This window comes from Contarinia nasturtii, unplaced genomic scaffold (genome assembly GCF_009176525.2).
Source record: "Contarinia nasturtii isolate CC-2019 unplaced genomic scaffold, AAFC_CNas_1.1 Cnas_scaffold_5357, whole genome shotgun sequence".
Lineage (NCBI taxonomy): Eukaryota > Metazoa > Arthropoda > Insecta > Diptera > Cecidomyiidae > Contarinia > Contarinia nasturtii.
In genome coordinates this window covers 1-63,049 of record NW_022202630.1, presented here as the reverse complement: position 1 = coordinate 63,049, position 63,049 = coordinate 1, and the positions used below count along the sequence as shown (strand labels likewise).

The 63,049-nt window shown below is 33.9% G+C and overlaps 2 protein-coding genes across 2 annotated transcripts; both read left to right on the top strand.

Moving 5' to 3' along the window:
* Nucleotides 1-593: 593 nt before the first annotated feature.
* On the top strand, nt 594-3,188 carry LOC116351395. Its single transcript, XM_031783490.1, has one exon. The coding sequence runs from the start codon at nt 594-596 to the stop codon at nt 3,186-3,188; it is 2,595 nt and encodes an 864-aa protein (XP_031639350.1).
* A 27,783-nt stretch (nt 3,189-30,971) lies between these two features.
* LOC116351394 (serine/threonine-protein kinase N-like) lies at nt 30,972-60,301 on the top strand (the record flags this gene model as incomplete). The annotated part of the gene is made up of 5 exons (XM_031783489.1): nt 30,972-31,203; nt 32,804-32,891; nt 33,052-33,158; nt 59,864-60,004; nt 60,127-60,301. Coding segments are annotated over exons 3-5 (337 nt in total), but the record flags the coding sequence as incomplete, so codon positions are not given.
* Between the last annotated feature and the right edge of the window lie 2,748 nt (nt 60,302-63,049).

Here is a 63,049-nt window from a genome sequence, read left to right as displayed (position 1 = left end):
TAGATTTCTTCATCAGCGCACGAATCATATACCAATAGTAAAAAAAAATATAAAAAACTATATAAATGTGTATAGAAGTTAGGCAACGGTCTAATGTATTAGCTCGGGGGCATTTTGGGTGCAATATGGGGGTAACAAAAGAAGCAGTAATATACGCAAAAAGTGTGAAAATCTCTGATTCAGCAAAGTTTGTATTTTCGTTTTTTTTTTTGTTTCAAATTAAAAATTCACTAATTATTTCATGAATAAACTTGAACTGTATGATAAGTGATCTTTTTATTGTGAATGAATTGAAATTGGCCGATTAGTATGTGTGTAACGAACCGTACACAAAAGAATGCATACAATATAATATATATCATACAATTCAATACATACAAACAATTAATTCATTCATTCAAACATTATAATTCATGCATCAGCATAATGACCGATTTGACAAACAATTCATTCTTATTAAAACAGTTGCAATTACAAAGTAACCCAAACCTGTTGTGTTTTTATATTATTATTAATCCACAGCTCATTGGATAATAGGTAAATTAAATATATTATTCATTTGGTCCTTCGAATCAGTCGTGAATTGAGTTGAAATGGCTGAAGTGCAAAGTTTATTACAAAAGCAGAAACGAAGCCTCAAGCAATTCGCGCTTATTTTGGAAAATTACAATAAAGATCCAAAAGTGCGCAAAGCGGTTCCGGAATATTTTCAGAAAAAGTTGGATATTTTGGAAAAATGGTGGATAGACTTCGATAAAGTTAACACCGAAATAGAAAAAGCGGATACTGCCGAGTGTGAAAACCAGCCTTATTTTGTATCGAAATCATATGAGAACGCAAAATCGGAATACATTAGGCATCGTTCCGAGTTGCAGACCCAGTTAAGCAAGTTTAAACAATTGGTGTCGGTTGAAAGCAATGACGGTGAAGACGGTGAAGACGGTGTATGGGACCTAAGTATCATTAGATTACAACAAGAGCAAATTGAAGGCGAAAACAATGATCTTATTGAAGTGATCGACGATGAACCGGCGGAAGTTAGTGCGTTAAAGTTTCAGTATAATGAATTAAAATCGTCATTACAGTCAGCTGAAAAAGTGAATAGTGATGAATCGGCTGGAATTGCAAGTGCACAAACTGAAAATTTAAAGCAAATTTGGGCCGAGTTTCGCGTTGCATTTAGAGCATTAGCAGTGTCGAGTAACAAAGTGCATTTACAAGACATTGACTTTTTACAAGTGCAAGAACAATACGTACAAGTGTGTGGCAAGTTGAACGACATTGCAAACGACGCAAAAAAGAAAGCGAATGTTGAATTGCCGAAAATTAAATTGCCCGAATTTGATGGGAAGTCGAACTGGATTGCATTTATTTCATTGTTTGACAAAATTGTGCACGAAAATAAATCGCTTGATAATGGAATTAAAATTCAATATTTAAAATCCAATGTGAAAGGTAGTGCAGAACAGCTCATCGGTCACATTAAACCGTATGCATCAAATTACATGACGTGTTATGAGTTGCTACGAAAGCGATTTGATAATAAACGTATGAATTTAGCCGCGTTGTTAGACAAGATGATTAACTTTCCGAAAATTGAATTTGAATCAGGTGAAAAATTGAGAGCATTGCATGACACCATTTGGGAATGCATGCTGCAAATTAATAACATGAAAGTGGAGACAGCAAGTTGGGATCCACTGATCAATCATATAATGCTACGCAAGTTGGACGATAAAACAGTGAAACATTATGAGTGTCAGCTTACAAATGTGCGTGAAACGCAAAAACTGTCCGATTTTTTGTCGTATATAGAAATGCGGTTCTTAGCATTGGAATCGGCAGAAGGTAAATTTCCGACAAAAAAGAAATCAATCGCAGTGAAAAAAAGCGTCGAAAAAAAGTGTCATTATTGCAATGATGAACATTATTTGGGAAAGTGCGCCGCGTTCCAAAAATTAGAAGTGCAACCGCGAATTGATTTTGTAAAAGAAAAACATTTGTGTACAAATTGCTTTGGTGAGCATAAAGTATCGGAATGCAAAAGCAAATATACATGTTCGAAATGCCAAAAAAAGCACAATACATTGTTACATTTGGACGATTTCAAGCCGAGATATACAAAACAAAAAATGTATAGTGAACCAAAAGCAGCACTAGCGTCAACAGCATTGACAAGTATGATTACGGTGAACGATGAAGATGCGGGAACAGTGTCAAGTGTGCAGTCGTTAATATCGACGGAAAGATTTGCGAATTTACTCGGTACAGCAATGGTACAAGTTCAATCGGGTTTCGGTGAATGGTTATTTATGAAAGCTGTAGTTGATAATGGGTCACAAAGCGCGATGATTCGAGAAGAAGCGGCTCAAATACTTAAGCTGGTGTTTGAACGTGTATATGCACCAATCGATGGGTTTGATGAAACGAAAAAAATCGCCAGTAAACAAGTGAAGTTAAGAATTAAACCGCGATTTGATTCTGCATATGAGCTAGAAACGGAGGCGCTAGTGTTTAATAAGGTGACTAATTTGAAGGTGTTTAAAGGAGATTTACGCGAATACGAACATTTGCAGAATTTACAATACGCCGATCCTACAGTTAATAGTGACAGGCCAATTGATTTGTTGTTGGGAGTCGCTGAATATGGGGACTTTTTGAAGTGTGGTTTAATCAAAGGTCCAAAAGGAACCCCAATAGCTCAAAACACAGAATTTGGGTGGGTTATCATGGGAGCCCAAAACCTGAAAAAAACACCAGCAACGCTAACAACATTGATATCGAATGTGAACATTGATGAAAAATTGTCCGATTTTTTCGCGTCTGAAGATTTGGATGACGAGGAAGACGTGGAGGAATTGAGCGCAGAAGAAACATATTGTGAGGAGTTTTTCGTGAAAACTACAGAAAGAGATGAAACGGGATATATTGTTCGAATTCCATTTAAGAACAGGGGTGAACCAGACCTTGGCAATTCGAGAAAGGCCGCTCTTGCGATGTTGTTCCAAATGGAAAAACGTTTCAAAAATAACCCAAATTTGAAAAAACAATATTGTGAAGCAATAGATGATGCCATAAGGCAAGGACATTTAAAAAGAGTGACGACTGTTCCGGTCGATGCACATTATTTGCCGCATCATGCGGTTTTCAAAGACAGTTCAACCACAAAATTACGAACTGTTTTTTAATGCGTCACAAAAGACCAGCAATGGCAAATCTTTTAATGAGCAAGTGGCTGTAGGTAAAATTTCCCAGCCAAAGATTTTTAACCTGCTGATGCGCTGGAGAAAGTACAAAATTGCGGTAGTTGCGGACATAGAAAAAATGTACAAGCAAATTCGTATCGCCGATGATCAGCAGAAGTATCAAATGATTTTGTGGAGAAACAACCCGAGTGAAACAATCGGGGAGTATGCACTCACGACGGTAACCTTTGGCGTGACTCAGTCCCCATTCGTGGCGATTCGTGTGTTAAAACAATTGGCACACGAAATAGCGGAAAAATATCCATTAGCTGCAAAAGCGATTTTGGAAAGTTTCTACATGGACGATTTTTCTGGTGGAGCGGATACTGTCGAGGAAGCAAGTAAAGTGTGTAGACAATTAAAAGCGGGCCTAAAAAGTGGCGGATTCAATATAAGGAAGTTTGGTAGTAATTCAAATGAATTGATGAGTCGGATTCCAGTAGAAGACAGAGAAATCGCCAATGAAAACATCATCAAAGCTTTGGGCTTGGTATGGAGACCGGAAACTGACATGTTCACATATAAGTTAAATATGCAACTTAGTTCGTTAGCGACAACAAGACGTAAACTTTTTTCGGAAGTCGCAACGTTATTTGATCCACTCGGATTGATTGCGCCCATAATGACAAAAGCAAAAATTTTAATGCGTGAAGTATGGTCGTTGCGTAAAGACGGTAAACGCTTCAGCTGGGATGACCAGTTGCCAAAAGAAATGTCGTTAAGTTGGGCAAGAATAAAAAGTGAACTCCCGTTAATAACGAAATTGAATATTCCGCGTTGGATTGAAACGACGAAAAACACAAAAACCGAACTCCACGGGTTTTGTGACGCGTGCAATGCAGCGTATGCGGCTGAAATCTACATAAAAAATTGGAGTGAAAGCAATGAAATAAGTGTAAATCTATTGGTAGCAAAAACAAAAGTGGCACCAATTGGTAAAAAAACGTTGACAATCCCGAGATTGGAGTTATGTGGTGCAGTATTGTTGGCCAGATTAGCACGAAGTGTCATTGACACTATGAAAATTGATTTTGCGGATGTAGTTTTGTGGACAGACTCAAAAATAGTGTTAGCATGGTTAGAGGGCAATCCAAAGAGATGGAAGTCATTTGTGGCTGCAAGAGTGCTTAAAATAAAAAACAAAACACAAAATGCGGTGTGGCTTCATGTAAGCGGCATAGACAATCCAGCGGATTGCGCCTCAAGGGGTATATACCCAAGTGAACTTGCGACACATAAATTGTGGTGGCACGGGCCAAAATTCTTGTTACAAGACGTAGACAAAACGCCGGGAAAAGTGGATTTCGAAACGTTAATAGACACAAATCGCGAATTATCGATACTCAATGTGACAGTAAAAGAACCAAACATATTAGCTCAAGTTTCATCGTGGTTCAAATTACAAAAAATTATGGCTTATGTTGTGCGTTTCGTTGAAAATGCCAAAAAAGACAAAGTAAAAACGAAAGGTGAGCTCACGGTAAAAGAGCTAAAGCGCGCTACGGTCGTTATTTTGAAAATAGTGCAAAAGCAACATTTCAACGAAGAAATAAAGTGTTTAAAAAATAATAAAACCATAAACAAGAAAAGCAAATTGTTCAAGTTAAGTGTTTTTTTGGACAGCGACGAGTTGTTAAGAGTTGGTGGTCGTTTGAAAAACGCGAATATTCCATTTAACGCACGTCACCAAATTGTAATTCCAAAAAATGATCCAATTTCAATACTATTAATCAACGACACACACAAAATGGCATTGCACGGTGGACCGAAACTGACGGAATCAATGATGCGGCAAAATTATTGGCTTATTGACTCTAAATCGACGATTAAAAGGGAAATCAGCAAATGCATGGTGTGTGCCAGAAATTCGCCGAAAAAATTACAACAAAAAATGGGAGATTTACCTGAGTGTCGCGTTAATCAACCATTTAAAGTTTTTATGAATAGTGCAATAGACTTCGCCGGCCCATTTATGATCAAAACATCGACATTACGTGCCAGCAAAGTGCTAAAAGCATACGTGTCGGTATTTGTGTGTATGGCGTCGAAAGCAATACATTTAGAGCTTGTAAGTGATTTGACAGCCGATGCCTTTATCGCCGCCTTGCGTCGTTTCATAGCAAGAAGAGGCAGGGTGTACAACATATACTCGGATAATGCTACGAATTATGTAAAAGCTAACAGAATTTTAAAAGAACTGAGCCAGTTGGAGCAGGAAACATTTCAAAAACATGCAGATCAAGAGCTCTTGGCGAATGGAATAGAATGGCATTTTGCGCCACCAGATAGCCCACACCATAATGGGTTGGCGGAAGCTGGTGTGAAATCGATGAAATTTCATCTAAAAAGAGCGTTGGGTGACAGAGTACTCACATTTGAAGAAATGAGCACGCTATTGGGCCAAGTTGAAGCAGTGGTAAACGCAAGGCCAATATGCGAGATGAGCCAAGACCCAAATGACTTCTCAGCTCTGACACCATCGCATTTTCTAAACCTGGTTCCAATTGAATTGCCTCCAGATACTGACTACGTCGACATGAAGTCGAGCTACCTGACAAGGTGGCAGTTGGTTCAAAAAGTACACCAGAATTTTTGGAATGGGTGGAAGCGTGATTACTTGAACCAACTGCAAGTCAGGCAAAAGTGGAATACGGAAAAGGCAGACGTCAAGTTAAATGATCTTGTCATGATCAGAGACGACAATCTGCCATCCACGAAATGGGCAACTGGAAGGGTGGTTGCCACACATCCCGGTGAAGATGGTCACACAAGAGTGGCATCGGTCAAAACAGCACATAATACGTTCAAGAGAAGTATTACCAGGTTGGCACCGTTACCGCTTATGACTACGTTATTACTCATTTTTTCAACGCTATCGAAAACCAATGCGGTGTCACATTTCGGAAACGATTCACCAGCTTTCAAGATAGAAAACTTTGAGCATCGACCGGGCATGTACTTCGAAACAATTTCAAAAACGTACGTGGCAAATACATATTGGAATATCATTGCACATTTCAACATGGATGATTTCACGAACGGGCTAACAAACATTGAAGCAAATGTTGCCAAAGTGCGACAAAAATGCGTGGAGATGAATGGAACTGAATCATGCGTCAATATATACAATATGCTCTACGACAATTATATTCGGATTGCGGAAAAGAATCGACTGTTCACAGTAAGGAACCGAAGACGACGAGCCGCGTTAGACTTGTTTGGAGATATATTGGGAGATATTACCGGCGTATTGAGTTCAAAATTCAAAAATCAATACGAGAGAGATTTGAGCAGCATCCACCAAAACGAGGAGCATCTTCTCATATTGGCTAAAAATCAAACTTCCGTAACTCAGAGTATGGTCAATTTGGTACAGAAGAACGAAGTAATGGTGGTCAAACAAGAACAACGTATAAATGAAATGCTGAACCAATTGATCACTATGCAAAACGGTGGAATGGCAGCTCAACAGTTACACATGATTTCACTCATACTGGTCGACGCAATGACCAAGTACGAAAATGAACAGACAGCAATTCTGGATGTCATCACAGAGGCTCAAAAAGGGCACGTGAACACACATTTGATAGCACCAAAAGCATTGGAGCAGCAGCTGGATATTATTTTGAAAAATATTGATGAAGATCTAATAGTTCCTGGAATCAATCGAAGAACGGAAATGTATCGTTTGATGTCAGTTCAGGTGGGATATTATGGAAGAAATTTATGCTTCAAACTACATTTACCGCTATTGAACAAGAAAAAATTTCAAATGCTACGTATGGTGTCAGTACCAACAGCCAGTAATGAAAAATACATCAAAATATTGCCATCAACGGAATACATGCTTGCAGCACTGGAACGAGACGGTTATGTATTTATGAACAAAGCTGAAGTGGAGCAGTGCCAAACATACGAAGACATGCTGATCTGCGAGAACATTAAACAACTTTCAACGGAAGCCACATGTGAGTGGAATATGCTAAACAACATTCAAAGTTTGGAGAATTGTAATGTGGTAGAAACAGAAAAAAGAGCATACTTCATTGATCTATCAGTAACCAATGCTTGGATATTCGTAACACCAGTAGAATATAATGCTGCAATCATCTGCGGCGAGAAAGTGGAACACATAACACTGGAAAATGAAGGCATTCTTGATTTACAACAAGGCTGCACACTCAAACATTTTGGTGGGCAGTTATGGACCCAAAAGGAGGCCGGAGAGGGTACCATGAGCATCATTGTGCCCAAGATAAATGTTTCAATAGACTCCATGCAACACAAACCGCATTTGGTCAACTTTACGCGCACGATGCTATCCAACTTCACACAACTACAACAACAATTGGATAACATCAAGGAGCAACAAGAGCTCCCCAACAACATCGACGGTCATGATATTCATCATTATACAGCTATATATGTCATGATCGGTGTCATCATAACCTACGTAATATTGAGGAAATTGACGAAACGTAAGCCAAACAAACGGATGAGTTTGATATCAATGCCCGCAATACCGCAACCACTAGACGTCCCAGAAGAGCGCGACGTCACAGGGGGAATCACCGCCGCGGGGGAGAATGTGTAACGAACCGTACACAAAAGAATGCATACAATATAATATATATCATACAATTCAATACATACAAACAATTAATTCATTCATTCAAACATTATAATTCATGCATCAGCATAATGACCGATTTGACAAACAATTCATTCTTATTAAAACAGTTGCAATTACAAAGTAACCCAAACCTGTTGTGTTTTTATATTATTATTAATCCACAGCTCATTGGATAATAGGTAAATTAAATATATTATTCAGTATGAGACAGAAATAATCGTTTATCAAAACTGAACGAAGCTTTCACAAACGCAAATTCAAAACATCCATACGATTGATTAAAAATGTACGGGTATTTTTGTTATGATAGAAAAAAAAAGAAACGGAGATGAGAAGCGACCGAAATACGTCTGGTCAGTCCAGACAAATTCCATTCCCGTTTTTTGCGTGTATTCACATTGCAGGCCAGCAAAAAAGAATGATTTATTATGTGTATGTATATTTAGACAAAATCAGAGCGACACAAAATGAAATTTCTGAGCGGTCACAGTGTCTCTAGCGTTTATTTAAGTGATTGAGATAGCATTTTTTTTGTGACTATTCCTAGAGATTGTGTGTGAACGTTATCAATAAGTAATTGTATAAAAATTAAAAGTGTATAATGGCCAACAGAAATGATAATCGTGTAATTTGAGCATAAATTAATAAATTTGTATTTAAATCACAAATCAATTTAAGGGGCGAATTATCAAATTGTGTATATCGTCTAATGTTTTATTTTTTTGTATGTCTTCGTCTGACCTATGGAAGTAAGCTCTAAGTGAAAATTATGTGTATTACGAAATGAAGAAGAAAAAAATCGCGTTCAATCGATAAAGTCAATGCACGTGTCACATACAATGTATATTTTAAGTCGAATGACACTGAAATTTGAGTGTCAAATCTACTTACAACGGATGATTACATTTTCACGAACAACGATCGATTCTTTCAGAAATTCAGTGAAATCCGTCAACAGTTATTATCCAAATCATCTGTGACAGAACAGAAGAAGAAAAAAAGCTGAGAAAGAATAAGAAAAACAGTGCAATTGCAAATGTAACTTATGTCCAATTGAACAATTTCTATCAATGATAAATGCAACACATAAACATTTTATTACCCTTGCAATTCATCCTCTCTTTCTCTCTCTCTCTCTCTCTCTCTCTCTCATAATCATTTGTTCATTCTCGATGTATTTATAGCTTAACTTTGCATGACAGATTTACATTTTTAACGCTTTGTAATTGAAATGATTGGCAATATATGCAGCATAGGCATAAAAAAATATGATATTTTCTTGTTCTTTTCATTGTTGTTGTTTGTGTATTTTGTTCTCATTTTTTCTATGCAAAGTTACATGTTTTATGCTCAAGCTCATAATAACTCAAAATTGACGCGATCGCGAACCAAAAAGCGCGCGCACAGAAAAAACATATGTTCTATTGAATGTGGAAGCGAGAAAAAACAGCGAGAACAACATAAATAATTGAGTTGCGGTTGCACTTTATGCAAAAAAAAAGAAAACAATTGCTAAACACTTAAATTATTTATTGCTAATAAAACGAATAAAAAAATATACACGAAACGTAGAACATAGCTCAAGAAATATAGTAAAGAATATACAAACACGGCAGAGTAATGGAAACAACTTTTTTTCTTCTTCGTTTCTTTTAAATGAGAGTGCAAAAACATTATGCTTGTTTCATTGTTGCACATTTTAAAAAAAAGTCTAAGCAGAAGAAATGAACGCTATCAAGAATGGTTAATATGTTTTTTTGTTTGCATTCAGTTCAAGAAGAGAGTTACATTTTTTCCATTCTTTTGCATCGAATTTTTTTTTTCATACATTAATAAATATGAGGTAGAATTGATAAAAGGGAAATAGTTACTTTGGCGCTCACTTGCAATGTATTCAAGAAAACCGAAAGAGTATGCATTGAAAGAGTTCCATATTGGTTTTTGCATGATGTATGTGTGTTTAAAATGCGATTTGTTCCATTGAAATGAAATAAACCGCGTGCGGACGCACACAAAACAAACGCCAAACTAAAAATTCTCAACTGATAATTAATTATACTGGAAAATGGCATTCTTTAAATGCAGACTTGAAATAGGTGAACATCAGCATCGTGAAAACAAAAAAAAAAATATAGACGACTCCAGAATGGACTTGAAACATTTTTCTTTCTTTCATTTTTCTGTTGTTGTTTTCACTTGATGCACTCATTTCATTCTATTTCCGATTTGAAATAGAGATGGGGAAAGAGAAAAATGGAAAAAGCTGGCGCAAAACTAGCCAAGAGAGAAAAAAAAAAAACGGAAAACACACAAGCAGAAAATTGCGATTATAATTGCTCGCAGCAATTATGAAACAAAAGAAAAGGAGAAAAAAAGAGGCTCACTGCATGAATATGTAGACATTGGAAAAGTTCGACAACAAAAACAAAAGCCACACAATACACAAACGATGTGAGTAACTGAACTCGCGTGCGTTTCAGGTGCGTAAAATAGATCGCATTAACGCGTATCTATCCCAGTGTGTGTGAGTTTTGTGACGATTCCGACTGCACAACAACAGGCCATGAAATGCAAAAAGAAAATGGTACTTTAAAAAAACACTGCAGTGCCATGACACAATAAGTAAAAAAATACACACCGCACATTTCTTTAAACAAAAAAAAAGAGCGCAAACACCTCACCACTCATGGCATGGACTCTCACAACGATGACGATGAAACTAACTTTGATACACAAGGCAAAAATATGTGCTATATCTCACAAAAAAACACACACTTTTAGTTCCTCATGGCAATGATAATTCTTTTTAATCACTCCGCACCATATATATTTCTCATTGAAAAAAACAAACTTCTTTTTCATGAGATGTTTTTGTAGTTATTTGTTTGATAATAGTTTTTAGCGTGGCATATCTCATGTCACATTTTTTTACTGTGTTTTTTTAAGTATTTTACATTTGTCCGAAGAAATGTTGCTAATTAAAGTTGAATTGACTTGATATGGGTACTTAAACCAAGTCGAAACTTGAATGAATCAGGTGGCTATTGTAGCCATGTGTAAATGGAAAAAAATAATTAAAGCTCTATTTGTCAAAAATTAAATGAATTCAATGGATTGATGCAAGTGAGTTCAACAAGTGCAATAAAAGTGAACACAGTATGTGAAAATGAAGAAAATTCTGTAGACAAAATTAAAAAATTAAATGCACGCACACATAACATGTCTGAGTAAACAAGAATAGTTTTAATTCAGAGGCATTCATTTGGACAGTTGGACTCAGTTAATGTTTTTGTTTTGTTTTTGCAAAATTATTTATTTAATCCAAATGCCAAATGGTTTTGTTTTGTTACACACAAAACATTGGAATACGACAAATATCTATTATATTAAAAATGTGAGCATTTCGAATTCGTTTTATTTCTTCAAAATGAATTATATTTCCCTTTGTTTATGTTGTTAGAATGCGATAAAAAAAAACGAAATGCAATTGTGATCGCACTTACGACGCATATTCAATATTGCCGTCGCATGTGCAATACGAGATTTCGTTTGTGGTATGTTTACTCACCCAATGCATCACAGGGCGCTCTTCAGTACACACGCCCATGTGCTTCTCTGATACCACTTCACCAATACTTGGCAACGGGTCACGAAATCGTGATCCTTCGAAACTGATCAGATTATTGTGAGCCACTGGAACAGAATACACACAAAAAACGATAGCCGAAATAAAATGAATTACGATGAGCTGAGATCAAACACTGTTTTTTTTTTTTAAATAAATTGTATGATTTGTTCAATTGTTTTTGGTTGTGTTTCCACTTTAAAAAAATCAAGAAAAACTCTGGTACACTTTTCAGTTATCAGCTCAACGTACGAAAGTTGTTGTTAAACGAAATTTTCTTTTGTTTGTTACACTCAAAACCAATACTTAAAAATGCATTTTCACCGACATAACTATAGTTTATTTATAAATTGCGATACACAATATAGTCCACTTTATTTCTTTTTTCTAAATCAAATGTCCGGCCGTTTTCATTTAATCAACAACTTGGCATAGAGAACAATGCATTAGATGCAAATTTCTTGAGCTATTTCGTCGATCATATGAACAAAAAGTGTAAATTGTATGTCAATAATACTCAAAGTTCGAAGCTTTTCTTCAGGAGCTAGACGATTCACTTTCCACCAAACAGATTGAAGGCTTCTTCTCTGACTTATTTGCTGAAGTGTTTATCATGCACTACAACCGAAAGACGGAATACAATGATGATTATTCTAATTATGTAAACAAATACTTGCAAATGTTTATTTTATCCGCTTATCGAAGAAATAAAATTTTAGTTTGTCGCAATGTTATCATATATGCGGTTTTTTTAAATTATTTTGTATCTATTTGATTTTGCTTTTGATTTTTTTTATCGTCTTTTAAAAACGAACGACGACGTTGACAGAAAAAAGAAGACTTTGTAATCGCAAAACCTCGCACAAAATCAAATTAAACACTAGCCACTTGACACATTTATTAAACTGAATGTTATTATTATTATGATTTAATTTCTTTCTTGCGTTCCGTATTCGATGACTTTTTCTGTGTATTTTCGTGTATTATTTTCGCGTTGATGAGAACGAGATTTTATGGTTTTCCGATTTGAATGTCGTACTATTCATTCGAATATATGTTTTCAGTATATTTTCAATAATCGCGTGCGTACTCTTTGTAACGAACCGAACGCATGCGCATCATACAACGCATTAATGTTCAACAACACTGTGGATTAATATTTTACGTAGCCGACACGAAACCCCTTAACAATCATACACATCACATACACAAAAAATTTTTATAAACACATATGCGCGCGAGCGAGCACAAATACAGAAAGAAAACCGACCTGCCGACACATACACAAACATCGATTGAAGCCCACAGCATGAGAGCGAGAAGATGAAATAAACGAATGAAATGAAGAAGCAGTCAACGAAACTGAGAATACCACGTACAAAATAAATAGCGAAACATTTAATATGCTTATCTCTTTCGCACCATTCCGATCGGCAAAACAAAAATGTATAGTTGTAAATGTAACCCTCGGCAGTAGCGGCACTAGTAATATAACCATCGAACAATTTCAGCTTTTTCAGTGCATGCATGTGTGCACAAATGATTATTCTCTTTAACACCAACTTTGTATCGTGTGGAATGAATATGTTTTTCTCTTTTTAATCAGCAATTCGCGTATACATAGCGACAACAGCAACAACAGCAGCAGTAAAAATAAACATTGGAACTACTTTTGAAATGATATGCTACAAAATTGCATGATTTACTCTCTGAACCATTTGCTGCAACGTATGATGAAATGTTTGAAAGAGACGGAAAAAGTAGCAACAGCAGTTGCCGCACATTGAACGCCTGGGCAAAAACTTCTGATTTCTCTGGTTGTTGTTTACATACGCATCTTTGCGTAAGCACTTTGAAAAGGTGTGTGTGTGTGTGTATTTGTGTGTGAGAGAGAAAGATAGGTCTACTTAACCGAACCAAATGCATTGCTTTACTGTACATGCGATACAAGTATATAAAATTACACAAAAGGCGTATACAATGGGTGGCGCATAAGTGAAAAAAAGACAACGTTACTACCTACCAGTTACGTCGTAACGTACACGCACGCAAAAGAGACCACTACATTTTTCGCTCATAAATATATGTTTTTCAGGAGAACTGATTTTGTTACCAGCAAATAAAGTGCGTTTTTTTAGCACGAAGACAGAGGGAACAAACATGAACGCTTTCTCAATGTTGTGATTACGATGGTGGTTGATTTTGAAATGAAAATCTTCATTCATTCAAATTCACGAACACTGCTTGACGTTCGTTTTGGCGAAATCAAATAAATAAATTCACACTTGAATATCATCATGAATCAACGCGTGTGCATTAACATATGGAATTATTTATTGGTTTGCATGCAAAAAATTTGAAGTTCACATGAACAACATGATGTTGCGATGACAATTTTCCATAGCACGACAAAAATCAGAAAGATTGAAAGATGTATATCACGAAACAAAGAAATTTGAAAATTCCATCAAAATCCGATCATACTGTCTTGAACATTTTTCACGCTTTAACACATTTTAATTTTATAAATGAAAAATGTAGATGTTTCAAGTCTTTAATTAACCATTTGCTCTTTTTTTTAATCTTGATACAAACAACCTGATCTCGTTCCGTTTGAGAAAACACAAAGCAGGAAAAACTGAAAAATATTACTCAAATATCAATCACATCAAATTATAATCACATCGACGTGAAACAAAATGCCAATTTAAAAGTGAATTTAAAAAATAACATTCTAAATAAAAGGTCTAGTAAAAAGCATTTCGTTGTAGTGAAATGTGATCTGAAGACAGCCAGTCTATGTTTCAATTGTTTCCCGGTTACATTTTTTTTAATTCGTCGGCGTGATTTCTTGTGTTCCATCGTGCAAAGCAAATGGGCTCATTCTTCTTCGCTCTCTCTCATTACTTTAAAACAAAATATACACACAAGATTTGTTAATGAATAGTTATGGTTGTATTTTTGTGGTCGTTCAATGATTAAACATTTGTATGTATTAGACACAATTTTTGCCGTTGTTTCATAATATTTGGTCATTAGCGCCCATCAAGTGCACATACACACTAAAACTTGTCAAATTCAAAACGCTCACGGCAAATATACATGAATGAAAAATGGTTTTATATAAATCATTACCATTTTGTTAGAAATAAATTATTATATATAGGACGGTGTTTTGTGTGCGCAAGTTTTGTCTTATAAAATATTGATGTTATTGATATGGTCACGGTCCAAGTGTTGGAATTTTCGTATGAGACAGATTTGATCACAAATCATGGTTGTCGCAGGCAGCGAACCAATTCTCGAAAAACGGAACAAGTGCAGCACTAGCAATCAGTTTCGGAAGGGATAGAGAGAGAAAGAGGAAGAAAAAGATGAATTGTATTGCAGACCAACAAGTCATTAATCATACGTGCAAATTCGAAGGTCATTTGAACACATTTTTTTTAACATTTTGGCATGATGGTGAAGACGAAGTGATTCGATTACTGATTGATTGTTCACAACGAAAAGAAAAACATGTTGCTCGCAGAAACCACGAGATCTTTTTTTTTCTTGTTTTTCTTTGTAATTATATACAATGTATGCTGTTTTGGTAACATTTAAGCATTCGAATGTCATACTCAAAACATTAAAATGCATTGTGCTTGGGTAAATAATACCATGCAATGGCAAGACCAAAAAATGAAAAAAGAAGAAGAAGCGCGGCGAACTTGTTACTGCCCAAAGCAATAATGATGTGCCAAATCTGGAGAAAAACAACACTCGATCTAAAATGATACATGTGTAAATCGAACAGACCGAATTCAGAGTCGTGATTCAAAATTGCGCGGCGGCCTAAAAATACACTTCTAAAAACAAAACAAAAATCGAATTTTTGTGATTGAGATTCGAAATGATGTTTTTTTTTTTTGAACCAAGTGCTGTATACGTTTTCTTTTATATTGCATTTCTGCATCATTCGCATGTTTGCCATTCAATGTTCGTAAAGGTGTTCAATACGTTTTTTATACGAATGATATATTTTTGCTTATTTAATTTTCAATATCATTGTAAATTATAGATTGAGATGTATAATTTCCGATGAATACGTTGTACGTGTTTAAGCTTTAGTGAAACGATACGATCAACGAATGTGAACTGCGACCACGAAAATTCCACCTTTTTTCTTCAAAAAAAAAAATCAACGAAAGAGTAGCAATTCGAACGCCAACGCAATAATAAGCATCTATTACTTAGTTATTGTTGTTGTTTTTTTTTCAGTTGTTCTTCATACCGGTTTTATTGCTTTCTTCATTATAGTGGAAGAGATAGAACCGAACAAAAAAATGCATGTCTCTTATTGGCACTGGTCGTCAAAATGATACAATGTCAAGACGATTTTTTGAACTGAACTGGTTGTTATTGTAATTTTTTTCGTACGCTTAAATGCGGTTTTTTTGTCTTTGCCGATAAACATTGGAAAGAAGAAACACCCATTTGAAACTTATGCCAGAAATAATCGGTTGGCTAATTCAAATATCGTCTTAGTAGAGGCACTTTTTGTCCGAGTCAAATTATATATTGTAAAAATGCAAACAACAGCAACCACTTTGAGAGAGAGAGAGAGAGAGAGAGAGAGAGAGAGAGGAGAGAGGGAAAGAGAGGGAGAACTAGTGAGCCAGTCCTCAATCCAAAACTGTTGAACCGAAAGCGGCCGAAAATGACTGATGTACTTGGTCATTTATTTCATCAAAATTTGCCATTCGAAACGATATTTCAAACTGAAATGAAATCGAAATAAATACCTACAATTATGACAGATCCATGCCGAAGCTAACATACAATAATGAGTAAATGATCAATTTCAAATGCTGATTCGATTCGATCATCTTCAGTCCATATTACAGTCATTGATAGCTCAATCAAGTTAATTGAGAGATGCACAATTAAAGTATTGATTAATTTCCGTTAGCAAACATGAAGTGCATATTTTTATACAAGAAACAATTTTCACAAATTTTGATAAATATTCAAATTTCAACCCATTCCGATATGTACACCAGCTGAAAATTATTTGTAAGGATGAGAAAAGAACGTGTTGCTTTCCTGCACAGCAAGATTCTTTTAATTGAGATTGGAATGGGAAAATATGATTTCAAATCAAAACGCATCTATATTTGTGGATAGCTTTGGATGTCATTGTTAAACTGATACGAATGCGTTTAGCTGCTGTTGAACTGTTTCCTCTTAAATTAAAATGAGATGGGTTGTAACCAGCGCTACGGTACTTGGTGTATGCAAGCATCACTCGTATTTAGAACCGCTCAAATGAATGTGTGTGAGGAGAACATGAACATTGGTGTAATGAGGAAACAAAAAAAAAAAACACACAACATAATTATAGGTTATAATCAAATTTGATTTTTATTTTTGCGTATTCTGGATAAAATATTCACACCAGAGGGGTGTCTTCAGAGACAGAGTATAACGATAAATGCTGTTGCTATATGTACGCAGGGATTTTTTGTTTGTTTGAAAAACATTCGATTGAGCTCCTATCGAATGGCATAATCACATTTAGAGAAATGATTTTAAGCGATACAGTGTCTGCGGTGCAGCCTTTTGCAAAACATTCGATCGCACACTGAGAAAGTTTAGCTTAAAGCAACAAAAAACAACAACCATACGAGCATGCACACCGTGGTCAAAGAAAAGACACACAGCATTGCACCGCATCAATGAAATAACTGCAAACGCCTAGCAAAACATGAGTAAACTTTTTTTTTGAGAGAGCATGAACAATAAGAGAAAAGAAAGTGAGAGTGGAGAATTGCTAAAAAAAGAAATACAAACAAAATCATTAAAATGAACTATAGTGGTGTGACACATTTAACACAGGGGTCTCGATGTCACACGCAGCATAGTTTTACATAGGTTGAGCACGGTGCGCACATTGTATATGCGAATAGTTGTTTTTCGGGGCGTGTTAGAAAACAACGGGATACAAAGAGCATTAATAATAATTGGATGAAGGAAAAATAATATACACACATCCACATATTGTTTGCATATATGAAATGGCATTAGAATCCCGAATAAAAATGGCAAAATTGAAAAAAAAAAAAAAAAAAAACAAATATGTTTGTGCAAAACTGGCAGCAACGAAATCAAATCGTTTTGAAAACAAGAACAAAACATAACAAACAAAGGCGATAAAAAACGTAGATTTAATGGTTGGGAATAACACGGTTGTTGCGGTGCGGCGCAAACGAATAATAATACCAGAATGCACAGCAGAGCCGAATCAGAATGGGAATGAGAAAGTTAGTTGGTTTAAGATGTGCAGAGAATGAGCGCCAAAACTCAAATTAATAATCATCAACCAAATGACTGATGCGCGCGCAAATTACCCAATAAAAATGTATTTAAAATTAATTAATATGAATGCAAATTGACCTTTTGTGTTTGACGCGCATAAATGGCCTTATCGTAAGTCGTAAATCATAAAAGAAATGATGATCACACATATAAAAAAAATTGCACCAATAAAAACAACCATTCTATGACTATTCTTCTTGACCATCCAATTATCCATTCATACATATCTATTTTGCTTTTGATGCTTCTACTGCTGCCGTTACCCGTTTGGTTCTTCGTTTGTTTCTTCTTCTCTGCAAATGCAGATTGCCGTTTTCTTCCTCACCACAGAAAAAAAAATCTCTCGAGTTAGCAACGCGTCACTTAACCGAAACGGGAATACATTTATTACATATTAGATTGTTATGATGACATTATAGTATGGCCATAGAATTTTCAGTCCTGTACTGTGCGGAAGTTGTAAGCGTAGCGTGAAGTTATTATTCAACATAAAAACCGTAATGACTTGAAATTATATTAAAAATTAAACTTTTGGCGGTTGTTATCAGAGTTATAAAACTTATTCGTAATAATCGTAAGCCACTCATTGTGTGTATTCACCATATTGAGTTCGGTCGGAATATTCATCATTAACGGATTAAACGCATTTAATGGGATAATTTGTTGTTTGATTTTAAGAAAATCTCCGTCATGACAAAAATGCAAATCGCTGTTTTTTGTTTGTTCACGAATTTTCTCACAAAAACAAAAACCGCGAAAAGAAAAGAGTCGCATACCCACAATGTTGGTCAACCGCATTTGAATTCTTTTGAATAGGAAATCCAAAGCATTTTTGGTGATAAAACAGGAAGTATTGAAAACCGCAAAAGTTCTCAAGAATAAACATGAATGAATGGTTTGTGCAAAATAGCGGCATACATTGATATTTCTTGTCAAAATTCACCGAAATGTTGATAATATTGCGCCCAATTGGATGTTAACAACGTCGACTATGCTTCGAAAATAAACGAAGCTGAAGCGATACACTTCAAATGGATTTAGTGTTAACACACAGAAGTCATTTCTCTGTTTAGAGAAGTTTAAGTGAAGATATCACATCGTTGTCATTGTTCTTTTGATAACTTTTCTTTTATTTACATCTGTCTCTTTCTTTCGATCTTTTTTTTTTTTTGAAATTCTTCGTAGTGAAGATCGAAATGATTCGTGAGAGAGTAAAACAAAATTCTTTTTAACTGAACGTTAAACATAGAACGAGAATTGTAAATTGAAATCTATATAAATTGTTCAAAGCCATCAAGTTCACATCGATTTACGAATACATTTGATTTCGAATGCCGAAGAGAGTGAGACGAGACCATGGAAAGTTAAATTGATCAGAGCAACAATGAACGCGAATAGATAGATAATAAAAAAAAGCAAGTGGATAGAGAGATAAAATAAAAGGAGAACGAAAAAGAATCTAAAAAATATAGAAGATTTATTATCGAACGGTGAAGAGATAATACAAACCGATATAACATAATAGATAAGAATCGCGGAAGACACAAGGCCGTTCTACGTCTGTTTCTAAATACGGTGAGCATTTTAGTATACTTAATTTTATTTTTATTTTCGCCTTTTGCTGTCAGCCTCTGTCTGCTTGATGGTTTGATCTAAGTTTCGGTCTTCTTGTGTTTTTCTAGTTGTGACATTTTTTTTCTTCTTCTTCTTCTTCTTCTTCTTCTTCTTCTTCTTCTTCACAAAGTCACAAAATTTAAAATGACACGAAACTTTGAACCGAATAATATATGGACACATAGTTTGTTAGATTGATCTCATTTGATGAATATTTAGGACAGTTTATGTTCAATCCGAATTCGATTTGATTTCGATTTTAAAACAAAGGGATTTGAATAAAAGACATCAAATCGGAGTTTGAATTGCAATCAACTCATTCGATCATTTCCAAATTTTACCAAATGCGTGTATTTTAGTTTATATTATTTGAATTTATCAAATGTTTTGTGGTGATGGGTTGTTGCATCGGTACGATCGAAACAAGTGCAAGCGATTCGTGACTTTGGTGTGCGACTTTGATCAGTTTGTGTCTTTTTTTTAAATGAGACATTTAATGTTTTCACTAGAATTAATGCGTCGCAGCTTTATTGATTTATTAACGGGTTGGTTTTTGTTGTTGTTGTTATTGCTTTTTTCTGTAGATTTATATCAGAGATTCACCCAACAATTCGGTGACCACTTTATTTCTTCCCAAACTATGCATATGGAAACAGTTGCAGCAACTGCCAACAGCCGTAAAAATAGTAAAGAAAATGTTTAGATAAATTACATTTGCGTTGCATCTAGTACAACTCTATTAAGTGGACTATTTGTTGTCTGTGGGTTTTTCTTTTTTCTCCTTTTTGTTTGTTGGTTCGCTTTTCATCGTTGGTACGATGAGAATGGGATAAAAAGGTATAGCAATATCAAAATAATCAAACCCAAACCCGAAGATCAACCTCAATAAATTTTCCATTTAAAATAGACAGAATAACATACATGGGCCAAGGCAGACAAAGCCAGAATGTTTCTTTATCTGTTAATGTTCAGTGCACTTGAGCGCGCTCGCGCTTCTCCACATTGGCAATGAATTATGCATTGAGATTGTGATCAATGTAATGGTTAACGGGGCAACAACTAAACGACCAACCGAAAATGAATATATTTATATGTACGTGAAAACTGGAACAAAATGCAAAGAAAAACCGAATCAATGTGCCAGAACCAGAGTCCAGAAATTATTTTTGATAACGCATTTTAATTTAGAGATTAAAATTGGATGCATGTTGATAAAACAAATATAGCTACACATACAAAACAAAACAAAGAATAAACGTTTTACGAACTGAACGCATTATTGTCGCATCCTTGAGGCATGGATATCCATTTCACGCGTATACCAACGTACCTTTAACATAAATGTACATGCAAACAAATATTTCGCACATTAGCAAGCGAAAAAGAAAGAAAGAGAGAGAGAGAGAGAGAGAGAGAGAGAAATCATGAGACAGAAATGTGTGCGATTTCATAATAATTTTTTATTACATCAACTTTGTTTTAGAAAAAGTTTAAACTTTGCCATTTAAAAAAAAAGTCCCGATAACCATACGGTGAGACATTTTAGTGTCTTTTTGGACTTTGTGTTATATATAATGGAGCTGTATTTTATTTATTTTATTCCTAACAACAATAATGAGGACTCGAACATTTATTTGCTCTAAAATTGTATCTCTTCTCAAGATTTCATCTGTGGATTTTTCTATCTTGATTTTGTTGCTATTTTTTTCTCAATCCACGTCCCGCTTTCGTATTTATGATGAAAACGAAATGAGTTGCGAATACACCTCGCGAATGCGAAACACCATATATGGAATTTCATGACCGTGTTTCATTTACTTTTGGTTTTATTTACAGAAATTCATTCAAATAAATATAAAATATATGTGTTCAAGGAAATACAGCAACAACAATAAAAATGGACGATGAAATTAAATAAAACAAATTTTAAATGATAATTTCGTTACATTTTGACATATGCATCATCTAAATGTTCTAAATGTGGATCGGTGACCTTTTTTTGAAAAATGCAATTTTTTTCACACCGGCTTTACATTCAATGAATGTTATGCGACCAAGAACCGTACACACTCCACACACAAATATTAAGCAGACAATTTCATTTACGTTTTGAATTTAAGAACTCGCTCATTCATATTACATGAATGTATGTATCCATTTTCATTTTTTGACGTTTACATATCCATACAATCGTTTGGCGTACAAACGAGAGAGAAAAAAGAGCATATTTTACAATCCAAATATCGTGATGATCCGTAATCAAAATGCATATCTACTGCTGTTGCACATTCGATTTCTTCAGATCTCGCTCTTCGATCTTTCATTCTCTTCATACGTGCTCCATAATATATCTGTTCTTTCTTTATTTTTACTTTTATACCTGTTGTCATTTGTGTGTAAAGAATTTTTAAAAAAGTGACCGCTTTTGCATGCCTCTTTTTTTTCCGATACGTATTCTTTTTTTATCTTCCGCAAAGAAACATTAAAATATTTTTTTTTTTGCATTATTTACACTTTTCGTCATCCATTTTATTGTGAGTGTTACCAAAGAATTGAATGTGTGTGTGTATGTGTGTGTGTGTGCCTGTGTGAGCTGAGATTTACTCTTACTCCTTGGATTGTATGATTTTGATCTGATACCAATTTCCGGAGGATATTCCATTTCATTTGTCAAAATTCGATCGGCACAATGAGAATTTAAATTTTAAAGCAGATAAGGCACATAACAGCAAATTAAATGTTGTCATACATATGACAACGAAAAACTATCATCGGACGAGAGTTTCGTGGAAATATTCGACAAATAATTCATGTAATGTTGAAAATTTGGTTGTAGCGAAAGAGGACCAAACAAGTTTGTGGGTGAATTCAAGTGGAAAAATTGTAAACTTGATGTGGCTGACCTTTTATTATTTAGTGTTGAAGTCCAGAACCGAATAAGAATATAAAATATGACAGAAAGAAAGAAAATATGTGTATGTAATGATGTTTCAAGAGCATTGTAGTCTTTTGGATCTCATTATCAACACTATGCAACAATTTTCAACGGTCAGAAAATTGACAGCATTCTGTATATATGGGTTGATAGTACTGACAAAGTGTAGCAAAACCCTAGCTGCGTTTTGTAAAGTTAGCGGCCAACACGTTTTTATAGACCTATATCGACCTATATATACGTTCAGTTTGGCACTCAAAATTTAAAGTTTTAGGTAAGATAATAGCAGGCTAAGCTCCCATACAAAAGTTCATATTTTTGGTGATATTTTCAGATTTTTGTATGAAAAATGTGTTAACCATTGATCGTATCGCAAAATAAATATCAGATTCGGTTTTCTCATGCCAAAAAACCTCAGGTACACATTTTCAGAGTGTTTGAATGGAATCTATACTTACCTAAAACTTGGTCAGTACTATCATCCCATATATACAGAATGCTGTCAATTTTCTGACCGTTGAAAATTGTTGCATAGTGTAATTGAAGAATTGATGAATCGTATGTTCTTTGTCGCAAAATTGCATTTTTTGTATTCAATATGCTATTCAATTTAAGCAACTAGAAAAATTTCATAGGAAAAAGACATAGAGAAATGGTTTGAAATTTTCAATGCAGATGAATTGGATTTGGTTTGTATGCCAACATTGTTACCGGTGTGCATTCTTTCTATATAGGTCTTTCTCTAGCTCCCTGCTCAGAATGTACTGCCTACCACATTCTTTACACCCGATAATATCGTATACAGCCGAGTGAAAAATAGTAGCAGCAACATCAAATGAATCTCATGAACATTAAGGACGCATTCAAATAAACAACCCACCTTTATACGAAGAGTTAGTATGGCTATGGCACACGTTTATCGTGTCTGATATTCAAAAAGATTTCTGTGCCATGTGCGCTCTCCACCAAAAGTCAACGAAATTATTCAGGAAAGAAAACAACTCACACAGACACACAGTGCTCAAGCAAATAATGGCATCAACAAAATGAAGAGAGAAAAATATGAAGAAAAAAATGGTCTTTGAAAAATAACAAAGTAAAAAAACACATACAGAGGATTGTTAGTAGCGCACCGTTCTCGTGTCTCAATATAAGCTTCGTTATTTTTACTTTTTATTCAGTAGCTGACTGTTATTGCTGCTGTTACCTATTCATAATTCGTTCGGTTGGTGTGTTGTTTATACAATGATATTATGAGTGGGTTCGGTGAATCTCGATCTCAATACATTAATGCTGTTGCTTTTTTTTATTGCATTCGTTGGCTTTTTTTTTTTCATTCACATAATGCCAAATAGAGCAAATAGCGAAAATCCTCTTAAAAAACACATACATGCACACATTTTAAACCAAAATCTCTCAGTCTCGAAATTCAGTTCAGCAACTAACAAATTAATTCGTTCGCATTGGTCGTGTTTCATTGTAATGGCAAGATCTGACACGTGACTTATTGAAAATCAAACAATGCACGCATACGTTAATATTTGCATTAATGAGATGACGTTACATGACACCACACCGAACGCGCGCGTTTACACACACACAATTTATTTAACATTAAGAGCATTCACTTTGGTCGCTTTCGCAATTGCTGAATACAATAACAAAAAAAAACAACAAGCACGTAATATACATCCGAACGGAGAAAGAAAAACGAAATACATACACGCGCTCCCTGTCAATGAAAAAAAAAAACGGATTTGAGAACCAACAACAAAATATATCGTATTTTTTACAGCAAAAAAGAGTAAAAATTAACTTGGTTTTATTACATCCCTAGAGATGGTCTACATCTCGAAATCAATATTCTCTTCGGTTTTTTTTCGTTCACTTTCCCTACCATGGGTTGGATCGATTCTTGTGGGATTTGTTTTTTTTTATTAATATTATTTGCAATGCGATTGATTTCAAAACATTTATGACTCGGTAGATTTAACGCCCATGCTTATTATTGATTCATAATCTCCACCTTTTTAGTGATTAAATAAATGTATTCGCGTGCGCTCCATTTACGAAATTTAATTCCGATCAAGGATAATGATATCAACAATCAAAATAGAAAATATTCCCATCGTGTAAATAGATTTTGTAAAATAAGCCTTTGTTTCTCTAATCTAGTAGTTAATTTATGATTTGCATATACCTGCATACATGCCATATTGTTGATTCGACATCGCGCAATAAATAGGATCATGTGTGAATTAAAGCAACTGAATATAAATTAATCAAATTGTATGAGGCGAACGCGGTGAAATGTGTGTAACATGTACAGTTTTTCAGTTCGCACGCACACATACTTCCGAAATCAAAATCTCAATAAAACTCTTCACTTTGGCCTCATCAAAACAATAATTACATTATCAGATTAAAGTTCATTGTTCAAATCATCGACAGACATACAACAAAAGCAACCGCACTAAACAACACAAAAAAAGGGTTTCAAATGAATGAGAACCAAAAGTGTAGAGAGTAAAAATGTAAATCAGAATTACACACGGTAAGACTATACACGGGCGAGTGTAAGATTGATTGAAATCATGCAAAAGGATTTCTCTTTCTCTCAAATTTATTTGTTTTGTAGATGGTTTTTTTTAACTAGGTGGCTTGTCGACTTGTCAGTGCGACCGTATGCTGATTACACCGTATTCGGTTGTTTGCTAGTTTTTCAAGTGAATTGTAAACAATTTTTTCCCTTTAAAATGAAATTGTAATAGAGAGCGCTCAACAACATATTTAGCGGGACCAGCAAGCAAATCACATCGAGAGAAAAAAAAACACACACACACAGAATAAACAATGCGATTAAATGTACAAACTATTTTATAATAGAGACATAAACTGCATCACCCCACACATGCACACGCGAGCATCAAAGGTGTTCTCGTCATTATGGTAGTAATCTATCGTATATGGAGCGAAAATGAGTAAAATAGAGGTTGAGAGAAAGAGAGAGAGAGAGAGAAAATGAATGCGCCTGTGAGACGCTGTACAAAATCTACGGTAAAAACAGTATGCCAATTGAAAAACAAGCAGTCCAAATAAGCAGCATATTGTTGGTGTAGCACGTGTCGCCTTCATTATTCTTCCACCAAAATGAACTCGAATGGTGTGTGTGTGTGTAATATTGAAATCCAAACCTTCGAAATATGCACTCATAAAAGGTTTTCTTCTCTCTTTTTTGTGCCTCTCATTCCACAATGGCATGAAATCGCACTGGTTCGCATAATGCGCATAATATTTATTCCATGATTTATTCAAACATCGAATATATTTTCAATAATCTTTGGCACATTCGTCTCGTTAATCGATGCAGCAGCAAAAACAAGAATAACAACGAAACGGTCGAAAAATAGGAAAATTGGTGCCAAGTATTGTGAGTGTACGGTAACAATAATAACAACTAAACAAGCAAATACCATTCATCGAACGTGTGTGAACAATAATTCCCTCGTATTTATTGTTATAATTGTTTTCGATGTGATTTTGTCGACCGTATATTTCATTGATTTTTTTTTATTATATTGAATGATGTTTAGTAGTTGAATGGGAGACGAAAAAAACAGCAGTAATAATTTTTGACCAAAAATTTCGCCCCGGCGTACTGAATAGTTTTTTCAACATTCACATAGTAATGTGAAGTTTTGGTTAATGTTTATTTTATGCCCGCAAAATTCAAATTATTATTATTATTTCCCCCAATGATAGTAAAATGGACACAACTGCAGTTTCTGATTCTCACTGAAAAAAAATAATCATTCGCTGTAATGCGATTAAACAAGCGTTCAATTGTTATGACAAGTAGCAGATCTAAACATCAGTTCATCCAAATATGTTATTGAAACAAAACGTGACAATTTCAAATTTAAAATATTAATTCAAATGAATCAATTCTATTGAATGGATGGAACGAAACTTATTAACTACAAAAACTATTTCGAATAAACTGCGACTTTGATTGGAACTCTTAAAATCGTTAAATTTTACCATCCAATACATGGCATACAGTAGCGAAATCTTTACAGATGTTAGATCTTGTTTTTTTTCCTCGAAATTCTTAACCAGAGCATCGATTATATTCAACAGTTTTTAGGGGATAATTTATCACACAAAATCAGCTACTGAATTGACCGATTCCATTTTTCTCTCGAGGCAATTTTATGTTATACGTCTAGAACCATAGAAATGTTGATCAAACGACCGCGACTAATATGCATCATTAATTTCAGCGTTATGTTTCATCTTTTTGAAAAACAGAAGAAAAAACATTAGGACAAAAACAACAACGATTTGGGTTCTTATGATTCAAAACCAAACTGAAATTTGCGTGTGTTCAAATGGTAAAAAAAATGATTTTACCTCTGTAACAGAAATATTTGAATTTTGTGAAAAAAGAAGAATCCAAGTTGGACCGAAATTGTTGTGTGCTGGATTTGATAAATGTCATCAATCATGAAATTCCAATAAATTCAATCGGTTTTACTTTCTGTAGGATGGGACGGGTGGGTTATTTCGATTGATGAGAAAACATAAGCAGGAAAATGTAAAGTGTCCACGATCAATAAAACGGAAACCGAAAGCAAACAAAAAACATGCAAGAAATATTATAGACGTTATTATGAATGAGATTATCATTCGGATAGAGGATCGATTGAGCGTAAGATTTTGATTGGATTTGTTTCAACCAAAGTCTTTACTTTTCCATTTGCCTCGCTCAAGCCTTCTATGTGATTTCGATGAGAGATTGGCAAACATGTATAAGTGTGCAATGGTAATAGAGTCCATATTTATCTGCACGTGAATTCAAAACTTCAACCGTAATTTTGCACATTTTTTGACCACTCACAATTGCCAAATTTGGGACTACAATTTATGATTTTTTTTTTCGATTCACGATATCTCCACAGTCCGTCTCAAAAATTCGTTTTTTTTTTGTGCTACGTAACTACTGTAACCTGTACACATCAAACTCAATCAAAAGGCAAATACCGGCGCGTTTAATAGATATAATTATTGTAATTTAGCACTAACAATGACTTTGACATCACATCAAAAAAGAAGAAGAATCAAACCACAACGACATCAGCAGCACCAAAAATTGGGAATAGACGTGAAATCGTCGCCATAAATACGCACGATGACGTTGTACTTTTCCTATATACAGGAGAAATGTATGTAATTTGAATTGTCTCGATTTTCCCAACCAGTGAACATCGGTCTCAATTCTCATATTTTTCTCTATCAATCCATGCTTAAGAGTTTTTTTTCTTTCTCCATTGTAATCTTTACAGCGTATTTATAATCATCTAGTTTGTGAAGAAAAAAATGCTGAGATCACTATGTCTGTAATTCAAATGGGAAAAGGTCAAATGTAGAGTGTAAGCAAATGAAAAAGTTGCATATTTTCAAGTGGTTTGCTCTTTAAGTTTGGTGCTCTCATCACCTGCCACTCATAACCGGACTTTCGATCGGTATGAAGGCGAACTAAAAAAAAATGTTCCGCGAATTTCCATCAAATAGAAAATTATGACACGAACTATTTTATGGAAGTGTAGAATAAATACACACGTAATTTTTACCGGCAATCGGCAACCGATTATATTAGGCAAAAGTGAATAAATGTGTTTAATAACCGTTGCACAAGAGCTAGAATTTCACGAATTTCAAATTACATTTAATTGATGCAAAGGAGCCAATGAGAGAATGGTGGCTACGCGAACGCGCAATGCAATGCACTCAATACACTTGGCTGCAGGGAAGTTTTGCACTTTATTCATTATTCTATGCTTCAAAACTGAACAGTTTAAATAGAGCAATTACCATGTAACCAACATAAATAATCTACGTTTATTTCCTACGTATTGTAATTTTTGTGTTTTGTTTTCATTTTTGCCCAGCTATGATTCTCTCAACGAAAAATTGCTTTTCTTAATATCGTTTTATTCTTCGGTTAAATGGATTTTTTCGACTTAAAAATGCCACTAAATATGTTAATCGTGATTTTCATTTAAGAGGGCATCAAACAAATTATGTTTTTAACTTGACCAGAAACATAACATTCGAATTAATTGACGTGCGTGCGTGCGTATTTTTATGTGTTTGTTTGGTTTTATTTCCATTTCGATGAAGTTGAATAGCATCTAAATGCATCGCCAGTCATCGACAAAATGAAGAAAAAAAAAACACACACACACACAAATATAATTCAAACATTATTCAGGTGCAAGTAATCACCTATTAATGTGTAAACATTATCACAAAATAAAAACTTCCAATATTTAATCGGTTTTTTCACTTACGTTCGCTTACGTTGAACGTTCATTTTTATTATTCAATTATGTTAACAAGTGTGAATACTTCCAAACTATGCACGATTGATTCGTGAGCTTCATGATATCAAATTGGAAATGGAATATATCAATTCAATGAAAAGATATGTAAACGATTTTAAAATGGGACGATTGGGAAAAGAATAAGAAATACATGAGAATATCGGCCGATGATGAATCGATTTGAAGCGCACATTCGACGGCACGAAAAGTGTCATCGTATGTGACAGTACGTTGTCTACAATCCTCGAAGATAGAAGAGAATATAGCATACATCATTAATAAAAAAAACAAAGACCCACCATTCGCGTATGTACACACACACACACACACTTAAATTGAAATAGAAACATCCACAGAATCAGAGCTTAAGAATTGAATTGATTTAGTTATTTTTGGACTATTGTTGATTATTTTGTTAAATTCGTTTGACTGGATGTCTGGATGTCTCTTCGAATTTAGATAAAAAGACATCGTGTTCAACTGTTATCTTTTTATTTCTCTATCTCTCTTTCTCTCGATTTTCTGTCGATTCTTAACTCATTGTCACTTGTATCGATGTCAACGATGAGAATCATTGACAGATCTCACCATCTTGATTACGTTTGTTGCGCGTTTTCTGTCTTAGTTTCTCAATGAATTTTTTTGAATTATCTTCAATGAAATATCTCGCAACCTTGGACGATCAACTTTCAATGCACAAGAAATTCAATACTGACAAATAGAGTTGTTACAAAAGCAGAATGTGTTTACACTGCCTCCCCAATTTTTTTATACAGTTTATTGTGAAAGGAGAAATATGATAGACACATCATTGTGTGATTAATTTTAATTTTTTTAAAATCGACTTTAGTTTGTCTTTTATTCAAAGCTTTAATAAAATGCTTTTTTGAAGCTTTCAGAATAACATTTAATAAAAAGTTTCACGTATAAAATGGATTTATAAGGTTTTCACTTTCAGTTACTGGGTTTTGTGCGGTTTTTTTTATATCTCTTGCTACATTTTCAATGCAGTCCATTTTATAATTTTTATTATATTGATTTCAATGGAAATAATTTTGATCCGTTTCTGTCATAGTAGCTCATTTTCAAAACAATTCATGTGCAAATAGACCTTTTTGTTGCTATGCAGCGACAACACTAAAGAGCAACAAGCGGATGTCAATATAAAGCAAACATTCCACAAACGTCAAAATGTCAATACCAACAGCATATAAACATTTTTTTTAAACATTTGAATTATAACAAAAAAAATCTAAATTGGTCATTTTTCATTGGCATTATGTTTGGGTACAAACATTGCATTACGTTCCTCTAATGCTTTTTTCTTGAGAAATTTACACAACGTTCAGTTTTTGAACTTGAAAAAAAAAATGATTTATAAAGTACTAATTTGTGAGCAAGTGAATGAGAGTCTTCCAAACACTAAAATTTAAGTTATATCATGTAGATTAAAAGATGATGAGAAGTGATTTCAAGGACGTTATTTAGATTTTTCGTACGTCAATAATGTCTTGCAAGTACGCAAAAAAAGGAATTCTTAACGAAATGACCGTATGAAAGTCGCATGCACAATAACTCTCTTTTGGGATTAATGCCAAAATGTGAATAAAATGTCGTTTGCAGTTGTCTTTCATTCGTTGGACAAGAAAATTCCGGCGAATTTGCAACTGGCAAGCGACACAAAATATTCAAATGAGTTTATTCTTTTCAATGCCTGTATAGAATAATGTAATTCATTCGAATAATAGCATGTTTTCGCTTGGAATAAAACCAAATTTTTCATTGTGTTGCTTTTTATTTTTCTTCCCTTCTTTCCAATGGATGTCATTTGTACGGTTTTTCTTCTTCTGAGAAATAAAAGTTTAATTCTCTATCAAAAGCGATGTATTTCATTTATTTAAAATTATTCTGAATTTTCTTTTTTACTTTTACATTTTTATTATCGAATTATTTCATTACATTGTGTAATAGCGAGAAGAGAGAGAGAGAGAGAGAGAGAGAGAGAGAGAGAGAGAGAGAAAGAAACAAAAAAGTGAAAACAATACAAAAGTCGAATTATTTATATGAAATGCCGCACGAATTGAGCAATAGAGGCATTTGAGCGCTGGCAATACTCAAAGCAAAACTGGCAATTGTGGCAGACACACCGCACAACACATGAAACGAAATGAAGAATGAAACGAAATGCGAGAACAGTGAGAGAAAGACAATTACATGCATAGGAATTTCAATATGTCGCCGTGTGTGAAACTGTTTTGTGTTCGATAAGTTGTTCAACTTTTTTTTTGTTTCGTTCGTATGATTTGATTCAGGAATATTACTACTTATCATCTCACATTTTTTACGTTCATTTCAATTCGGGTGTCAGTGTCGTATCTATTTTGTTTTTGTTGTTATTGATGGTGGTATGTGGCAATTTTCTATAGTTGAATGTATTATTTCAAATGACCATTGTGATCGAGAGTCGAATAATTGTCAACGCATTTGAACAAATTCGTTTTGGAAGTTTTTATTTTCTTCCGTTTGTTCATCTTCCGGATAAATGTTTGTGCAAGTAAAACAGAGACACGATTTCATCAGAACAGCTCCGAATAATAAAAAAAAAAACAAAGAACATTTGTTCTGAATGAGAAAACGCCAATAGACTCGGAAATGAAATTGTGCATACATAAATTTGAGAAAAGAGTCATAGATTTAAAGGCGATTCACATTGCTATCGGTACAAAGAATTTGTTACTTTAATTGAATGTATGTGAAAAGAGTTCAATCGACATAAATTCAATAACATTTTTTCTTGGCAAACGGTCGGACACCGTCAAATTGTATATCGCCGATCTTGAAAAATATCATATCGACAAAACATTTTATTGCGAGGTTTTTGTGTATGTGTTCATGAATTTCAACTCCACGACAGCGAAAAATCGCATACAAACCTGAAACCGATAGATAGATAATAAAAAAGGCATCAAACAAAACAATTTAAATCTGAGGAATCATTTTCTTCTTTTTTTTGTTCATTCACTTGCATGTTTTAATGTCTGTGTTCCTCAAACTCAATATATATATATATATATCTACAGTACGCTCACGCATACGAGCTCACAAACTCAAGACATCTATCTCCACTGAAGTGATCGGTATACAATGCAGAAAAAAATCAGATACTGAAACAGAATGAAGAATATATAAAAAAAGTTATGAGAGAATATAAAAAAGAAAAAAAAAGTTAAAATAAAATGTGTGTGAACATTGTATAACTTTGCTGCAATTGGAGAAAATACACAGAAGAAGAAAAAAAAACACAATAGAAACAACAACAGAAATCAAATAATTTGCTCACTGTTCAATAGCCTGTTGCATTCATCATACGCATTTTATCGATGCACCAATTTATACGAAGCTTGCGCAGCAGCAAACAAAATTCGAAAAAAAAAACGAATTTCTTTCAAATTTATGTTGTTGGTGTTTTATCTCAATTTAACAAAGAAGAAATAAAATCATATGCATTTTTCAAATCGTTCAGATATAGTAGTCACGAAACAAATGATCTTGACCATTCGTTTGTCATCAGATTCGTTCTCGTGATTTTCTCTCTTTTTTTTGGCGAAATCAATTCACTTTTGCTGAATTTAAACTAATCTCAAAAAATATTCTTTGTATGAAATGATTTCAATCAAATGTGTGCGAAAAGAAATTAATTTACACCAAAAGTACGAATGAAAAAAGCACACATTCATCCACGAAAACAGAAATCAAATTCACGAATTAAGAGCGAGAGAATGAATAAGACGATGTGTTATTATTATAGTTGTTGTTTTTATTGTCACCATCATCGTTATTATTAGTCAGATCATTGAAAGAAAGAGAGTTCGACTATCTTTGTGCGTTTGAGTTGGTGTTTTGTGTATAATTTCTTTGTCGTAACGCGAAACGTTTATTTTTTCTTTCTCTCACTCTCTCTCTCTCTCTCTCTCTCTCTCTCTCTCTCTCTCTCTCATCATATAGTATGTACCTGATGTGATCGTTGTTCTCTCCATACTTTGTTCCGTCGTTTATGGTGATCATCTTTCGTCGTGCGTGTGTTACTTAACAGGTTCGGGGAAAAAGAACAAAACACAGAGTGCAGAGAATTTAAAACGAATAAAAAAGAAGAAGAAACTTAAGATAAACACATAGAATACGCATTATAAAAAACATATTTTTTTTTTCTCGTATGAACATTATTATTATTTGCACTCCGGAAAAATCGGCAGAAATCAAGTGCGGCATTTCAAGAAATCAACAACATATATTGCCACAGAGTGAGAATAAGTAATTTCTATCACTGAAGGACATCAAAATGGCGGATTCCTATTATCAGGTAAATATTTACACAGTTCTCTATTTCTACAATATCTGATAAAAAGAACACACATGAGAAACTACATTATATTTGCCGCATGAAGTATAAAATCAGTGCGAGTCACTCATTGTTTCGGTGCTTGAATTAAATCAGCTCCCCTGCATCATAGATTTTGTGTGTGAAATTTTATTTGTGTGTGTGTGTGTGTTCGAGAGAGAGTAAGTGTAAATATAACTTTTTATCTTATTGATGCTACATGGATACTCAATCATGTGCATTAATATGTGAAAAATTGAATCAACGTTAGGGCATATAGTGCATGAAAGGCGAATTTATTTACATTAGAAATATAAACTCTCTGAGCATATTGTTTATCGAGTCGAATACTACAACAACAACAGTATATGCCGGCATATACAAGCGTACTAAATACAATCATCCGAAAACAAAGCAAATATGAAACGAGAACAGAAGAAAGTATCCAACATTTATCTGATTAATTCATTCATATCGGAAAAATCGCACTGCACATATTAAAAAACCGCTTGTTCAAAACAAAAATATTAGGCAACAAATGACTCTAAAATCTTTAAAATAGCTGATATTCTCATGACATAGCTACAATTTTTCGCAAATTTAAAAAACTTCAATTTTCTCCTTTTTCTCTTTTTGGTGTCGCGATAATTTTTTATGAAGCGTATAGTTATAGTATATTATTCATTGCGTGTGCGTTTACTTCAAGTTGAAAATTTAGTTGAGACCATTTGATGTGTTGACATATTAGCAATTTTCATTGAAAAAATGTGCTAGCATTAAATATATATCGAGCTGCTATCAATAACTAAAACGTCGACAAACGAACGAACGAACGAACGAGAAAAGAACACAATAAACACATATGACATCCCGTAAACGACATATTGCTCTCTACTTGCAAAGCTTACTTACGACAGAAAGAGGCTTAGTCTCATTTATTTATTTCGCACATGCATTTTATGTATTTAATGTGAAACGTACCGACAGCGACGACGATGGTTCAATGAGTCATTCATTCACAATTTGTATTTCATCGCAGTCGTTGTTCGTTCGTTTGCCTCCGCCACCGCGCTTTCGTTGTCATTTTGTGGCATTTATTCTAAGACGAAGTGAAACTTTGCTGTTTATTTTCCATTTCATTGTTTGCTAGTTGCAAATTGTTCATACAGAATTCGAAATGTATTCATTTGTTTGGAGTTTCATTCGCTTTCTTTCCACATATTTCTCTCATTTTTTTTTTTTTTTTTTTGTATGTCGTGGAAAATATTCATTGTCACACCGGGTGTATATAATGAAAACATTCGGTTACGTATGGAAAAAGAGAGAGAATGAAATATGAATAATCAATCATCGCATACATACAGGTTGGTTGATATATGCCACAATTATTCAGTGACACCCATATCAAAACTTATTATTATCATCACGGATGTTTTCGATCAAGTAATGTGAGCGCACGATAGTGCAACAGACACTACCAAAAATCTATTTATAAAATCAATGAAAGACATTGAATCGTAACCAATTGACAATAAGTAACTTAATAATATGAACGCCAGTTAGAATGGATTTTAATGATTATTTGATTGTGTTTTCTCTTAAGAGAGTAATTATTACTGAAAAGTTTTGAAAGTATACTTGAAAACGGACAGAAAAGAAGGATTCAAAACAGTTGCTATTTAAAGCGGATAAAATTCATTGACCCATATCTAACAATGTTAAAATGTAGCAATAATCTGAAAACTGACTATTTAATTGGCTGATAATAATACCATACATACGTATATACTTAGTGGGGAATTAATTTCGATTTGGGTCTTCCTTTGGCACATTCTATATAGATGTTGACAAAACGTAATTTCATGGAAGATTGCGCTTCGAACAAGCACACCGTTGTCGTCTGTAATATAGTACGTAATCTAGATTCTTTTTTTTTAATCCAATAAATGAGCTGAATGAATTGAATTGGCTTGTGAGGCATGAGCTCGGTTTCATTGAATCAACAATGAGAACACCAGTGATAATGCTCACAACGATAATGACGATGGCAAGGAGTACAAAGACCACTACGATGACGACCAATGTCGTTGATCGTAGTCATATGGCTTTCATCGATTACATAAACTAATTTAAAAATTTCTTCCAACGGCGTCCAATTGGTTGTATCATATGTATTTCAATCGTTTTTTCTGTTTTTTTTTTTATATACTCTCAAAATCCAAAGTGCAATTGATATTGGTTGCACTCTAATATATATATTTAGAAGAAGAAGAAAAAAAGCAAAAGATTCATTCAATATTTCACTCAAGTGCTGCTTGCTTACTTGCAGTGTGTGTATGGTTTATATTTTAGAGTCGGTTATCTCCAGTTTTCTTGACGAGGAATCATAACAAATTTTAAGAGAGAGAAAGAAAGAAGTGTACTCAACGACACGGACAATAAAATCCCGTCATTTACTGTATGTTTTGCATTGGGCTAAACCATTAAGCATGTGTATGAAACCTCATTTGCAACATCTTTTGCAATTACATATTTGTGTTGAATGCTGCGGCATCAGCGGTTGTTGTATTCTTCTTTCTCTCTCTATAATTCGTTATTTATTTTATATTCTCTTTGTTTTTTGAATTAACTGGGTGCTTTTCCACTTTCGTACTATCACTATAATTATTCATTGTCTGATGTTGTTGGCTTTTTGTAGTCATTTTCTCACATGGGCTCGCTCTTCCACTCTTTCTCTCTCACTCTCTATTTCATTTTCTCAGCAATTTATCAACCAAGTATTACGATTGCAATTTTGTGATGCTCATTCCGCACTTGCAATGCCTTTTTAAAGTGTGTGCACGAGTTTTTTTTTTCTTTCTTCAAAATTATGCATGCGCTTCTTGTCGATTGGAACGAGAACGACGTTTCATATAGACGACGACAACGTTGCACAAAATTATTTTTAGTCTTTTGTACAATAGAAATCTGGAAATCACATCCTACTAAAACGTGCATATCAACCGCTAATCGGTTGTCTTCTTTTTGTTTCTTCTCTCAACGGTCTTTACATCTTGTTTTCCAAGTTTCACTCTCATGGCTACAGCATATTCATTTCTCTTTTCGTTTTTCTACTGATTTGCAAGTAATCACAATTCATTTGGTGAACATTTAATAACCCTTTTTTTCGAAAAGAATTGTGAATGAATAAGACCGGGCATGCGATGAAAATTATCAATATTACTATTGAACATCGGTAAAATGAATTAAACCGATTAAAAGCACAAATTCGATGGAATACCCATAAGTGAGATGAACAAAATACGTGTTTTTGGGAATCAAATATAAATGAAACTAGATGAAAGTTCCTTTTATGCGATTCATAAAGATGATATATACTTACCTTGTGTGTCTCGTTGAAATATAAGATGAAGGTCCATGAAGGTCTCAAAAGTTTGTTGGATGTGAGCGGATCTTCTGCCGTTCATGTGTCCGTATGGATTTGATTGAAAAATTTAAACGAAACGATTAAATGGAAAGGAACAAAAGAGTAAATTGAGCGAACGAGTTAAATGAATCAAAAGACGATGCCCTTTTTATTTCGAACAGCATAACATGTGCCATTGCACTTTAAGCTCGTTTTAAATGCACTTTCACACTCTTTTTCGAGAGCTTAATTTTCTCTCAGAAACTCATTTGAATAACCTGAATGTGTTTGCTGTTGTTATTGTTCATCGGAATCTTGTGTTGGCAGTTTCATTTCGGCTGAACTGTGAAACATTTATTGAAAACTTGTGCGATTTCGATATACTCTCTGTATGCATTTACAATGCACTTCCAATTTCAACTTGAGTCTCGTATAATTGTGTTGTGCGCTCTCGTTTGCATGGCTAATGCCATCATCTTATTATAATTTATATCTTGTAGTTTAATTGCCATAATTACAATTGCCTTTAATACATTTCGAAATGGAATCAGCGATCGAAAGTGCAAGTGTTTACCGCCACGGCAGTGGCCAGGTTTTGTTGTGTATGTTTTTCTCTTTTGTTTTCAGATCGCGTCTTGCGTTTGCAACTCCAAGAATTGCAAATTCAAACGCGTTTATATTTCGTTGCACATCCCCTGTAGCCTTTCAATTCTTATCCTGTGTATATATATTTTGCAGTCGTGTATTCGGTCAACGATCCATCATACGCACACACACACACACACATCACACTATTTTTCCATCTTATTTTTGTTGATTTGATTTTTACTTTATGTTCCTTTAAATTGACTAGCCAGACCAAATGTTTTTATGCGATCAGATATAAGTAAATCTGTGGCATTAATTAAATGACTGCACTTTGTATAGATGAATCGCCGTCATATCTAATGTCGAAAGAGCGAAATAGAGTAAGGATAAAGAATGAACTGACTATTTTATTGTGTCCATAACTCATTTACCTGTGTCATGAGCAAACGATTCATTTGGTGTCGTTTTCAAAATGACCACTTAACTAAAAAAAAAAAACTATAATTGGCCAAAAATTGTTGTCGTTGTTGTCTTTGTATGAAACGGAACTGAATGAAGATTGAATGAAGCAGCTAGCGTATCAGCAAATGGAAAATCGTGAACTGAAAAAAAAAATTACGAATAAAATCAAGTTATATAAGAGCTTGTAATTTTTTTTTCGTTCATCATCAGTTAAAAGATCGATTAAAAATTCAAAACACATTTGCGATCGATATATAATTGGCCGGATAAAATGCATTGCACGCGCTCACCTGAAAAAAAAAAACAAAAGGAAATAGAGTGAAAGCAAGATACATGCAAGTCACATTAAGGAAAATTATTTCCTATTGATATCTTGCTGTTGCAAAAATATAAAAGAAACACTAGTAACTGTGGTCGATATCTCATCAAAAGCATCTCGTAATTGTAATGATAGCTGATTTAAACTCATCTTAATTGTGCTTGTTTGTTTATTGTTAATATGCCATTTTATCGCCTTTTGATTGATTTGTTTGCACAAAGTTTGTGTGATGCGTTTTTTAAACTCTCTCTTTATTTTCTTCCTGCTAAAAACAGCAATTTCGAGAAAATTCACCGGTTTTGAACAGCTCAAGTGGAAAAATGTATTTGCAATAGATTTTAATTTTCTTGATTGCGTCAACTTTTTTTGGCAATGGATCCAAAAAGTAATTCAATGATACAAGAAACAAAGACAAAATTACGAACCATCACATTACTCACGTTGGGGGAAAAACCAAATAATTCAGCAACCAGTAGAGGGCAACAAAAGAGAAGAAAAAAAAGAAACAATAAACAACTTCAACACATATTGAATATATGGCTAGAATGTTGAAAGCATAACACTTGCGACTAAATGAGCAATCCAGCAAGTGCGCGCACACACACATTCGCAATAGACCGTCCAACACGTGCGTTACACACGAAGGTGCTCGCCACTCACCGAATAAAACATTTCTTAATCGAAACAGTTAATTGGATTGCTAGATTTCTAATATATCCGCAATCGAAAACACGGCTAACGGTCAAATAATCATTATTTTCACATTGACGGTAATTGTTCACTTCGTTGTATTGTATCGTCAGGCGATTTTTTTTGTAGCGAAACTAAAAAGAATCAATGTGAATTTTTGAAATGCTTGACCGACGATCGACAACTACAATAATGCAGTAAAAAACCATTATACGCGATTCACTTTATATATATTGGGGAAGGTGGGGCAAAGTCGCCACAGTAAAAATCCATACAAGTTTTGGGTCCATTGGTGTCTTTCTTTTTCGATTGTTCTTCTGTTTTCATTTCATTTTCAATTTAGATGTTAGGATAACAAAAACTTCGGAAAACACCAAAAAAACAAACAACAATTGAACTGAGACCTGTCAAGATTATAATCAAAATCATTGCTATCAATGGCGCACCAAGGACAGTTTTTTTTCTTCTTTTGGTCTAATCATTTTCGAAAAAAGCATAGATGGCGACTTAACCCCACTTTCCCCTGTTCTATGTATCAATTTCTAAAGTGAAAATTAATGTGTTGTTTTACGCTTTGGGCAAATATTTAGTCCGATATTCAATCTCACATATAAGTTTGAATTGTAAAATTGCCAATGATTTAAATGGCAAGAGGTTGAATGCAACAAAAATATGACACATTTCCAATGATGATGATGCAATCAGATGGAAAAAAATGCATTCTATTGTATAATTATAATTAATTCCATGAATTTCATTGTCATTTTATGACTTGTAATGTATGGTGTTCACATGTTAGTGATAATAAATACTAAATTGTGAATTATTCGCTTTTTGCGCTCATTGTCCATTGAAATAGTTCTGCAAAATGCTAGGCAAAATGCTTACAAGCATATTGGAGCCGAGAAAGTATCATAAAATCAATTGAATCAAAGAAAATGGGTTTTAAGAAATAATTATTCACATTTCATGCGATGATTCCCACTCTCGCATCCATCTCTGTTTCTTTATATACGGTCTTTATCTGTTTGTGTGTATGATCTCAACTTGATTGTGAATATTAACACAACAATCAGACAATTTCCCACCTCTGCAGCTGAAAACGTATATAATACATACACACATATATGAATATATTTACACTGTGACAAATTCATACACTTGCTTGTTATGCATTAAGCGGATTTCACCGAATGCGCCACCGGTTGGTTCCACATACGACAAGCGTTTTATGCCGGCAAGAGACTCCGTGCTAGTGCTCTCTTATTTGTAACCAGATTTCATGTATCATACGCGTCTTACTCATTCAGACAAAGAGAAAGAAACAGAGTCGATGATTGTGTGTACATTGTACACAACAACAATCTACTAACACTCATATTATTTATTACCACTCTTTTTCAGCATATTTTTTTCTTCTTCTTTTTTATAAGTGTGTGTTACCATTTTTTACGTTTTCAGTTTTGGCTTGTGTTGTTGTTGCCTTTTTATTGTTGCTCTGTTACTGCTGCTGTTGCTATTTCGCTGTTATTGTTGTTGGTTCTCTCTGGCCGTATTTTTTTATTCGTTTGCGTTTTCTGTTTTGTTTTTGTTTTTTTTTTTTTTTGCACACACTGTGTGCGCGCTCAAAACATCGACAGCACGAAAACTTATAATATTTGTCGAGAGTTTGATTTAGTTTGGTTTGTTGTCTTCAACTGGTATGTAGCGTACATGTGTACGTCGAATTATTTCATGAAATTTCTGTGTTTATAATGTAGAAGCCCCTGTGCGCGCGCGACACAATATTACTATTGTATAGGCATTTCTCGTTGACAAACTCAATCGATTCTGAAAATAAAACAAAAACCGAAAAAAAAACATTCTCTCCATTCTACAAATAGATAAATAATATAAAGAAAAAGAAAATACTGCGCACTATTCGTACACGATGTGTTGACAGTTTGCCACTGAAAATTAGAAACAGTTGATCCGTTTGCACTCACATGAAGACTATTTGTTTTGAGCTAGAGTAAATTCGTATCAATTTTGAAATTGATAGGAACTGAAAAAACTGAAAGAAAAACACCAGTGACTTTTTGATTAAAAAAGCTGATGAGAACTGAAACTGAACCATGGACACAGAAAAATTTAGTGTGTTTTGTTTTCCCTGAATATAAAATAAACGGCGAGTGAAAAAGAAAAGAAAGAAACAATTCATCTGAAACTATTTTAAAGTGTTGGTGTTTTATTTTTGAGTGTACTGCAAATAAAAACAAACAGATGAGAAAAGAAACCTTAGTGTTTCCATTAAGTTTCGGTTAGAAATGCGTCGATCATTTTTTTCAATTAACTACAGCATGAAAATATAAACGATTATTGTGATCACTTTGATCATCTTAGTGAATTTCACTCACACATACACACACACAAGTTGGCCAAAAGTATTTTTTCTCTGTGTTCGCCTGAACATCGCCTCTAAATAAATTTTCAAATAATTTTAATTTCAATGTTCAGTGCTATTGAGGTAGGTTGTGACAGTGGTGTTTGTATGTATGTTGTTTGCATTGACTTTGACTAGATGCATGTTGACGGTGCAAGTTGTTGAGTGCTAAAAATACATATATATTTTTCTCGTCAAGAATTTCGGAGATTCCATGTAGAGTCAGTGCTAGTGCGACAAAAATATTTCAAACAAAGCACCGTTTTTTATTTTTTGAATGAGTTTTTGCGCATTTTGTAACAGTTAACTTGTTTCAATTTGTTGTTCTTATTTGTTTTCTTGAGTCATACTTTCGGAGTGCATTGTTGTCTTTCTCGCCGTTTTTTACAAAATATGAACACAAATTCCGCACATCACACTACGACAAATGAGCAAACAAAATGAACGCGAAAGATTGAGGGAAACGTGTTAAGCACATAAACAGAATAATAATAATTTAAATGATTTTTTGACTAATTATGCTCCATCATATTAATTGTTATTGGTTGTTTTGATGCAATTTGTCCAGTTCGTCTAGTCTGGTTGTCGTCTGTGTTTTGGCGACAGTTTTTTCACCTCGTTACACATTTTAGATGGGAAACAAACGCAAAATACATATCAGAAATATCGAATATGTAATCGGTCCAGAAACTATATGACTATCGTTCACTTTTTTCATTTGTTGGCGCTTTTTTTCTTCTTTGTAAATTACAAATTTTAATTAAAATGGCGAGGTTAATTGAATAAGTGATTGATTTGAGTTATTTAGAATCATTAAGTCAGAATAGAATAGTGTATTAAAATAAATTTCCAAGTGATTACGCGCGCAAAGATCCACATGGTCCGAAATGTGGTTGATGCAGAGAGCAAGAGCAAGCAAACGAGACCATTTTTTACATTCACTTGAAGGGTAGTGAATGTCAAGTCTATCCTGCTTCTTCTTTCGCTTCTCGCGATATTATCGTCATCAAATATTGTGTTTCTGATTTAATCATGCTGCGTATGCCTTCGATCTTATGTATAGGTATTGTTCTCTTGTTGTCAGAACAGCTACCGGCTGTGTGAGTAATTTATTGTTGTTGTTGCTACCATTGTCGCTACTGCTTTGTGTATTTGCTTTTTCGTCATTATATTGAATAAGTAAAATCCGCTCATTTCAATTTAGATAGATTTTAAAATCTGCACGTTCATTCAATACTTGACCTTGTTCAAGAAATACGATTTCTGCTAACCAGAAGGAAATCTCTTAGTTTAATATATGTAATGTTTTGGTTCACGATCTGAACGCGTATGTATGTGGATTTGTATGAAAGCAAAGCATATGCTACACATTTTTTTCTCTCGCATATATGCTTAATGTTGTTTTATTTTTGTACATATAGAACATTTTCGTTTATTTTGTTCAACTTGCCATTTTCGTCCAATGTATATATGTATATCATTTACACATACAACTTACCTATAAATAAAATAAAATGATGGACTTTGTTGTGCATTTTTTTATTTCCTCTCATTGTTTTTTCTTTATATCTGGCACTTAACTTAATGTTTCATAATGGTCGATTTTAATGCATATTTGGTTTTGTTTCTTTACCCTCGTTGAATCTTTGAATTAAAATTCATGAGCCAACCATCCGCATAATTTGAATTTTGGCAATACGAATCGTGGCGCGTCCGATGCTCACTCATTAAGTGAACCAATTTTCATTGCATAAAAACCAAGACATGATTGCAATACATACCATGCTCAGTCGGGTGAGACTCACGCATTTAATTTAATTGCTATCAAGCACCACGATGAATACTTACTTATTCAAACAATTTGTTCATTTGTATTTTTTTATTAAATCACGGCTGGTGATTCCACTTTTGTGAATCAGTAATTCGTTAGGTTTTTCACTCGTGCATCTTAAGATGAAAAATTGTTGTGGCAAATTCATCCATTATCGAGCATATGTTGACGGTCGAATTTGGTCCCGGATTTGTGTGTAGTTTCAGTCAAAATCAACGTCATCAATGGAATTGTTATAACTAATTTTTAAATTATGATTTGATAAAATGAAATAACGAAAACACATTATTATCAATTCGTTTACAATTTGTATCAATTTCATCAGATTGCTTACCTTTGTAAGCTTCGCTGCTGCGATATCACGATGCCATACAGTTGTGAGCGATGGTTGTGCTCCAGCAGCTCCCTCGATTTCAACGTTTGCAACATTTGGTAGCCATGTTTTGAAGAAGCGTTGCTTCTTTGACACCAAACGAGCTGCATTCGTCCATCTCGAAGAGTTGCAGCAATTTCATCGCCCATTTCTCGCAGCTCGCGCCTCATTCGTTCAATTACTCGTCGCATTTGCAGTAATCGTTTGCTCACATTGGTTACGATGGTTCGTGGTAATCCAACAATTGGATTTGGTGCACAACCCACACATTTCTTATAACGATCGCCTCGAGTTGCTAGTGGAAATCGCTTGAAACACAATGAGCAATGCTGTGTATTCATCGACCATTCGAATGATGCAATTGCCACGTTTCATGATCGATGCAATGAGTTTGCGCGTGCCTGGGCAGCGTACATATTTCTTGATTCTAATCGGCGAATTGGCTGGTGTTGATCCGCTGGCTCCCATGTAGAAAATGGATGGTTCATTTTGTACCATTTTACATGTCGTTTTGTCCATCGCACGTACCGATTCAATGTGTTTGTCGAGTCCCAATGGTGCATACTGTTTGGCCGAATACGTTTCAATTCCGTTGTTCATCATTCGAAGTCGATGTGCAATGTATGAACGCCATGATGGTCCTTTTGGCGATGGCATTTCACCAATCATAGCTGCAATTCGGTTGCGGTCACATTGTTCTTCGAATGCAATCCCTTGATTTCAGCGTCCGTTTTCTCGACTGGCTGTACTTTTGGCTTTTTGTACAAAAACGATACAGATACGCCATCCGAACAAATCTGGTGCTCAGAATCCTTTTTGTTGCTCACCAATTTGCAAGTTTTCTCCACATTGAAAAACAGATTCCAACTCCCATCTTTGTTTGCACTGAATTCTTTCTTATCAATGTTTCTTCAATTTGGCGCTCCTTTTTTGGATTTTCGTTTACCACATTTTCCCGGCACAACTTTTATATGGCATAATATGTTGTATAATGCATCTGTATCGATCCGAATGTGTCGCCGTTGGAAATCACACATCGGTACAACAACGAAATTCCGGAATCGTGGTTTATCACGACGATCTTTGTACGTGATATGAAACATCCGGATAGTGCGCTGAATGAATGTCCACATGCGAATTGATTTGAACCAGCCATTCTTAACGTCACCAACAAAACGTAGCTCATCTAACAACTCGCCCAGTCGCAATTCACGCTGTTCATCACCATTGGTGGTATTTCTGCGATGATATGTGTAGTTGACGGCATTTGTTATGTCAACATTGTCGTAATATGGCAATGCGTCACCGTCACCAAACCGATCGTTGAAATAATTGTACAGCGTTGCAAAGTCGTTCAACTGAAACACGCGTATTTTGAAGAATTTCTTTAATCGGCTTTCGCAATGGGTAGTCAGATTTGTTTCGACGTTATCCATATATATCTATCCATATATATCTATCCATATATATCTATATCTATATATATATTATCCCACAGATACGTAAACGCTGCTCCGAAGCCATTGTTAGTTGGCCATTCAATGAAATGAGATTCAACCATGTGACGAAAATCCGGTAACATCAGCGACACGTTGTCAATGTTGGGCAAGAGCACAGCTCTAAAACAATTCTGGATCCTGTTCAAAAAATTCTTCACCATTATTGCCTTCAATGTCTTCAATGTTACCTATTCAACAAACGAACACACACAAAGAGAAAACAATCAAATCAATTCATTCATTGCAATTCACATCGAAATTCTAGTAAAAAAAAGTAATTTCAAAAACACACAATAATAATTGAATTTCATCTCACCATCATCAACAATAGCAACGATGCCAAATTTGCTATTTTTGTGGCCTTAATCGACAGAATTGTGATGATTTGGACCAAAATATCACGATATTCTGGACGAAGTATTCCCGGCAGCCCCTGTTTGATGGACCTTAGATCCTTGTTCGGATCGGTCGTCTTGTGTCGACCCATTTTGCGTTCTATTTATACTCAATTAAAAAAAAAACGAAAATCAAACACAAACTTCACAGTGTAAAGAAATCTATTCTTTTGCAACACACATTAAACTCAAATGAGAGGAAACAATTGTATAAAAAAGACCGTCACGATGTGATGTGATGCGGAGATTACGAAGCATATTTTTTTTAATGTAAACAAATGATGATCGGCTTCGATGTGACTGACACACAGCCACCAACTGTTAAATTTCATACACATTCGAAATTCGTTTCTGGTTCAAAAATTCGAAATTGAAATTTTATTCATGAAATAAAAAAAAGTAATGCAGTAAATGACGTCTAAAAATGTTTTTAATTTTAAATCAAATAACGCAAATCTCTCTCCAAACGGATTGTTTATATTTTTATTACTGAGCAACAAATGAATCGTTACAATTTAAAACTTAACGTTTTGGGCTGTGTTTACATTATTAATAACGAAATGGTATTGGAACTGAATGAAACAAATGGAAGTCATTCCATTGGAATTCTTACTATGCACATAATCTCCGTTATATTAGACACTAAAATGACTACCAAAATGGGTTAAAGCGTTACATTTTACTTTTCCGCACACACCTAGTGTGTAAGGTAAAGTATTGAAATCGGTCGAAAAATTAACACCCATCAAAAATGTGTTTTTTGGGTGTTTTTGGGGCCAGGGAACACGAATCCAGCGTTTTTTTGATGTCCGAATGTATGTGCGTACCCTGTACCCTGTACCCTGTACGCAAAAATTTGTTAACACGATAACTTTCAAACAATAAAAGTAATTCAAAATCTGACTTCACAAGATGATTGGGGGTGCCGAGGAATAGAAACCATTAGATTTTGAGCGAATTTGGTTGATAGAGTAAAGTGTCATGTCTGGTGTGATGCCCATGGGCATCCATGGGAAAAATTCAATTTTTCTTCCAAAAGTCATATTTAATGTATACTTAAACACTCAAAAATGTGTATTGGGGGGTTTTTGGGTACGAGAAAACCGAATATGACGTTTGTTTTGCGATACAAATAACTTTCGGCACACTTTTCATACAAAAATTTCCAAAAAATTGGATTTTTGTATGGAAGCCATGCCTGTATGATATCGTAATGAGCTGAAACTTTGCACAGGTTATTTTTATCACACAAAAATACCATTCCGAGAGTCTGAAGACATTTCAACGTATATTAGGGGTACCTCCAATACAAAATTTTGGATTTTTCGCTAAAAAACGAAACTTTGTATGGGAAGTAAGTACCCTTAATATGCATTGAAATTTCTTCAAACTTTCAGAATGTTAGCTTTTTGTGAAAAAAATAACCTCTGCAAATTTTCATTTGATTACGATATCATATAGGCATGGCTGCGATACAAAAATTCCCATTTTTAGTATTTTTTGTATGAAAAGTGCTTCGAAAAATATTTGTATCGTAAAACTAATGTCAGATTCAGTTTTCTCGTGAATTCAAATTACAGTAAAAGATATGTAATAAATGAATGTTGTGGATCACGGTGCGAGAAAGTTCATCTTACGGATGTAAGACATTTTATTTTAACGTTAAAATGGATGAAAAACGTTACAATTTTGTTACAATTTTCTTCTAATCTCCACATGCGCTTGTGCAAGTATTGACATAGTTTGTTTTATTACTTCGGGAAAGTTTTAATTGTGATAAAATAGATTTTCGTCATCAACTCGAAACTTTTTTCTCTTCAAGTGATTTAAATGTGACGTCATGACCTTAAGCCCTTATTGTTGAACTGAATGTTAAATTTCGCAATTAAATTGATTGCCTGCCTAGTATGCTTTGTAGTCGAAGTCTCTATATTTTTTTCATATTTTTCCCTTCATTCGATACACCTGATTTTTTTCCTTTTCATTTGTTTCTTAATTTTCTGCATGGCAAAATATGATTTCCAATCTACTTAAAGCTATGTTCCTCTAAACAACAGTAATATAACAAATTATGATACAATATTTCAAGTCAAAATGTTTCTACCTCAAACGAATGAGTGGAAAAAAAATCGATGATTGCATCAACGGGCTACCATTTTTGGGTGATTTAGAGTGTGTACGCTTCGAGGTGAAACTCAAGTAACCAAAAAAAACGATTGTTGCTCTTCTCCATCCATTTTTATTATTATTGAAGTATATTTAAAAATACTGCACGAACCATTTCGATAAACACACTTTACTCAATACTTTTTTAAAAATAACCTCCTAAAAATCTGACTTCGCATATTACTGACCAAACTACATTCCCAAATTGAGTTTATTAACTATCTTTCAATTGATCAAGTTTCGCGTCCGTATTCATCGAGAGTAGATGTGCACACATTCTTTGTGTAATACGATTAGTTTGACTGTGCACGTTCGAATTGTGTGCTCAATGAAAATCACAGAGTTCAAATGTGGAGATAAATAGAGCACATAAACAGGTGTCAATGTTATTAAAGCCTTTTCTTCGTAACTATGCTTTTCACAAGAACTTAAAATCTTCTATAATCTGTTCCATTGCATAATGTAGTAAAGAAAAGCTGATACCAAAGTCAATAAGTTTGCTTGAAGAAAGTTTGCACAACGCAAAACCATCTGTCGGTCTATCGTGTCAGAAAGAGAAAAAGACAAAAAGAGAGAGAGAGAAAGCGAGAGAATGAGCGTCCAAAGTGCAAATAGATTCATTACCTGGAAAAGAATGTTTTAAGTTATTTAATGTATTTTCGAAGTTCGTTAAGTATTAAAGTAGCTGCTGGATCGGAATGGATATAGAAAGACAATTCAGTGCACTAGAACATAATAAATAATGTGCATGTTGTAGCCATAGTAGCAGCAAAAAAACTTTCAATCTAAAATCCATGACTGAAACTATAACACAAGATAGAATGTATCGCTTTTTTTTTTGGTGTTCGGCTGGCTTTTCCAAACGAGTGAAATTTCGTACAAAATGAACAAAGAGAAACCCCAATCTCAACATATTTATGAAGAATTAAATTCCCCAAGTTAAAATAGATTTTTAGTTAGTTTAAAATACTCCGAACACACATACAACCATAAAATGCTAGATTAAACCTTTTTTCTCTATATTTGTCATGGTTTCACTTTAACCATCGAGAGCGCACGCGGGTCATTCTTTAAGAACATTTAACGCTGAATAATTTAACAGCGTAATACAAGGGAAATAGTCTTGATATACGTGAATTAAAATAACTACACATCCAACGATCCCGGCAATGAATATGTTCGAACGATATTCTAGTCGAATAAGAGAAATGCGAGAGTAAAAAAAAGAAGAAACACGTTCTCACACATTTTGTTGTTCCGACACTCTGTGATAGTTTAGTGAACTTTTGTGTTTCTTTTCAATACCGTTGGTCAGATTTCTGTGTTCTCTGTCCATCCTTTACGGGTTTTTTTCGTTGTTGTTGTTGCTATTGTCACTGTTCCAAATGACTCGAGTGGTACAACAGTGAAATTTCATCAATTCGAATGAATTTTTCAACGACAAGTTCTCGAATGAAACAAAAAAAAATCCACGTTACATTTTTCAGTTGGTTTTTTGTTCCTTCTTCGAAATTGTGTGCGCTTATGATTTTGATGAACCATTTCAATTTTTTTCGTTCACATTTCGAGTGTGTGTGTTTGGTGAAAAATACTTTCCGGTGAATAAAAGACTGTCAGATTTATGCGTTCGGTGCACGTTGTAACACTTGAAGAACGGCTCAAGCTCAGAGTGCCAAGATTCTATTAGATTATGCATTGGTGTATAATAACTCTATAATGCACTTAGTTGGCTCATGGCTGCAAGCACGCAGCCCATATCTACGAGCACACCATAAAATTCAATTGAATTAAACGCGTATGATTTTTTTTTCAGTCAAAATCGGCACTTGGTATTTCTATCGTGAAGCTATTCAACCTATTCTTATTTGCATTGAAAGATCCTTTTACAGTAATAAAAAAACGTAGCACATGAATGAAAAAAAGAAGTAATTGGTGTGAGCATATCACAGACAGCTCGAATATCATTTTTATTATTGCTCTTGAGTTCAAATTACATTCGATACTGATAGCCGGATGTGTATTGTGTATGCATAACGAAGCATACGTCATCATTTAATCCATTCAACATTTTGTATGTGTGTATGTATGGAACGACTGAGTGTTTACATCATGGATGAATTCGAATTGAGCATTGGACCAGAATTGACAATTCACTGACTGAATACAGGAAAAGAAAAAAAAAGAAAGGCAACAAACGCAAACCGGAGACACAGAATAGAATAACTATCAGCAAACGACTGAAACTACAAGCATATACGTGAAGACAGAATTTAAAAAAAGCGTTACATTGGCTGGTATAGCAGCAGTTATGTGTGATTATGTTTTCTTCATTCTTTATATCAACCGCTTTTGTGTGTGTGTGTGTGTGTGTGTTTGTATTTAAATTTTCGCCAGTTTTCTCGACTCCTCTCTTCCACGTTTTTTTTTTTTCATATATTGCGGTTTTGTTGATTTTTTTCGAATGATTTTTCTCGCTCATACACGTATTCATAGTTGGAGGTGGCGCTTGAATTCTCTTTGCTATTTTTTCCATCTCTTTTTCTTTGCACATCGTTATCGTTTGATATTTTCGCATTTTATTTTAGTTTTTGTTGCTGTGTGTGGCAGCAGCAAAAAACACCTTTGATTTCTTTTTTTTTTAATCGTTTAACATTTCAAAATCTGTTGAAGTTCATTTAGTGTGATTTTTTTGTTTGTCAGTGCAAAATCAACCATAAGATGTGCTCACATGCGATATCGATTGGCATACTTACGGTGCAACCGATTATTATAATTCCCAATGGAATTACTTGTTTGGATCATTTCATTAGTCGTTTGAACAGAAGCCATGTGTGTGGATTTTTTCTTTATATATTTTCATGCTGTGCCGATGTTTAATTAGCAACTTTGACACAAATATTTTGATGTAATTTAAAAGTTTTTTTTTTACTTCTGTTTTATTCATTCGTTGATTTGGACAATTTATTTTGTTTCGACGCGATTTCATCAGATGTTCTCAATACGTGGTGGTACGTGGTGGCGATATTACGTTACAACTTAACAAAAGTTATTATGATTGAAATACAATGTTAAAAGAAAACCATTTCGAAATTGATAGATATAAAAAAAGAAGACGGTGATTTAATGCTTAGCGCAATTTTCGAGTGTTAAAAGACAGTTACATCGCAAGCGGAACGAATGACAAAAAATAGTTGAAATATTTTCAAGCATCACTTATATAAATGTTTGACGATATAAATGTCATGAACATGGTATTCCTTAAAGATTTTACCACCAAAATCAAAGGATATCTTTTTAACGTAAGTTTTTATTTAACTAATTTTTCACATCTTTCAACACCTGCAATAATTTTTAATTTTTTAATCAAATTAGATGTTATGTGTACGTGCGTGTGTATTTGATAAATCCGTGAATTCATGATCTCTGTGTGTATGTGTGAGGTTATTTACGATCTCAACAATAATTTTTTTTCTTCGTTCGACGGTTTTTATTCATAACTCGAACGAAAAAAATTCACGGTCATGCGTTTGTCTTCAATTCGTCTAATCTTCTTTCCATTATGCACCATGAAATGCAGATGGATTCTTCGCAATTCTATTCGTTGTGCTATTCTAAATTTACAGACCTTGTATTCGATACTAATTAACCAGAAATGAAGCAAGCGTCACGTTTTTCTATTTCTTTATTCGAATTTTTCACGCGTATAATTTTATTATGGGCTAACATTGTTATGATTTTTTTTTCGCTCTGTGAATTGAGTGTGGAACAGTAGCCATTTGAAATAATGGAATTTTTTTTTCACATTCAAGAATTGAAATGACTGGGCAACTTTGCGTGTGCATACATTGTGTATTATATTTCACGATTGACTTTGGCAAAGCATTGCCAATATGAATGATTGTTCAATCAATTATTTAAACGCAATTTAGTTTTCGAAACAAGATACCATAAATATGTGGTTTTTTTAGCTGTGTCTACTTTTGACGCAATGATTCGAAAAGCTCACAAAAAACTACGATGACTTGGAAGTATGAGACGTGATACAATTACCATTATGTGTTTATTTTTAAAGTTTGAAGATGATTTCGAACGTACACTTTTTGGGTTGATTTTTGACATTGTCATCATTGATCAATCCAGCCAAAATGACCGCTTTTGCATGTGACAATTTGTATTTAAAAAGATTGATGTGCGTCTTTTTTATTTTTTTTATTTTTTAGCAAAGCTATTATGGTTTGTTTACGATAAACTTTTAGTGGCCAATTACAATTTGTTGTTGCTGTCGTCGTTGTCTACATGACAATTAATTTGTCCTCATTTCTAATGCTACTCTTCGGTGGCCAAATACTCGTTTTTTTGTATAGCGTTATTCGTCTAACCGAAAGAGAAAGAAGACGGAAAACGGAGGAAGAGAGATGCCAGAGTGACACGTTTGTGAATTGACCGGATTAACGATGATCATAAACTTTGACGACGATGACAAACAGGTGAAGATGGCGATGTGATATTCCAGGAAATAATAATATTTTCGTATATACATAGACTCTACGTCGTAGAAATATCCATTGCAAATGATGATTTTCATTTACATCGCACGCTTCAACATAGGCATGAAATTTTCACTTTTTTATGTTCTTCAAACGGGAATAAATAAACAAATCAAAAAACAAAACAAAAAATCTGTTTTTCGAAAGGCATTCCATCAAAAACAACAGCATTTTAAAAAACATGATTTACATATTGAAAATGAATTAAAATGCAAAAAAGCCGTCATATAATCTTCACCGACAGGGAATGGAAATGTACGAAATCGCGCACGATTTTACTGCATTTACTCTATTTTCGGATAAATGTTTTTATTCAATTCTTTTTTTTATTGCAACACAAAGAGATGTTATGTGGCAAATTTTTACGGGCATGATGTTATTGTTAAATTCAATGTCATCCGAAAAAAAAGAGAAAAAAGCGTAACGAATAATGCCCAAATAGAATTGAATTGTTATTTTTGATTCAATATTCCATACGATATTTAGCATTGTTGTATCGTTTCTTTTGAAATGAATGGCGCATTTTTTTGTTCCCAAACGAATATAAATCTGGTGCTCTGAATGCATAAACGGTGAAATTTTTAAATAAAACTACAAACACCTGCCTAGTTTTTTACACCTATTTGAGTCTGACCTAGGGGATTTCATCTATTCGATCATACAATGTTCACGTCCTACTGTACAGTGTACACAGTATAGCTACACAGAATCGAAGAAGATCCGCACAAAAGAGAACGAAAAAACATGCCATAGACGAAATATACACCAAATATATGTAGTTATGCACATTTATTTGCGCGTATTACAGATGATTTTGCAATATAGTTCACTATTCACAGTATAAATCGTATACATTTGAAGACAAAAGCCTCTAGAGTCTGACATAGAAAAATTAATTAATTCTATGTAAAATGTCACATGATTTGTTTTCTATGTACTCCTGCCGTACGGTGCATAAAATGGAGGTCAAACCACCGAAAAATATTTTTGTTATGTTCATCTATTTGTCATGTTTTGCACATAAATTGCGGTGAAAATTAAGAACAAAACAGAATTAGTGTGTTATCGTGTTTGTGGGAAAAGCAACTTCAATACAGTAAATAGGTTTATTTAGTTTACAGTTTTTGTGACATTTTTTTTCGTTTGCTCTGTTATAAATAATCAACATATATCTAACAATAGAGTGAAATAAATTTCTGTCACCAAGATCACATTTATAACGGCGTATCCGGCGTCAAATCTGGCTTTTATTCATATAAAAAATACACACAAAGAAATCATTGACGCATATATGTCGTGCACGTATAAATTTTATTTGCATGGAAATTATTGTGACAAGTAGATGAAATGAGACTTTCAAAAATGATTGCTCAGTAAGAAGTGCATTTTGTTGGCGACTCAATGTCCGTGACTTTGTGTCATCAATTTGCCCAGTAACCATTGGCAACCCAACAAAGAAAAAAAAATGTTCATATTGGAAAAGATACTGAGATATGGAGAAGATAGAAAGGATAAATGAATATCCCGTATGAAAAATGTGCATTTAAACTGAGAATGTCTGGTTGAACGTTACTTTTATCAAGAAACCACATTGAAGTGCATTGTACAGTAGGTGCGCCACATACAAATCCACAATGGTTGGTTGAACAAAAATCAGAGCAATTTTTCAACATTGGAAACTGACAAAGAGAAAGCAATGAATGAATGTGTCGTGCACTTGCAATTAATTGAAAGTGTCGTAATTTAGTGAACGCTGTTTATAATCGACTTGCCAATTCGAACTGTTTTTGTTTTTCCATACACTTAAAAACGGATAAATTAAATGCTTCACAGATTGTTCAAAGGAATGCATTGTTTAACACAGTGTATTTGGATAATTGTGCACGATTTTGTTCCATGTGGATACCATTGAAAGAAAATTGGTTCATCATTTAGCTGCAGCAGCTGAATCGTTTGGAATTCAAGTAAATTTGTCAATGCAAATTCAATGCTTTGAATTTGAAAGGGATGCGTTCATATTACATAATTTCAATCCAAGGCAAAATTGAGTCGTAAGCGAGTAATACATTCAAGGCCAAATTGAATGCCTAAGAGTACAATCAACGATTTCCATTTGAATGTAATCTGACCATAAATGAAGCATTTCATTAGAACTAGTGTTGAAATGCTTTGTTATGCAAATGAATTGGTGGCTGTCATTTTGTGTGCCATTGCAGAATGCCATAGAAAAGTGACAATGAAAAAAGAAATGGCACATACTACCATCACTTTTCAAATGGGCAATGTTAAACGAAAATGTGACGAGAAAAATATTATATTAAAGTCTTATTGAAGAGAAAATAAATGTCAGCATGAATTCTTTTCAAAAATAAATAGAAAAAAAACATAATAATTTATTGAATTTCAACAGAGATTCGATTAGTGAAGGGTTTATGAAATATGCTGATAAAGTGAACATTGTTCGCTCAATATAAACTTAAAGTCTTGCCTTATTAATTAAAAATGAACAGTGAACATAGTTAGAGTGCAAAAAGAAAGATAAACAAACAAAAATAGAGCGAGAGAGAAAAGTGCTGATAAATCCAACCGTTAATCTGACACATTTAACTGCGTTATGTGTGAGTGTTTTTCCTCCTTCTTCTTCTTCTTCTTCTTTAAAATATCATTTGTGTATACCGTTGCAGCACGTTCATTTCATATTTTTACCAAATAGAAAAATGTGCGCGCACACACAAAATGTTGTAATTAAATTATCGTTTGTGTCATCGCTTGTAACATCGGGCATTCACTTTTATTCATTGTGTCTGCGTGCGACAAGCGACATGTGTTGAGTAGAAATGATGATTCCGAAACAAAAAAAAAAAACGCACAGAATAAGAAGTACTCAAGAAATTCAACAAACACGCCAAATGATTGACATTTTAATGATTTTTTATATTTAGTGGCTGATGATTTTAATGGCACCAATAAGCAACCGGCCAATCGATTCATTGTTTAAATTAAAATTAAGTGTGCTTGGTCGTTCGATGACACAATGGATTAATAGCTAAATAATTAACACATACGGCCAAAACAGTCCATTCATTATTTGTTTTTATGTCTAAATATGGAGAAAAGCTGACTAAAGATTGATTTGCAAACCATTTCTGTCGCTAAGTCACAATATTATATGCCATTTCCTACTCAAATTCACAGAGAGAAAAACCGAATGGTTAATTTTTTTTATGTAACAAACTTTGTTGTTTTTTAATGTGTCTTCTTTGTGGCGTTGTGTTATGTATAGTGATAGTTTATGGATTATTTTTGCAAGTTTTATCATACGATTAGTTGTCAGCGTTTTACACAAAGAGGCTCAAAACTATCGCATAAAAGGAGATGGAGCAAAAGAGAGAAGAAAAATGTCCGAATAAAGTATTTTTTTTTTTTGAAGTTTGGATCGGCTTCAGATTCATCAAATCTATAATTTGTGTGTGTATTGATGTTGTTTTTGTGGTCGTTTGAAGCATGAAGGCAACACGAAATGTGTATATGTGTATACCATATAAGTGTGTATCCGATATATTGAGCATGTCAATGGCAATGCGCTATCTATTCCATGTGCTTTGGGCATGGTTGTTTTTGTTGTGCTGTTATTTTGGATATATGAACATTTGGACATTGTATTTGTACTGCATCTGTATATAAATGTGTGTGTATGACAGCGTCAGCTGTGCCGGGAGCGATAACACACATTACAATAGAGACTTTTCCATGTTGCATTTTCAACATTACATATAGTTTTTTTTTTTTGTTCATCGTTCATCGACTATTTACTGTGTGTCGGCAATCCATTTTGGAACTCCATTATCAAATTGACGGAAGCCAGTTCGGAACAGAGGAGCTCGTACAATAATCATTATGGTATCATCGGATAGTTTTGCATGTATGTTTGCGTAAACGTGCGCCAAAAAAATTCATGTGAAACTTTACTCTTTTCATTGTTAATTCAGTAGTTGAGTACTTGAGCCGTTTACAGTTGAGTCGACTCACACTTCCACTTGCTTAATGTTATTTAGTTTGTGCTGTCCCATTGGCACACTCGCATAAAATTTCGTACAAAAACAATAAAAGAGACAACAAACTTTCAAGATTTTATTTAAATAATAAACTTTCAAGTCGTTCACTTTCACAGTTTAATATAAAATTCGTAAACAAATCGAATAGATTGTCTTAAGAACGATATACGAAATTGGAAAAAGATAACAAAAACGTACACGCTCGCCCAAAATCAATGTGATGGTTGAACAAAAAAAAAAAGTGTAGTAAATTCACGTTCGCATATGCAAATATTTCGTCATAGCACATTCAATATTAGCGCGTCCGATGTGTGTGATATCACAAATGTGAAAAGTGATTGAACTGTGTAACACTTGCCTGAATATCGATTAAGCTTCCATTGAAAGTTTCCGTTTTGTGAATCTAAAAAAAACGCAATAGGGTTTTTTTTGTCGTCATCATTGTTGTTGAGTCCAACGATGCATACAGTGAACTGGAAAGTACAAAATACGGTGTAAATGATGATTTATATGGGTTTCAAGTAGTACACAGATGTCAGTAATAACAACAAAACAGCGAATTGCGAAGAATAAGAAACGCACAAAAGACAAAATGGTCAATGGTTGTACGTGGATGTACATTGAAAATTATGTGGCTTGGATATGATTACAAGTATGGACTAATTCAATTTAAAGTGGCTGAATGAAAAAGCAACGCAAAAAAAACCAAAAGCAAAAGCGTCAAACGAAACAAAATCACACACTCAAAAAATACAGAGCACAGTCTCATCGAACAATGCAGTTGCTTCTCTGTTGTTTTATGACATTTACGATTTGCAAAAATTGAATCAAAAACAACGAAACAGAGAAATATTCAGACATTTTCATATCCATTCCAACAACAACAAAACATGCGATTCAATTGTGTGTTTTCGGTTTTAAACAAAATGACACTTTTTACCTAAATATATTTCATCGAAGCAAACAAAATTCAATATTAATATAACGGATTTTATTGCATGCAAAACAAGTCGGTTGACTGTACGCAAAATCGACATAAAAAAATCAAATTCCATTTATACATAATAACATACAAAGATCAATTGCGTTCACGTGTATTCGGCATACAACGACAACAAGTTGACGACATGAGCGCACACTCATTTGATTATCCACAATAACAAAAACAGCAACATTAAAATCAATAGAATCTTGTTTTGATCAACTAACAAATAAATCATGCTTTAAAGCAACTGAAAAAGAAGCGGATACAATTCACAAATAGATATACGAATGATAAAAGTGTCTTTGTTGTTTATTTTATGCAATGTAAAAGATTTGGAGTTTACTGAAAGCACACATCAGTGGCCAATTCAAATTTGTTTTTGAATTAGAAATAAACAAGTAGTTGGCTAGTTTGGTTTCAAGTTCATATCAAATCGATTTTTTTTTAAATCGCATACAGTGTACCAATATAGTTTTGAACATAAATTATCGTCAATTCTCTCGGTCTTGCAATGCATTTTTCACAGTTGGACATATAGAATCGAGCCTATCTACAAATGCAAAACCGACAAGATTATGCGATGCACAAGAGACTGCCGTCTGCACAAAACACTTAAAATACATATAAATGTCTGTAAGAAAAATCGTTAGAGAGTAAAACGTATCATATCGACTCGTTTAGTGAGTGTGTGTGCTTGTTTCGAATAATTTGAGTTTTATTTGTGTACACACAGTCGTTTTTCTAAAGTGGTTTTTATTTGTGCATGAAATTGCAACGCTTTTAATTGCTAAGTGATTGTTAATGATGTTCGTGCTTTGAGAGACTGTTGAACATAAAGCGCGCGCTCACTTTGGCTACTGTATTGAATTGTGGTTTTATGTTGTTTTTTCCCTGCTACTTCGATGGTTCAACGCGCTTCTTGTTTTCGTGTCTTCGTTTTTGTTGTTATTATTTGAAAACAACGTGTATGCAGTGAATTTGTGAATACTTGGCTTGTGGCATCGGCGCACTTCTTATTAAATTTCGGCTGACCGGTTGTCTACTGGCAATGTATAGATGTGACACAAACCGTTATAACAACATTTTGGTGTTTTTATTACAAGCTGCTTCAATTACCAACGGATTAAAATTGATATTTAAAAACATTGGCCGCGCAATCATCGACATTTTATTTTTATTTTATTTTTTATTTAGCTCTGGTTCCCTCTCGCCTCTTCGGGTTATTATGGGCAAACAACCGTACATGAGCACATGATCAAGTGTTTTGCATTCATATACCACAGACACTTTAATGATAGAATATAAATCAAGTTGAATGCTTGGTCAAATGCAATTATAGAGTATAAATAATAAATATTGTAAAATAAAACTTGTCGCTGTTGCGAATAAAAACACAAACACGCATGAACTTCGAAAATAGCTAGTTGATTCTGTTTCAACTGGTCATGAAATGCTGCTATTTAGTGTAGCTGTTGTTCAGCATTGCTACAATGATTGAAGACCAAAGAGAGAGAGAGAGAGCGAAAGAAAAAAACATTCAATGGAAAACTATTTCATCGAGAGTTTGCAATTTCGGTTCAAATCGTCAATCGTGCTGAACAATACAATGGAATACTATCGAAGTAGTGGGCAAAAATCATTGCTCAAACATAAAAGTGTTTTTCTCAAATGCATTCATATCGATCATCCACTTGAGGTATATATATAAATACACACACACACACACACACACAATTTAGCATGCATTTCCGTAAAACGCCCAATCCCATGCCATTTTGGTGCATCGAAGACAATTTTATCGCTGTGATATGTTATATCTCATGTCATCAGTGCTAAACAATCGTGATTGTCCGATATTTCATACTCTCATAACTCTTAGGCCATGACCATCGTTGATTAAATCTCTCGATCTAAACTCATTCACTCGGTGCACTGTTACTATTATTATTGTTGTTGTTGTTTTACAACTGTACATGGATATATTATATGACTAACAATAAAACCAGCTACCTTTAATTGCAATGTGTATAATCTTGAATCATGCCGGTAGGAAAGGCCATCATATTTGATTTTTTATTGGCCACTTTGTCTTATTTAAAGCATTTCAATTCCATTGCATTCGTATGCCATTTTTTTATCCCCCGACATTTTATTTTGCCAATTAAATTCAATCGATTTTAATTGAATTGATGTAGTCAGTTGATGGGGAATGTTATTTATTGATTTCGGTTTTTATGAAAACTTTTATATGGCACTCCGATTAAGACAGACACACACACACACACACAATAAATGTAAAACTGTTTATATTCGATGCATCTCACGCGCATTTGGTTTAATTCGTAAGCCATTTTTTCAAAGAGTATAAATCGTTTTACCAACTTCAATTTGTGGTCTATTGGGATAGTTATTGATCTGAAAAATGTGACGACAACAACAACAACAACTATGGTGTAGTATTAACCGAACAACAAACATATAGCACACAGCATGTGTGTATTATTGACAGTTTGTCGTTCTCGACTTAACGGCCGGAAAAAAAATCGCACAAGAATATGTAATGCTTCCGAAGTGCACATTCATTTCAAAATATTCACAATCATTGATCTGGTTACACACTAAAAATTTCTAATGTATTAAAAAAACTAGACTTCTGACATAAAACGAACAATAAAATTGAATACTTGCACGATCTATGATATAAATTCAGGCTACAGTTGTTAGGTCTTCTTCCTCTTTGGCTGTTTTCATACTTTCTTCTATTGCTATAAACTCCGGTGTTAAATGAAACAATTTCAGAAAAATGACTGAACAAAATGTGCTCATGGCGGCAATTTATAATGAATATCTTTCTCATTTACATAAAATCATGAAATGATTTACAAATCACATCATCGACAAACTTCTTTTTTTTTCTTCACTTAAATTTTATGTTTTGCTCATTTGCAGGGTGACTATATAAAACATCCAGTTTTATATGAATTAAGCCACAAGTATGGATTCACTGATAATTTACCTGAAAGTGCACTTCCAAATCGCCTGGAGGAGATCAAAGAAGCAATCAGACGGGAAATCCGCAAGGAATTAAAGGTAAAAAAATTATTGTTTCAAATCAATTATTATTGAATTGTTCGTTAATCTAAAAAAAATGGAAATTGACAAGAGGGGGCAAAGAGCAACGAAAAATTAATGACTTTGGTATTGTCGTTTAGATCAAAGAGGGTGCTGAAAAATTGCGTGAAGTGACAACAGATCGTCGCTCATTATCCGACGTGGTATCCATTGTAAAGAAAAGCAATAGCAAATTAGCTGAACTCAAATCTGAACTGCACGAACTGGAAAGTCAAATATTACTGACGAAAGGCAACACCGTTAGCAATGGCCAAGGTGAGTAACCACTTTTTAAATAATTTATTTCATCTTTTTTTTTGGGTTTTCTATTTTCTCTTGTCATAATGTTTCTAATTGCTGTTTCAATAGTTTGTGCCCATGAACTACATTTTCAAATGTATGTGACTGTGAAAAGAGATTGAATTAAAGTAGAAAAATTTATGACATTATATCTACTTATTTAGCTTGAATCAGTTCAAACGTGTCATGATGAAAGGCCCCCTATAATAGGGGTGTGTCACGACATTCAAAAATGAGTATTGTGTGATTTTCACTTGAGCAAGGAATCAAATCATTGAATACCGCTTGATTTCATTTTGTGTAGAATTTTATTATTTTATTTTATTTATTTTTAATAGAAAAAAAAAAACAAATTGAAATTAATTTAATCAATACTACACCAATATGCACTTCCGTACTCTCAAACCTCATTCATTATTTCTACATAAAGCGGTACATTTCATGACACCAACTCGATTTTACTATAGACTTACCGACTAAACAATGATTCGTTGAATTGGATACTAGGGGATAGCCATGAATTGCAGATCGAATAATTTATAATAATAAACGCTATTTCTCTCTATTTTTCACTAATTCTGCTAGTATTTCTACTAGTTTGTTCTAATACTGCTATTTTTTGCTAATTTTTCTAGTACGTCAAAAATATTGCATACGTCAGATTGACTGCATGATCGAATAACTGAAATGTGTTTACTTAAATGTTTCAAGTTGACACTTTCAACGTGTATATTTGAAGCAGGCACTAGCGTATACATTTTCAGTAAGAAATCTGTCATCAAATCTACATTTCCGATTGCAATTCGTAAATTGTAGTTAATACAGATGGAACGTGCTTGGTTACGTGCCATTGAATATATTTTTATTTAAAAGTGGGAAAAAGCGTATTCAACTACATATTTTGATACATTTTAGTTCAACACTATTCAATTCGTTTGTTTTGTGAATTTTATTTTAATTAATTATTTCAATAAATTCAAGAATAAATGCTTACTAAAGTATATACATGTACAGTGCTAATTCTGCTATTTATTGCTAATTTCGCTATTTTCTTCATGTAAATTTCCCTATTTTTTTGCTAATGTGCTAATTCTAATTCGCATGGATATCCCCTAGATTGGATAGATTATAGCAATAACTCGATCACAATGTACCCCATTATCTATGTGTTATTTCAAGCAGCAATAATTCACTTTATTTATCAACAGAAGTTATTTTAAGCGCTTCCACATTGAACAATTTATTTTTATAAAAAAAATGTGAGTCTATTAAATAAAAAGAGCAGAGTGTATCTGATTGAAGTCATGACTTGAAAAATTTATTGAGAGAAAAAACTGAAAAATTGGTAAACAAAGTGTGTTCCTATTTTGTTTTGATAACATTTCGCCGACCGAAACTTGGTCGTGTTCACAGCAGTATGCCTGCAAATGAATGCGTGCATGAAACATAGCAAAATAGCTGTATCACAAAGAGTATTCAAAGCCCAAAATGGCAACGACCGCCAACACAGCCGCCGCCACAGCGATGAACGACTCTAATTAGAAAATGAAAACATTGTCATTTTTATTGTTTGTTTTACGAAAGTGTCGTACCTTATTTTGTATCAAAGAAAAATGAAATGGTATGTATATATAGAAGAAAAGACGGGTGATAAAAAGCGTAATTAACAACGTTAGCATTTTTTTAAAATATGATTTGCTTGCATGTAATGTAAATTCACAATGATTATGGCCGTGTAAGTATATTATTAATGCCGTTCATTAAAAATCATCTATTTGCGAGCATTTTGCATCTCTTGATAGGCTTGCTATGAGAAATACAAGCAGCAACAATAGCGGCAAGTCAATTCATTCAGTGAATAAAATGCTGACGTCTTTCTTCAAGCAAACAATATAAAAAAAAGGAACACAAAATTTCTCTCATGGATTGCGAAAAATTATACATCTCTGTAATATGGCGTTTTAACATGTAACAAACGTCATTGAAAACTATGTTTGTTTTTGTAGTTTTTTTTTTAGTTATGTGTCGTTTCATTCACTCGATCTCTTTCTTTCTTATTGGAAATCTATCTACGACAAACTAGCATTCAAGAAGAATTGTGCATCATCGAAACTGAACATCGTGTTTTTTTTGAACGACGTTTTTTTCTCTCCCTCTCTCCTCCTTTTTCTCTTTCATTCCTTTCTAACATACAAAAAAAAAGCAAAGAACATGGCAACATTTTATTTATTCTGCAATGTTGATGCTGTTGCCACAAGACATGCTGCAAATTTATGTATCTATCGTTTTGTTTTTCACTGTTTACACACTAGAAAATTTCTCACTGCATTTTTGCTGTGCGGAAAAACAACAACAAAAACTAAATAAAAGAAAAACGAATATAAAAACTAAACCAGAACAACATAAAATTTGAAATTAAAGTATTTCCAAACCATGTGCAAAATAATACACCGACCTCTCGCTAGATGAATGTTCATTTTTTTGTGTTTCATTTACAAAGTAGACGATGAAAAAGTCGAGCAAAAAATGTGTTGAAAAGGGGTTCTCAATTGTGTTGTTAACACTGCACATTATTTTGCTTTTCATATCCCATTGTTCATAAGTTCTGATGGCGGCGTTAACTAATAATTTCATCGTCCGAATTCATAATATGAACTCATATCAGTAATTTACGTTAGGATTGCAAAGAATTCGTGAACAGTGGATGAAGTTTGAAAAAAAAAA

Bases quoted from the DNA above. Each gene is read 5' to 3' on its own strand.
- LOC116351395 (XM_031783490.1), top strand. From the start codon at position 594: ATGGCTGAAGTGCAAAGTTTATTACAAAAGCAGAAACGAAGCCTCAAG.